Source organism: Centruroides sculpturatus, unplaced genomic scaffold (genome assembly GCF_000671375.1).
Source record: "Centruroides sculpturatus isolate CEXI.00-Female unplaced genomic scaffold, Cexi_2.0 scaffold1492, whole genome shotgun sequence".
In the NCBI taxonomy this organism is placed as follows: Eukaryota; Metazoa; Arthropoda; class Arachnida; order Scorpiones; family Buthidae; genus Centruroides; species Centruroides sculpturatus.
The window spans coordinates 22,346-94,434 of record NW_019385934.1 but is presented as its reverse complement, the minus strand read 5'-3'; the positions used below and the strand labels follow the sequence as shown (position 1 = coordinate 94,434).

The 72,089-nt window shown below is 29.0% G+C and overlaps 2 protein-coding genes and 1 pseudogene across 2 annotated transcripts; 2 read left to right on the top strand and 1 right to left on the bottom strand.

Annotated features, from left to right (window-relative positions):
* The first annotated feature begins 956 nt into the window (after nucleotides 1–956).
* LOC111612664 lies at nucleotides 957–1,752 on the top strand (annotated as a pseudogene).
* Nucleotides 1,753–13,019: 11,267 nt separating this feature from the next.
* On the top strand, nucleotides 13,020–18,849 carry LOC111612662 (epididymal secretory protein E1-like). Its single transcript, XM_023353901.1, has 4 exons — nucleotides 13,020–13,159; nucleotides 13,241–13,339; nucleotides 18,419–18,594; nucleotides 18,665–18,849. Exons 1-4 carry the CDS (start codon nucleotides 13,087–13,089, stop codon nucleotides 18,755–18,757), a joined length of 441 nt encoding a protein of 146 aa, XP_023209669.1. The 5' UTR covers nucleotides 13,020–13,086; the 3' UTR covers nucleotides 18,758–18,849.
* A 226-nt stretch (nucleotides 18,850–19,075) lies between these two features.
* On the bottom strand, nucleotides 19,076–66,990 carry LOC111612661 (nicastrin-like). Its single transcript, XM_023353900.1, has 15 exons — nucleotides 66,895–66,990; nucleotides 60,508–60,609; nucleotides 51,438–51,561; nucleotides 47,725–47,846; nucleotides 46,516–46,664; nucleotides 43,781–43,925; nucleotides 40,616–40,716; nucleotides 40,099–40,260; nucleotides 39,820–40,023; nucleotides 34,935–35,113; nucleotides 32,173–32,335; nucleotides 30,579–30,666; nucleotides 29,189–29,340; nucleotides 25,741–25,843; nucleotides 19,076–20,067 (listed from the first exon to the last, which is right to left on the bottom strand). The coding sequence occupies exons 1-15, from the start codon at nucleotides 66,950–66,952 to the stop codon at nucleotides 19,862–19,864; spliced, it is 2,058 nt and encodes a 685-aa protein (XP_023209668.1). The 5' UTR covers nucleotides 66,953–66,990; the 3' UTR covers nucleotides 19,076–19,861.
* Nucleotides 66,991–72,089: the final 5,099 nt, after the last annotated feature.

Below are 72,089 nucleotides of genomic sequence, written 5' to 3'. Positions count from 1 at the left end.
TTTAACTAGTTAAAACGCATCCTAACTAAAAACTGGTTTGACTGCAACGCATAGAGTGATTCGGGGTAAGATGGTAAGCGNAACTAGACAAAACGGGTTTTAACAAAGACATTCAGTATAAACTAGTTTCAACTAGACAAAACGGGTTTTAACAAACACATTCAGTATAAACTAGTTTCAACTAGACAAAACAGGTTTTAACAAAGACATTCAGTATAAACTAGTTTCAACTAGTTAAAACGCGTTCTAACTAAAACGGGTTTTGACTGTAACATATACATAATAGCCGGTAAAAGAAAACGGGACTATTTTTGCACGAAACAAACAATAAAAATCAAACGAAAATAATTTGATTTTGATACCATGAAAATTGTAACCTATTCATGAGGCTACTGCACCTACTATTGAATTTAAATTTAGTATAGTGAAATCTAGTTATCTCGAGTCGGTCGGGGAAAAAATTCGAACATCGAATTAAAAAGTTTGGAGTTACGAAGATTCGGCTAAAAATCAAGATTTTATGCATCGGTTTATCGGTGACCCATAATAAACTATCTATGCGATATTTCCATTTATTACGTAGAATCATTGTGTGAATATAAACCACGCGGTGTTGACCAGAAACAGTATAATAATACAGATGATACCACTCCTGTAGAGAGGTTTCAATTCGACATCACGAGTGATGTCATGAGCATGCTCAATTGTCTTGCACCATCTTTGTGGTTTGTTTACGTTTTATTTGTGTTTACGCACGCTTTAGCTGGAGCTCTTGTGTTGTTTATGTTGTAATAAAAAGAAAAAAATATGACAAGGCTCTCTCTGTCGCGTAGCAGCAGAGTTAATGTTTTTTTTTTTTTTTTTATAATGAAAACAAATCGCATGCAAGTCAGCCATGTCGTTTTCTCGTGAAGTCCACGTGTAAAGTTATTTATTTTAATAAAAAATAAAAGGTTATGGGCCCAGTCCACATCCAGTCTACGTCCAGTCCACGTGAAAATAAGAAAAGTACAGTCTTGAATGAAAGAGACCGTTGTGGTGCGCCTCTGAAGTTATACTTGGTTGAATACGTGCGAACGAGAACGAATAGAAGGAAAATGGCTGTCAGCACGGATTACAAGGTAAATGTAGATAAGCTCGAAGGGCCTGAAGACTGGGCAAAATGGAAATGGCACGTTTCTATGGTGTTGCATTCATACGGATTAGAAGAGATTATTAACGGAAAACGTGTACGTGTTGAGTTACCAACAGAGCCGACGAAAAGGCAAAATACGCTGAGTGGCAAAAAAGACGACGCGAGAGCGGCAAGTTTAATAGCAAGTACTCTAAAGTAAACCAGTTGCTGAACTCGTGTTGACGTACAACAATGCGAAATAAATTTGGGATAAATTACGTGCGCGATTTGAGCGCAGCAGTACGCAACGTTTGAACATGTTAATTGAAGTCTTCTTTCGGGTTAAACGGGATGAGAAGGAGGACATTAGCACATGTGTTGCCAAATTGCAAAAGTTATTTGTAAATTTAAACGACGAATTAACGAAACACGAAGAAAATACTTTGTCTGAAAGAATATTAAACGGCCGAATTTTATCTACATTGGGAAAAGACTATGATAATTTCAAAGACCTTTGGGACACGATTCTTTCAAAAAATCAAAGTTTGAATTTACTCATTGAAACACTGTTCGCGATTGAACTGCGTGATCAAGGCACATCCGAAACAAAATGCGTTTGTTGCTTCTGGCGAGTATAAAAAGAAGCAGAATTCTGGAAAAACAAAAATGTCAGTGGAACGGGCAAAACAAAAATTTCCATGTAACAAGTGCAAACAATTGGGTCATTGGGCAGCAGATTGTCCGCAGAAAAAGACAGGTGTCGGGACTAATAAGCAACGAAGTGGCAATATCGTATTCATTTCACATGTCATGGGCGTATCGATTGGAAACAACATTGATGCAAATAAATGGTATTGTGATAGTGGCGCAACCAAGCATATTACCCCAAACAAACAATACTTCGTCTCATATACAGAATTTGTTGTTCCTGAAGTAATCTCACTTGGAAAGCAAAATGTGAGTATGTATACGCATGGCCAAGGAACAATAATAAGGATTCAAGTTCTACAAAACAATATCTGGTATATTGCTGAAATGAAAAATGTCTTGTATGTCCATGATGCAAGTGTCCACTTGTTTTCCGTCAGAGCAGCAGCATCGAACGGCTACAGGATATTAATCGATGACAGAAGTGTTAAAATTCGAGACAAAATCGGTGAGAACATTGTCATGACTGGTTACATGAAAAATGGTCTGTACATGCTCGATATACGCGTTTTAAAACCACATAAAAACATTCAGGTGAATTTTGGTGACAGCGTCTGATACTACAAGTGTACTATGAAAGGTTTGGTCATCAAAATAAACGGCATATAAAGGATGTTTTGAAGCAAATGAACATCAACGTGGAAGGTTGCAAAGAAGAATTCTGTGATGGATGTGCTTTGGAAAAATGCATAGACTACCATTTAAGCAAAGAATGAATCGTCCAACAGTTACTAGCGAATTGACCTATGCAGATGTGAATGGACTAATGTCCACCGAATCTTTAGGAGGAGCACGTTACTACGTATGTTTCAAGAATGACTTCAGCAAGTTTCGACGAATTTTCTTTTTGAAACAGAAAAGCGAAGTATGTGATGTGCTTGAGCAATTTTTAAATGAAGCTAGAACAAATGGACATATTGTCAAACAATTAGATGTGATGGAGGTACGGAGTTTGTCAACAGAAGAGTTGCTGAATTGCTCGCAAACAGAGGGATAGAACAATGGATTCCTCCATCTTATACACTTGAGCAAAATGGTGCAGCTGAACGCGAAAATCGTACCATTGTGGAAACAGCACGTTTTATGTTGAATCCAAGCAAATTACCGAAAGGATTGTGGGCAGAAGCATGCAACACTGCCGTATATCTTTTGAATCGTACTGGAAAATCTTCAGTTCAGAACAAAGCTCCTTATGAATTATGATATTGTAGACCAGTAGGAAGACTTGATCATCTGAGAATCTTCCGCACTGGATGCTACGTACATGTAAACAAGAATTTTCGATCGAAGTTTGACAATAAAGCTATTTTCGCACAGTTGGTTGGATATGTTAACGATAAGGATGGATTTCGAGTCTGGATTCCTTCTCAAAGGAAAGTGATTATGAGTCACGATGTGAAATTCAAACCAGAAGTCGTCTGCAATCAGCACAGTGATACTGTGGAACTTGACTTCCTTTGAGAGCAACAGCTGACATCGGATCTGAGGCGAAAGAACCTGAGGAGGTCGGATGCCGAAACGGAGAAAATCAAATCAAAACTGAAGAATTTGTCACGGCATCTTCTTCTGAAGGAAGAAAAAATCAGAGTGAATGTGATAAAGAGAAGAATCAATGGAACTTTTATCAAAGCAAAATAATGAAATTTCTGACAAAGAAAACTGGAGAAGCAAGAGACAGCGAGGTAAACCATCCTGGAAGGAAAGCAATGAATTTTTAATGATGGCAGGAGTTGTTGCTGGGGAATACAAAGACCCAAACTCATTTTCTGAAGTATTGCAATCGAACGAGAGAGAGAGCTATGGATGCATGCCATCCATGAAGAAATGAAATCTTTAAAACAAAACGATACATGGAGGTTAGTCGAACGTCCGAAGGATGCACAAGTTGTGAAAAATCGTTGGGTTCTGCGGAAGAAAACTAAAAGTGATAGAAGCACTCGCTTCAAAGCTCGGTTGGTTGCAAAAGGTTATGTTCAAAAACCAGGAATTGACTAAGAGGAAACAGTTCTGTCGCACGTTATGACACCATTCTGACCTTGTTAGCGATAGCAGCTGCAAAGAATGTGCAATTGAAACAGTTTGACGTAAAGACGGCTTTCCTCAATGGCATACTTGAAGAGAAAGTGTATTTGGAACAACCAGAGGGTTCCGATGATGGTACCGGTCGAGTATGTCTCCTGAAAAAAAGTCTGTGTGGGCTGAAGCAGGCACCACGTTGCTGGAATAAACGATTCATCGGATTTATGAAGAAAGCAAGCTTTCAAAACAGTACTGCAGATCCTTGTCTTTTTTATCGAAACCAAAATAAAAGGAAACTCTATATCGCACTTTATGTAGATGATGGTCTTATTGTCGGCAGTGACAAGAAAGAGATCACTGATTTTTTGAGAGCTCTAGAACAAGAATTTAATATGACGACCGAGTCTCTTGACAATTTTCTTGGGATGAAAATAAAACAATATGAAGATGGATCAATTACAGTTAGTCAAGAAAATTACACAAAAAGAATATTAGAAAGATTCCAAATGGCTGAATCAAATGCAATCTCAACCCCTGTCGGCTGTGAAGAAAGTGATCTAGACGAGACAGTGTCATCTGATATACACTATCGCGAGGCAGTGGGCTGTCTCATGTATCTTGCAACTGCGTCTCGTCCAGATATCGCCTTTGCAGTGAATAAAGCTGCTTGAGCTACAGAGAAACCAACTATTCAAAATTGGGATCAGGTAAAGCGTATATTTCGGTACTTGAAAGGTACTATGAACTGGGGCATCATTTATAATAAAGAAGAACTACTAGAAAGTCTACAGTGATTCAGATTTTGCTGGTGACAAGAAGACAAGATGTTCAACAACTGGAATTATCGCGAAATTCTCGGACGGAGCTATATCATGGACTAGCCAATTACAAAAAGTAGTGGCAACTTCCACAACTGAAGCAGAGATTATCTCAGCAAGTGAAGGAGCAAAAGAATTAATTTGGCTACAACGTTTATTGTCTGAATTGATTGAAATACCAGAGCAGCCTCCAATGCTATATATTGACAACGCAAGTGGCTTAAAGCTAGCAAAGAATCCGGAATTTCATCAACGGTCCAAACATATCGAGGTTCGACACTTTTATGTACTGTAAGTGAAAGATTTTTAAATGGTGAACTCAAATTGGAGCACATTGACGGAAACAACCAATTAGCCGATCTGTTGACGAAGCCGCTTGAACGTGTCCGATTTGATTTGCTAAGAGAAAAGATTGGTTTACGAAGATTGTAATCATGTAATCATTAAGCAAGTATTATTTTTTCTTTTGGAGGAAGTGTTGTAATAAAAGAAAAAATATGACAAGGCTCCCTCTGTCGCGTAGCAACAGAGTTAATGTTTTTTTTTTTTTATAATGAAAAACAAGCCGCGTGCAAGTCAGCCATGTCGTTTTCTCGTGAAATCCACGTGTAAAATTATTTATTTCAATAAAAAGTAATAGTTTATTTGTCGTGAATATCATCATGGCGAATTGTTGTGTAATTGGGTGTAATACTAGTTCACTCAAGAACAAATAAATATCATTTTTTAAAATTCCCGGCATTATTTGTCATAAAGGACCCCAAACTGAGGAGCTTTCACGGTGAAGGAAATCTGCATGGTTCTTGAGAATTAACCGGAAAAATTTCAATACGGATAAAGTGAATGTTAATAATACACGAATCTGTCAGAAGCATTTCATTTCAGGTAAGCAATAAATCAGATTGCTAATTATCAATAATTGATTAGATAAACTTTTGCATGAAGTGTATACAAGACGGTTGCACAAATCCTTTTGTTAATACCAACAAAATAAAGTTAAATGATTTTTAACAATCGCAGATTTTAGTTTGAATAGATAATGATTATGTTCTAACTTCACCTTTCAATTTGTTTTCTTAGTGTCTGCTTGTAATAAATATACAGTAGAGTTAAAATTAAATTGTTAAGCAAAGATAATCGCTTAGCAGATGATGAATTAGAAATGCATTTTGAACCAATTGCCCTTCCAGTCTAATTTATATGAATAAAAGTTTGCGTATTTTTAAAGATATAAACCAATAATTTCCATTGATCACTTACAAATAGCTAAGTTAACTTACTATTATACTAAATAGCTTACTTTCTTTAAGAGGCTACTTTTTACAATGATTTTTTACATTAGTAACAAATAATAATCATTACATAATAACCTTCAAGTTGTTCCTAACAGTCTGTTCTTTATTGTTTTTATATAACACATCTCTTATATAACACATATATTTATTGTTTCTGTATAACATATCATAACGATAATTTAGTTTTAATATTAATAATTTTATATATATTGATAACAATAATTTAATATTAAAATTGTCATGATAATATACTATTGAAAAAGTTTTTTACTCCTTCCTCATTGTATGATGAGTCAAGGCCGCTTGATTGCTTTGCTAGCAAAGCTATCAAGCGGCCTTAAATGAGCCATCATCTGGCTGGATGCCAACATTATACATGAGATATGAGAGTAGCCACAACCCAACTGCATATCAGGAGCATTATGAAAGAGCACGTAATCAAGAAAAATTCAGCCACTTGTAAGATAGTTATGGGCCTCTAAAGATATGTGGCCAAGCAAAAGACCGAAGGGGCACGAGGATCGCTTGGCCCACCAGTGGCCAAGCGGTCTTCGTACCCTGAACACTGGGAGTTCGGTCGAGGGTTCGCGCCTCGCTCGGAGGGGCTGGCCACGTGGAGTTTTCCGGGTTTTTTTCATATCTGTAACGCTTAAATAGGGGCCAGTTTCCCTTAAAAAGACCTCCCAGAAGGCATCTCCCCTAGGCAGATCGCCCAAGTGTTGCGTTGCCATAATTTAACAAACAAACGTGCAAGCTAAGCAAGTGGAAACTAGACCATAAACATGGCAAAGGGGCAGGGTAAACATGCATTTTACCACGTGACATGACATGCGACTTTGAAACCTGTACTGTTTAACTCGAAAACTTGTCAGGAATGTGGTCGTATTTCAGACGTTCGCCACCAGGTGCCGTCTTATCGGGAAGTCCATTTTGTGTCGTTGTTTACCATTTACTATCGCCTCATTCAACAGTGTTTTTAAAAAATTCTTACAAAATCATGTCTTTTAAAAGAAACAAAAAATAGTAAATGTATTTAAGGCACCAAAAAATTTAGAATTGTTTAAAACACGAAAACGAGCAATACCATACGCAGATCGAGAACTGACTGAACGCTACGATATTTGTAAAAAGCATTTTGCTCCGCATCAGATAATTCGTTCGAGGAGAGTATATGAAGATGGAGAGGAAATCATCAACGTTCCTTATAAAACTCCTTTACACACTAAGATTGCTGCGTTTTTTCTACAACAGTGTATAAAAATTATAACAATATATATATATATATCAAAATAATACAGAAACAATAATCCTATACGTAATATATTTCTATAATTCGATTAAAATGATGTTGAATTGTTCTAACCGGTTCATCTCTTTGTTTATTGTTAATAACACTCATTTTGTCGATAATGGGAAATTTTTTCAGAGTTTTTAACAATTCTGTAAATTTCTTACTTAATTTCTCGTAAATATGATTGATTATCCATTCTGCCTCTTCATTTCGTTTTTCATCTTCCCACGCTTTATTTTTCATTAATTCCTTCAGTAAATAAACACAGTGTATTTTATTTCCTTCGTTCAAAAGCTTTGTCCGTTTCCAAAGAAAATGGCTGATTATGGAATCCAGAAATTCGGGTAAGGATTCCAACGGAATCCAATGAGTCGCTTTGGGATAGAAATATGCCCATTTTCTATAAAAATCATTCAAATCCACGTCAGATCACTTCTTTTGGATGCTTCATATCTTCGTAATAGTCCAATATGACGTCCAACAAACATGCTTATCAGAAATATATTACATATTAGGATGTAACTTCATATATATATAATAGCCAAAATATATATTTCACAATACCGTATGGAAAATTATTAAAATGTATATCACATTCTGGAGGACTCGGAGTAAGGTTTTCCAAAATATCAGTCCAACTAGAAGCAAACAAGTAAAAGTTATTGAAAATTGCCGAAAGAATATGATGAAACGAGTTCATTTATAAACATAAATGAAAAGAACGCTACTATCCAGATGATATTTATGCTTAATTAATAAATAACGCATAGCCGTTGATATTGCTGTCAGTACACGATACATTCTATCGCTGTTTTTTGCGTGCTCCGGCATCATCACAAAGTACGCAATATGAAAGACTGATAGTTTAGTGAATTTAGAAAAATCCATATATCCAAATCCTTGTCTAATGATGAGACTTGCGTAAGACAGAGAAAGTAGGAAAACATCCACGCAATTCATAATACTGGATAAATATTCGGATCTAAAAGTTGTTACCTGTGCTATGGCTTTTATAGTGTAAATAATAATAATAATAATAATAATAATAATAAATATATATATATATTCAAAAGTTTGATAGATTTCTGATCATGAATCTGATTGATTATAAAAACGCATACTACATACCCAGAATTAAAATCTGATTCCAAATCAATCATCAATTTAGTTTCCACCTGTATTTTTTCATTGTGTTAAAACTGTCAATGACGATTCCGACAAGTAAATTGATGGTGAATAGAGATCCAAATATAATAAATACTGTATAAAGAAAAATCTGTATCTGGAAATATTCGATTCGATATGTGGCTGTTTATAAATTACGTTCGAGTCTATGCCAGATTCAACGATTTCCTTCCATTTGCTTCATCTATCCAGTCGTTGTTTCAACGTTAATTTATTTTACTTTATTTACGATACTGTGGCCATTAGCCTTTTTCATGTGTTCAAAACCAAATACAGTGAGGTCTACTAATGTGATGAGAGATAGAGAATAAAATCTCTATTCAAATTATATGTGAAAAATCGCAAATATATGAATCAGAGACGAGCTACATCGTTGATGGCAATAAAAAATTCCTTTATCGCCCATTAATTCAGGATATATTAACAATAGAAATAAGAAAAAAAAATTATGACAAATGATTAAATTCACAATATTACAAACTGTACGCAATATAATTGTAAATAAAAAAATATATGAAGTGTGTCAAGGTTAATTTTACATTAAACACATGTTTACACTTGGACCAGCAAATTTTTCTAAAACGTTAAACTGTTTACATTTGATGATTTAATAAATTAAAATATTAATTTTCACTATAACTTATTGTTCAGAGCTATTATTTATTTATTAAGAAAAACAAAGTATTAAAGGGTATATTTTTGAAATTTATAGCGAAAAATTCGTCTGAAATTCATAAATTTTGACTAATTAGAAAATTCTCTTATCCTTATTCTTCTGTCAATTATTAATAAAGATGCAAAATTTGATAAGAAAGAATATTTTATTTTTTAACACAGAACTTAATTTACTTCTGAAGTAAAAAGTGGAACACTGTCCTCTTATCCACTATTTACAAACTAGATATTGGATGTCAAGGTTCCTCGAGCTGCAGAAACGATAAAGAATCTGACTTTATGGTATAATCTGGTTCTGATCTACCAATACTTGGCGACGTACTAAGTAGGTCAACAGGTGAAATTTTTATAGATGATGCCACTTTTTCGTAAATTGGCTATTTCACTATAAATATTCTAAATTATATACACAAATAAAACATTTTTTCCGACATATCTTGTACGCAATTTAGTCGAAGTGTAAGATCAGAATGCACAAGAAGATGATAAATAAAGATAATTGCCACTACATTTTTTTCTTTTCTCACTTACTATGACGAAGAAACTAGTTTAGATAAGAGATCATTTAGAAGGCTAACGAAACAATACAGAATTAACTTCACATAATAAATATTTGAAAGGCTTGAACTATTTAATTAGATCATCCAAATTGATAACGTTAGACTCAATGCCATTTCTCTAATCATTAGATTAATAATAAAAAAATAGAGGAAAAGAACACCGTATAGAGGTATGACGTTTAATTCAAGTACAGTTAGAAAGGTTGAATTAACTATAAATTATGAAAGTATTAATTACAGTTTATGAAGCTAAATTTATTTTAATTGCAATACCAGAAAACTCTTCATAAAATTTTACAGTAATTTTAATCACAATTTATCAATTCGAAGAATATTGCGTAATATTTAGAAACCAGATTCTGTGGGGTTGTTTTTTTAATCAATTAATAATAATTTAATCAATATAAAGGAATGAGTTCATTCGAGGAATCATAAAAACTTATTTAACATTCACTTTATTCAAATACGATTAAAATAAAATTAATACAAAACGAGTGAAATCTTTATTTTCACTCGTTTATATCATTATAAAGAAGTTAATAAATTAGATTATCATATTTATGTATGGTAATTTGTTCTAATAGATGACCTTAGAGATTATTACGAGTTACATAAAATACGTCATTACGTTTAATTACACGTCACGTATTTGTATGTGTAAGCTGTCAAATTTTCGAAATTATTATTACTTTAGATATATAATATTAATGTAATATAATATTATATATCTAAAGTAATAATATTACTTTATTAGTATTATTAGTATTAATACTAGTATTAATATAATAATAATAATAATATAATATTAATAATGTGATTTTTCAAAAACAGAATTGCCTTCAAGTGTTTTCTTAGAAAACAACCAAACACATGTCCTTCAATATTGGTTAACAAAACAAAAATATATGCATTACAATTAGTTACTTGAAGCATTGTATAAGAAAATATTATTGAATTACGAAGAATTAAACAGTAAAAATAAAATATATTACTATATTTTTTTTCTTTTTTTAGTAGAAATTAATAATTTCTGATTTAAATTACAAGAAATTTAATCAGAGGTTTTGATTTATTTAGTAGTGTTTTGAAGAAAATGCTTTAGGTTATGTACAGATAATTCAAATTTCAACCATTGTTTTCGTTAAAATTGGCAGCTTAAAATTATCTCTACAGAAGAATGATGAAATAAAAGGAAGTAAAGTATTCGCTATTCAATATATGTGTATAATTTATTACAGAAAGCTTCTCAAATCTCTTCGTAATTAAATTGAAACTTACACACAGTGCCGTAACTAGCCATTCCTGTGCCATGTGCAGGAATTTGCATTTAGGCCCCTTAATTAATTAGGTTTTGGAAAGTAATAAAACAAATACATGCATTTTGAGCCCCACTTCCATGTGGGCCCTGTGCAGGTGCACCTGTTGCACCTGCCAAGTTACGGCACTGCTTACACAGTTTAAGATTCTTATCTAACTTTGTTTAACTTTATGTCTTTTGTACTACAGGAAAATTTATTATTGAAAAGAATATAAATTATTTCAATATTTTTATTTGAATTATCGTAAAAATGCATGAACACTTGCTATGCTGAATATTGAAAAATGAAAAAAGTAGGGGGTCTAACATCTAAACCTTTACTGTGTAGGTTTATATATTAAGAGTGGATGTTAATCCAGTCTAAGTATATAAACCTACTAATGTGGGTGTTTATATTTCGCTCATAACCTATGAATTAAGGCGTAATATAATTATAATAAGAGGGAAAATGTAAACGAAGAAAACAGGAATAAATTAAAATATCCTTGACTCACTTAAGAGAATTTTTACGACATAAAATTAATGTAATACTTAAAATTTAGTTTAGAAATATTACTCAACTACGATTTATACACGTGGCTGATTTTCGTATATAAGCCCTATATATATTTTATTTAGTTACGTAATTTATGATTAAAGCTAATTTGCTTATTAAAAAATAAGAGGAAAGACCTTGAATATTCGTTATTATTTCGTGGAACGAATATCTCAAAATTGTATATGTGATTAGAATTGAAATGTTATAAGGAAAACTATCTTAAAAATTCCATGATTAATGTATTTTGTAATATGGTTTTCCTTATAATCGTATCCAATATCCCAATAAACATAAAATATATGAAAAAATATAGGCTATAACAAAAAACAACACTGATGGATTATTTTATAACTGGTTGCCATTAAGTACTGTTGAAGGTACTATTAGAAAGGTTACATTTAGATTACCTTTCTAATAGTATGTCTTATATATAGTATATCGTTATTTTTTGTGTTTGAATTTCTTTTATTATCAACTGATATTTTCCATTGTATGTTATTGTTTACAACATTTCCCAGAAAAGATTTTAGTTTTAAAGGTCGCCAATTAATTCCGCCTTTCTCCACAAGAATGAAGTTTTGAGAAATGGCATAACGAGTATTTTGAATGAAACAATCGATAATTTACTTTATATCTGTTTTGTAAAAGTCGAAAATTTATTTTAATAAACAAGTTTGTGACTTACTTTAAAAACAAATACATTAATAAATATATAAATAATTAAATCGGTAATTTTATACACTGTCGAGTATAAATTTTGCAAATCCGTTTGTGTAGAATATATTGATTCCATATAAGCAGGGCCTGCTCAGATATCGGTTTTTAGAGCCTCGGAGGGGCCCCGCATTTTAAAATTTCTAAGGAAATTTGATAGTTTGTAAATTTATATTTAATTAATAAAATTGTATGATTTTTCGGTTAAAAAAAATTTTTTTGCAAATATTTTTGGGCCTCTCTAGTAACTTTTTCCTGCACCCCGCAAAACCTCTAGCTGGCCCATGTTACATTATATATAATGTTGACTCTATACTGATGTTAGTAATTTTAAAAAATCAAAAATTTAATACAAAAACATTTAAATTATTTGAATAAATTCATTCGCAAAATACAGTACAATTTTATTTCGAATCCTTCGCATTGACGTAAACTCATCAAGCGAATCAGAGAAGGTCTTAGTGTATCGTGGAGGTTAGTTCCAGAACATAAATTATATAAAAGCTTCATAGACCTTATTATATGATTACTATAATTAGCGAAAGCGAACGTACGAGTCGAATCTGGACGCTTTTCAATGGAATCGGAGAGTAAGAATGAGAATTGAAGAGGAACGAACGACCTTTAACCTGTAGAGTCGTAATATGTTGTAGTTCTATATGCTTTCCCGAGCACGAGATGATAAATGTGAGAATGATAACCAGAATGAGCAAGGTGATCGGCTATTGGTTACACGTAAAACTACTTTTTCTGTAAGGTGACTAATTCGAGAGTAGAAACTCGCGACCGGAATATATAAAAAGCCGGGAATGTATGTGTAGTAAAACAAAGTAATAGAAGACAGATTCGAAATGTTGTTAGCTTTATGGCTCTTGTGGTGCGTTGGATACGTTTCGTGTAAAACTATCAAATTTGATTCTTGCGGTAGGTATTTCTATATCTGTCTCGAAGGCCTTTTTTTTGGGCATCATTTTGAAAATTAAACGTATTGCTGTTAACCAACAGGAGGCAACGTTACCGCAGTCAGGGTAACTCCTTGTGAAGAAGAACCTTGCAAAGCAATCAAAGGAAAATCTATCCACATAGAAGCAGATTTTATATCAAGTAAGTAATTTTATATTATCGGTAGAACTTTTTTTTATAAGTAGAGATCTGGTCTGATTACAAATGTAATTAAGAATACAGTAGTCCGTCGTTATATCGCGCTTGTCTGGAGAAGAAAAGAAAAAAAAAAAAGCGCGATATAACTGAGTGCTAAAAATTTTGGGTTTATACACGTTATGGAATCTGTATCTTCTATTATTTCATCAACAAGTGTTTCTGATATAAAATAAGCTTAGTTTATAGCTTAAAAACTTAAAAGACTTTAGAACAAACTCAATAAATCAAACATCTCGTTTTTAGTTATTCAATTAAAATAGGCTTATATGAGAAAGAAATTCCCATAATTACATACAATAATTGGTCTATTATTCAATATTCTGCGTCGGTTTGAAGTGAATAAGTTGAGAGAGAAGTTCTATTATAAAATTTAATCTAAGTCAATATCGTTTCGCTCGACTGGAACATCCTTGTTCCGGATATTTAAAGAGTAAAATAAAATAAAAATAAGAATGAAAATTAGTTAGAAAACATTGTAGAAATAACTGCTTTCCGATGTATGGAGCATAAAATTTTAAAGTCATTGTGAATTTTTAAAATTATTCAAAGAAATTTTGTTTAAAACTAATTAAATTACAGTAGAGCGTCGATTATCCGAAAGTCAATCATCCGAAAGAATTCGTCGGCAAATTTAAATTTTCGCCAGTGCTGTGGCGCTGCAATCTTTGGCTATGTCTTGGGCTACTCAAATATTTTACGTTTTTGATACTAAATTAACTTCTGAAGTATAATTTTTTATTGTTTTTATATTTTTCAATATATTTATTTTGTTTGTACAAAATAAAAAAATAATTTTTAACAATATAATAGTCTTCGTTAGGCTTAACATGGACGAAAATTCAACGCGAAGCGACACGCAACGAAGAAAAATGTCAAGATGGGATAAATTAATATATTTTTTCGTACGTAATCGGTTATCCGAAACACAGATCTTTCGAACAACCCGTCCCCAATTGATTAGGATAATCGACGCTCTACTGTAATTTCATTTCGGTCCAGCAAATTGCTGCATTCTAAGATTTGCCATTCCTTAATTAAATTATTTCAATTAATCAATCTTTATTATTTGATATAACGGGTGTTTTAATTAAATTTAATGCATTTGATAGAGAAAATCGCTGAATATTAATAAAACTTTTTATATTTAAATTTATTTTATAAAATACAATATAAAATGACCAAAGAGAAATGGAATTACGGCAACGCGATAAGTGGGCGATCTGCCGAGGGGGAAGACTATCATTGGGAAACTAGCTCCTACTTAGGTGTTACTAACGTGAATAAAACCTGGAAAACTCCACGTGACCAGCCCGTTGGCAAAGCACAAACCAGTGTTAAGTGGTTTTATCCACTCGGCCTTGCTAAACAGGTTCTCTTAATTAATTAATGCCTTAATGAGGATATAATCAGCCTTAATGGAATCGATGATATATATAAACTATACGATAAGGATCGGTAATTTGGCGATAATGTTTTCATAAAGAATCATCATATATAACGAGTTAGATTTGTACTACAGGTAGCGGGAAAACTATTTAAAATTTTTGGCCGTTAATGCGGTATGAGCATATCGTTAAGATGATGGCGATAGTATCATTGCTGCTAATTCTATAGCTTCTGGCCTTTTTTTTTTTTTTACTGATTTTTGCCTTGATGAGTTTCTGAGACCATAGGTCTTCAAATGAATTTTCCCTGTTATCATGCTGTGAAATACGAAAGACGCTGATTATGTTCCCATGGAATCATGAGTAGTGTGTTATAGTTCCTTTGTATGTATGTAATAACACCAGATTATCAAAACAAGCATGTTATGTATCACCACAAACGAAGACTTATTCATGTGTGACACAAATACGAGTACAAGCAAGAGATCTGATAACAGCTAGCCAAATATGCAAAAAAAAAAAATATATATATATATATATATAAATGTAAATGTTTTTATAGAAAACTAGTAAGTTATTTCAAATATCACTACATTGCTAAATCATAGCTACAATATCGCTACCTGTCATCAAATTACCAGATTCTGACTAATAAATTATTTGTGGTTTATAGTATTTATACCATATATGTGTTACATCAAAAAAATAATGTGTTATGCTACGCCAAACATAAAGCCTTTCAATAGATAATATCACTTTTCATTCATGTTAGGCATAATTCAGCATTTCAGTCAAGACCAAAATATATCACCATATTGCCAAATCTTACCCTACTTCACACAAACGCTTACATGTCTTCAGCGTATACATTTTTTCCAAATGTAATTTTTGTAATAAATATAAGAATAAAAATAAATCAGCTTATTTTAGCAATGGCCTTATTTTAACTCTCTCCGTCCTGTGGGCATTAAGAGGACCTCTGTTTAGCAAAACTGATCAGTATCCGAGTGGATAAAACCACTGAACACTGGTTTGTGCTTTGCCAACGGGCTGGTCACGTGAAGTTTTTCGGGTTTTATTCACGTTAGTAACACTTAAGTAGGAGCTAGTTTTCCAATGATAGTCTTTCCCCTCAGCGGCCGGATGGCCGAGCGGTCAAGGTGGCAGCCTACCGCTCTGGGGGACCCGGGTTCGAATCAGAACGGGTCGAAAAATCCCCAGGAATTTTTCGGGGATGGTCCGCTCGGATATGTCGGGCCCCGTCTCTCACCACCCAGCGGCCCCATTGTAGGCCTGGCGGAACCCATAATGCGCCTGCAAAAAGAGGCCCTCTTAGTGCCCATAAGGCGGAGAGAGTTAAAAATAAAAAAGTCTTCCCCTTGGCAGTTCACCCACTTATCGCGTTGCCGTAATTCCATTTTTGCAAGCCCATTATGGATTCGGCCGGATGAGGGACTTTACCCGACATATCCGGACGAATCACCCACGAAAAATCTGGATGTTTCGACCTCGGGTTCCCCGAAGCGGTAGGCTGCCTGCCACCTTAACCGTTCGGCTGTCTAACAATAGTCTTATCTTTACTTTCCATCTTTAAACAGTATATCCTGTATTTCCTTAAAAGATTATAATTAATCATTATTTTTTCGAAAAACTTCAAATTCACCAAAAGAGCAGAAGCATTCTTCGGAATATTCACGGAAAAAATAGTTTTTATAATCAACACTAAAGAGAAAATGCGTAGTGCTGAATACAATACAATTTAAGTGTTCCCGAGTTATCTCGGGCAAGTTACATAGCGTTACATAAAATGCGATCCTTAAGGCCATTTTTGAAATTTTTGGAATGTTTTTTGTCTCCAAATTTTTTCAAAACGTTTTTCCCGAGCGAAAAAATTTTATCGCGATTTTAATTTACCTTTAATGACGCACGCTTAATTGCTTTTTAATAGTTTTTTAATGGGAGTTTGATATCAAATTTCATTCATCGTTCTAAAGTTGTAGTGCACGGATTTTTCTTCGGTAAAGTTATTTAAAGCTAGTTTCTGATGTCAAAAACGACCTCCGATAGTTTTTATAATTTTTTTAATGGCCAGCTAGTATTCATCCTACTATAAACCCATCGCCTCCCGAGAATGCCCCGGGAAATCCAACTCCAGCTGTGTTCAAGGTCATTCAGCTGTGTAAACAATGACTCATCAGCGTCAGATTTCACAGAAAGGCGAGACAAAAGAAAATAAAATTTGAAGCTTTTTCTTCAAAATTAACCATCATCAATCTTCGGTAAATACTCGATGACGATTATCTCATTCTAACTGCTATTAGCGAAATTTTTTAAATGTTAACTTCATTTTGAAACCTGTTAATTTCGATAACACTATCCGTGATTACAATAAATGGAGTTAACTTTAACTACTCGTTTCTATTCTGATAGGCTAAATACAACTTATAGACAGATCGAATTCAAAAATTTAAATTTTTTGTTCTTTAAAAGTATTTATGAGTTTCGTGTCAAATTCCTTTTACTTAAAAAATGTAGTAAATTTAGTAAAAAGTTTCTTTCCAGTGACATTTATTCACACGATGTAATTTTATGACCAACAATCACGTATGTTTTGTAAAAATTTCATGTTATTTGCCAAATATCGCGCACTTACCTTACTCCTTACATCGAACTACCCGATACTAAAACACCATTTCTTCACATCAAGGCCATTTTAAGTTGTTTTGACGCCTCAGGTCAAATTTCTGTAGAGAATTATACATGCAAACAACAAAAAATACTCTATTAGTAATGAGCAAGTTATTGTGACATCGTCACAATGCCAGGCTACAATTTTTAATTTATTTAATCTAAAATATATGCTCTTCATCTCAAATTAGTTGTATCTTGTCCTTGTACGAGGGCGGGTTTTCTCAACCTCCGATGGTGCGTAAAACAAAGACAAGTGTAAACAACAAAATGAATTTATTACCAAAAGTTAGTTACAAACATGGTTACTTTTCGACATAATCACCCTGAAGATTGAGGCATTTGCCATATCTGTGGACGAGTTTTGCAATCCCCTCTTCATAGAATGTTTAGGTGGAAAGAGATGAGTCTTCACACATTAAAGTTGTGAAGACTTCCACTCAGCTTGGAACTTTTTAAACACCTAGCGTATAGACCCGAGCGACTTCCACCTTTTTCTTGAACTGAAAACGTGGCTATGAGGGCAGAGGTTCGAGACTAATTACGATCTTCAAAACAACATTCTATGAAGAGGAGATTGCAAAGCTCGTATACAGATACAGCAAATGTCTCAATCTTCACGGTGATTATATCGAAAAGTAACCATGTTTGTACCTAACTTTTGGTAATAAATTCATTGTTGTTGTTTATACTTGTCTGTTTTATGGACCATCGGAGGTTGAAGAAAAAAACCGCCTACGTACAGTACATCATACTTTCCTGATAACGACAGTGATGCCGATCATCTATATAACTCCGTTCTGGGAAATTTTTCGAATCGAAATCACGCGACTTCCGGCATGAACCGGAAGTTCGTATATAGTTAATGATAGAATACCAACCAAAAAAAAAATTCATAATTTACACGATTTACCAAACTTGCATTATATATTGGGTTATATTTTTTCAGAACAAAACTCAGACTGGCTGCAATTATGGGTTGGTGCCGAATTATCAGGTATAAGTCTTCCTTTGCCTGGTTTGAATCGGGATGCCTGTAAAGGCAGGAACATCACGTGCCCTGTATCTGAAGGTGACAAACAAACGTTTGTATTCGATCTTGATATACTCCCGTTTTTTCCATCTGTGAGTATACTATTCTTAAATTCGATTGTTAGATTATTATATATATAATTATATAATTACATTTTTTCAGCTAAAAACGATGACAGTTTTCGAAATTACGGGCGAAGGAGATAAATTACTTTGCTTCAAGGCTCCAGTGCAAATAGTTAAAAGCCAGAAATGAAATTCTACGATCGTCTCGATAGATATTAATTTTTTATTGTGACCCACTTGTTATGATTTTATGTAATACAACTTATACAAAAATCGATAAAAATCTTCTTTACAATTTACCCATTGTTTTTACTGATTCACGTAAAATCTCAAAAGCCTCCTCTGGACTACACACTTAAACTTACTTCAGAAAAAAGGAAGATTTTATTTTTATTCAATTCGAAAAGAAGACAAATGACTCGTTTCTCCCAAGAGAAACTAAGCATAAAATTTCACTAAGCAGAAAATTTCAAAATTTATTAATAATTATAAATTGGAAAATTATTCCTTACTATTATTTTTTTTTATTTTAAAAGGTGCATTCCATATATTTAAAAGAATATTACAAGTTATCGCGCCTTAACAGTTTTTTTACGGCATTCCAATATTATCTAATTCGATTTTATGATGCGTGATAAGAAATTTTTATACACATTCGGGTCGAAGACCCACTCCGATTTAATTTCCGGAAATGAATTAATAAATAACTGTTATTAATATATACATATATTTCGTGCCATTCTAGACTCGACGATCAAGTTGCTGATCGAGGGTTTAGTTTTATCTGCTTTTTAAATTTTTTTTTTTTACTTACATTCTTCTCTCACATTTCGGAATACCGACGAACGTATCGATATTTCGAGATGTAGAATATTCAAATCCGTAATTAGGCTTTTTTTTGTGACTAGACGTGGCTGAGAAATCCCTACGTATATAATGTCAAATTTTGGACAATTAGACATCTGTACACGTTCTTATAATGTCTACCACAAATCACAAAGCTTCGACCGATCCAGGCAACAGAAGTTCGAGATATTCGCTGGTCCTATCGTAAACTGACTGAATTTTAACGTGGCTATAAACCGTTTAAGATGGAATAGTTTTTAAATGATAACTACTGAAAGAGAGCCCTTCTTAGAAATTTTAACGTTAAAAAGTTGTAGTATAAAATGCTTGAAAACGTAGAATTAAGTTGTTCGACAGAACGAAACGGTTATAGACTGACGGGTATAGGTGTTACGGAGGTGTTTCTGTGGCCTAGATCAGACAAAGCGATATGATTTGTGGCGTATTCCTAGCAGCTGACTAAATTTCGTGCCCCGAATAGAATGGAAGCCCTCTTGTTGGCGAAGTAGACTATAATGAAGGAGAGGACAGAAATAATGCATCCAGCTACTAAAGTTGCTGCTTCTTTTGCACGACTGGGCTGTAAAAATATCAAGACAGATGCCTCTTCCCATACGCTTTCGGTCCAAGTAGAATATTCTTTCGAATTCCAATCTGAAAGAATTGAAATTAAAAAATTATTAATATTCGAATGGACAGTTAAATATAGTCTATTCTCATTCTGTTCAATTTTTCTGGAAACTAGAAATAAATGCATACTTTGCTAATTAATTCTAAAAGAAAGAAAATCAGTTAATGTAATTGAATCAGTTAAGAAAGAAAATCAGTTAATGTTTTCATTGATGAAATAAAATATGTTTACCTCATAATTATACAAACACATTTCTTGAGATTATAAAGTGGTAATTAAAAATTATTCAATCACCCAATCATTTTACATATGTGAGCTATTACATATTGCTACAGACTATAAAATAAAACACTAATAGATACAGCACTTAATAACAAAGAAAAATTTTATAGTCCAGTTATATGATATGAACAAATGTTTGTTGATAAATAAGAAACACTCAAAATAATTTATAAAACTTATTTTCATATATCTGATTAAGTTTAGTTGAAGTAGAGTTTGTCATTGAATGCCTTGTTTATTGTAAATGTTACCAGTTTATACACAAATTTCTTTCCTCAAACAGATTGTAAAAACAGATTGTATTTATAAAGATTGTAAAAAAAAATTTTTTTCATTTATTTTTTGAAAGAATAAACTATTATTTGCAGTATTAAATACATTTAAAGAATCATAAAACAATGTAAAAAACATGTTTCTTTAATGACCTGATCTGAGTGTTATTTCATTGTTTACTCAGATCAGACTTTTCTTTGTAGACACCTGGCATAGCAAAGTTTTTGCTGATCCAGTGGTTACACTTCTATTAGAACTGCCTTAGTAATATTTACATGTTCATAAAAAAACAAACATTTGCATTAGTTTTAAATAATGAATGGGTGAAATCTGATACTGAATCATTCTGATTATATTATAAATTGCTATTTTCTTTATTAACAAGTATAAATTCAAATTAACAAAGTATAAATACTCTTGTAACATATTTAAAATTATATATAAAACACAAACACGATATAATTTATTGAAGCGGATATATGCAGATACTTTTCAGTATTTCTAAACATTTAATTCTTTGATAGAAGAACAATATTTGTATTCCACCACTGACAGTTTTCTCTTCCTCTAAAACCCTTTCTAAAAGTTCAAATTCCTTAAAATAAAACTAAATAAGTTTATCTAACATTTTCTTATGTACTGTACTATATTATTGTTTTTATAAATTTAATCTTCCGACATCATAGATATTGTATGATTTTTTAAAATTATCATTAAAATATTAAAAACACAGTGTAAGAAGCAAAACAAATGGAAAGTAGAATATATCAATTTGAGTTTATCAAATTTCTTAATTTTTATACATTATTTTGTTAAATCTATAAAAATGTTATAGTATATATAATATATTGCTAGTTTTCTGTTAACTATAAAAAGAAAATAATCAAATCAGACATGGAATTATGCTTTTTATAGCTATTGGAGGCATCAAAAATTCATGTCAGTATTTTGAAAAATGTTTAATCTAATAATGAAAATTTATGTAATATTTCTAAAACTAATCAAGTACAACAAACTTGTAAATCAGAAAGTTATCATCAACAATTAAAAAGAATGCAATGATTACAATACAACTTCATTCTTCTCGGTTAGGATATTTAAGATATTTTCACAGATGTATTTACATGATTTAACAATTTCATATAAATATTAAAATAACTATGAACCATCAGGAAATTCTATTTATAGATTATAGTAAAACAGAAAGTTTTTACAGTAGAAAAATCATTTTGTTATTGTGACATTGTCACTATGTCAGCTAGCAATTTTTAACCATATTTTAATTTTTTAAAAATCATATGATTTCCACTGCTGAGTGAAAATTTGTATATAGTTAATCATGGATTCCAACTCCTAAGTTTTCTATATCTGGTCTCAATTATCATCTATCTAACTCTGTTTTCAAGATTAAGGAAGGACAGATAGACAATACTGGGAATCTAAAGGTTTGCAATTTAAAAACTGCAACCCAATAAATGCTATAAAATCTTACCATTTCACTAATTTAAATTGAATTATTATTAATTATTTTATTTTATCAATATGATACTTATCCATGGAAAAAAGTTTAGCAATTTATTTAAGTTTAGAAATAATTACATAAAAAAATTATTGATTTTGAAATAAAATGACTGTGCTGCTTATAAATATATATATATAACACTTTCCTCTTTAATTTGGGGAAAATAATCATTTGTTTATATCTTCAAAATTTATAGATAATAATAGATTAAATCATTTCTATTTCTGTAAATAAGCTAAAAAAAAAAATAATAAAATAATATATATATTTCAAGTGTCAACAAATTATGTGAATGTAAAAGAAACTAATTTGATAATGAAACAGATTTATTTAAATGCATTTACTGAATGTAGAAATAATGATAAGATATAATGAAACCAAAATTACAAACATCTATAAAGAGAAATATAATCCAAGAATAAAATAAGAAAAGAATAGAAAAAATGATGGATATAAGATATATGTAAAATAATAGGAGGATATTAATAAATACCAATTAAAATAACAATGCAAATTAATGAGCTGAAAAATAATTACAAAAGAATCTATTCTACTCTTTGCACAATAGTGAAGAAAAGCTGATTAATTAAACTGAATGACATTGAAAATAAAATTATAAATAACTCATAAAAGAATGAAGAAAATAATGACTAACAACAGAGTAACATTTCATATAAATTTTTTTTGATGAGAACTCAAGTGCTAAGATGAAATGAAGCAGCTTTAAAATTTGAAATTTAAATATTTCTTCAATTAATAATAATCAACCAAGTATAATAATATATAGAACTGTAATATCAGAAAGTACAAAATAAAGCATGAAAATGATTCATAAAAAATTTTAAGTTCTGGGACATTCTTTCTAGAACAAAAATCTGTTGTAAGTCCAATGGAAAAAAAGAAAAATACATTTTAATTCATTATAATATTTAAAGATAAAAATTCTCAAAAATAAATATCAATAAGTTATGAATTACAAAAAAGTTAAAATTTTATTTTAAAACTACAAAAAGTTATTGATGAAAATCATAATTTTATTTCAAATATATTTCAATATAAACAAATAGCATGAAATAAAATGCAAAACATTTTTAAGCTGGAAAAATTAACATTAAAGTTATTCAAAACATTGAAAATTGAAATTGAACATTAAAGTTATTCAAAAATTATTGAAAAATATATTATTTTAACTGAAATTTATACAGTAGAGCATTGATTATCTGAAACAATTTGGGACTGAGATTGTTCGGATAACTGATCATTTACAAAAAAATATATTAAACACAAAACTGTACTGTACATATTTTGTATCACACATCTTACAAATACAGTCGACCTCCCTATAACACAGTAGATACGTTCCTGTTTTTATGAATCCAGCTTCTAGGAATCCAGCCAATCACAACCTGGCACGACTACAGCTGTTTGAAAGGTTTCTTCCATAAAATTAATCGATTCTAGACTAATTCGACTCAACATTTCCAAAATACGTATAATTTTTTTGGGAATAATCCATATAAACTATGCTATAAACAAAAAATTGTAGGATTACTTACCGAGTGTGCACTATTCGACTATGCCGTTGCTTAATTAAAATTAATTAAGCTTGTTTTTGTCGTGGAGATTGTCATCAAATGGCGCTCGCGTGCTTCCTGATAAATGATTTTTTTTTGCGAAAAATTCGCTGAACTTTAGAGACATCATTAATATAAATATAATTTTAATGGCAGTTAAATAATAAATGATTTTTGGTAGGTCCACTGCTCATTTAAACTCAACGGTTTGTGCAATCCTGTCGCGACACGAGTCAGTGATGACGTTTCACCGAATTATAGGAGTTTTTTTAGCATGTTTGTATGAATACTGTCGCAATTTTTCCGCCGTGATATAGGAATCCAAACTATAGGAACCCATGTTATAGGGGGGTCGACTGTACATACCTTACATAAAGTAGTACCTGTACAGTACATTAAAGTAGGCCTACAGTTTAGGTTGGCAGGGAAGGGGATAGTGCTGCAGCTCCACAGAACTAGCAGAAATTTGAATTTGCCAACTGAAACGCTTTCAGTTAACCGATGTTTTGGTCGATCGGTATTTAGATAATCAATGCTCTATTGTACTTGTATGATTTTAATTTTAAAATGATTTCCCTACTTATAAAGACAATATTATTAGCATAATAAAACTATATATGAAAATATAGAGTAAAAATACTCTTGTAACATATTTAAAATTATATATAAAACACAAACACGATATAATTTATTGAAGCGGATATATGCAGATACTTTTCAGTATTTCTAAACATTTAATTCTTTGATAGAAGAACAATATTTGTATTCCACCACTGACAGTTTTCTCTTCCTCTAAAACCCTTTCTAAAAGTTCAAATTCCTTAAAATAAAACTAAATAAGTTTATCTAACATTTTCTTATGTACTGTACTATATTATTGTTTTTATAAATTTAATCTTCCGACATCATAGATATTGTATGATTTTTTAAAATTATCATTAAAATATTAAAAACACAGTGTAAGAAGCAAAACAAATGGAAAGTAGAATATATCAATTTGAGTTTATCAAATTTCTTAATTTTTATACATTATTTTGTTAAATCTATAAAAATGTTATAGTATATATAATATATTGCTAGTTTTCTGTTAACTATAAAAAGAAAATAATCAAATCAGACATGGAATTATGCTTTTTATAGCTATTGGAGGCATCAAAAATTCATGTCAGTATTTTGAAAAATGTTTAATCTAATAATGAAAATTTATGTAATATTTCTAAAACTAATCAAGTACAACAAACTTGTAAATCAGAAAGTTANATTTTTCCTACACTTAAATGATGTAAAAATAAATAAATAAATATATATCTATAAAAATGGTATTATTAACGACATTATTAGATATAAAAATAAACTATATATAAATTTAGTTTAACATTATTTTTCTTCTAAAAGAATAAAAGATCTTAAAACATTATCAAATTCAACATCCAGAAGAAATGTCATCAATTACTTGATAGATATTATTTATTATTATTAAAAAAAATTATCTGCTTATTTAAATTTAGTAGTAAAAACTATAAAATTTTGTAAATTTTATTCTAATCACTAAGTAAACTCATTAAAAAAAACTAACTGTACACAATAAAAGTTCAGTTAAATCTTTTATAAAGAGTAATATTAATTAATTAATATATTTGTCTTTTTTTGTAACTATCTCACAAGTAAAATATCAAGATTAAAAATAATTTTTTATGATAACAACAATAGAGTCATGCTTGTCATTTATCTAACAACTTTCAAGAAAATTTTTGAATTGAAATAACATGACATCAGAAGTTCATATATAGTTAATCAGGACCTCTTGCACCTAAGCTTTCCATATCTGGTCTTGACTTTCATCTATCTAACTCCATTTTAGAAATTAATAAAGGACAGACAGATGACAGTGGGAATTTATAAATCTACAAGTTATCAAGTTATCAAAAATAAGTTTTTTTCAAATTGCAGCCCACTTATTTATATATACATTATAAAATTTTTTGTACTTGAAATATTTTATTTTAAAATAGATTTAAGAAATTGTGAATATAACATAATTATACCTTTTAACACAAAAGCAGGTGATAATGCTTGAGTCTGAAAGACAGTAGATCTTACACACACCCCAGTTAAATTAGGACCAGCCATCCATCTGTAATCATATTCCTACAAAATCAAAAATCTAATAAGATAAAACATTAAAAACAGTAATTAATGATGATATGTAATTTTAATAAACTTTAATAGAAACTTTGTTAAAAATAAATTATTTCTTTTGTTTCAAATTAAAATGGCTGATAGTTCAGGAAATACTTGTTAATTCAAACCCAGATAGTTCAAAATCCTGTTAGTTCATAACTGTACTATTTGTCCTGGCTAGGGATATATAGATTTAAGGAATTTGGTTAGTTCAATATATGGCTACTTTGAAATTTAAAGTGAAAATTTTGTCCAGACTACAATATGAGTATGTTAACTCATTCAATTAGATCAAAGTGCCTGCATAAGAGAAAAATAGACCAACAACAACTCTAATCTTGTCAATATGGCTTTGCTTTTACAATAACACATTTTCAAGTATTACCTTATCTGTGGACTACTGTTTTGTCTCTTATCTCATAAAATAGGGCTGGCTTTCAAGATTGCATGATTTGTCTACAAGTTGCAGATTGAAATATTTGTAGGGCTTTAGACTACTAGATTTGGGCAACTTACAACTTTTTAAGCCACTTTAAAAGTAATTTGAGCTATATTTCAAGAAATTCTGCTTTACTTTTTATAAAACCTATTTGGCAATCTGTGAGGTTCTCACCGGTTACATGCTGTTTACTTACAGTTTATTTATTTTATTATTATTTATTATTAATTAATGAAAATAGTGTCCTGTATAATTAGCCATATTCTGTTTGCTTAATAAATTACATGGCATTTTTTATACTGTATAGAAATACATAAATCTCAAATAATTTGAAGTTGTGATTATTTTGTCCCTTGAATTTTGAATTAACAAGGATTTCCTGTATTTTATACATTAAAAATACTTGGACAGTACTTGCACAAGCATGGAACCAGCTCTACTGAAGCAAATCAAATGAAACTAAGTACACATGTAATGCAGATCATGGGAAAGAGATTTATGGGAAAAAATAGTTGAAATTTTCATCAAGAGAAAATGTGACACTGAAAAGATGACAATTATAAGACAAGTGGACAAAATTTTATTATAAGAATAAAATTACATTTTACATATTTACAGTATGTGCTCAAAATAGGATCCTCCTCTGTTGACCAAATGTAGCAATTGTAAAACCATGTAACATTTCAGAAGGAATCTGGGAGACATGTTACACTATACTAGCCTTCAGTTCTGACAGAGTGAAAATGCCCATGATAAACATGATCTTACAAATGTGAGGTTACTGAATTGGGGATACACAAATGTCTGGATTTATCAGATGTGGTGTGAATGGAAGCAAGGCAGACACCTGCAGTTACAAATAAACCTGTTTATTAATTCTAAGTCTTACATCTAATGGAGACACTTGTTGACTATTGGTGCGGTGCTGTTGGAGAGTTGATAGACCCAGGGTGGTTGGTCTAAATATTTCATGGAGTTGACTATCAAGAAGTCTGGTGACAGAAGTGATAAAAAAAAAAAAAAAAAAAAAAAAAACAGTCTGATGCAGAATAGTGAAGATAGGGATAAAAGTCCATATGTGTAGAACACTGAAGGCAAGTCAAAGGTGATGTGACCAAGAGAACAATCAGTGGAAGTGTTAATTAATAATAATAAATTAAAAAATAAAAATAAAATAAAACTTAATAATAAATAACAATAAAATAAATAAACTGTAAGTTATGGCCCACACAGCGAGACAGAGAAAAGTCTGTCTTTAACTTCGAGATCAGGGTTTTTAAAGAATTCTCCCCCAATCTCTCGCTTTCTGATTGGTCAGTTTCTCCAGGTAGATAACAGACCATTTCGGGACACAAAGGGTCAAATTCAACACTGCGTTTTTGTTTGATAAAATAAGTTAATCAAACTTTGAAACTCCTACTCACATTTACTTATTGTTTACGACCAAATTCTTGTAAGTCTGAAACATAATCTCTGCACTAGATCACTTTTTTAAAGTTTGTTTTTTTTTTGTTCTCTCAACTAAAATTTTTAATTCTTTCCCATTTTTTATTTATGTTTTTATTTCAGTTTTTATGAGCGCTACAATCAAAGATCAATCCCCTGATTTGGCACTTTTATTAAATTTTTAATATGTGAGCTCAAGAATTCCTCAGGCCTCACACAAATAACCCTACAGCCAGAAACATTTTTGATTAAACAGCACCACATTATCCCCTGGTGGTAAAAATTTCTACTAATTCCCCATAAATCTCTTTTCCATGATCTGCATTGCATGTTTACAAGTTTCATTCAATTTTGTTCAATAGAGCTGGCTCCAGGCATGTCTGAGTATCATCAGTTTAATTCTAACTGTCCTGTAAATGGATGAAACTAAATCATCTTCACATTTCCAACATGTCCAATCACCAGAACAGCCTTTGTTTACTGATACAACCTTTTATTGAAGGCTATGCCTCTGTAAAAATATGTAAAATAAATTAAAACATTGTCTGGCAATCTGGTGTAGTCTAAAATAAAAAGTTGTCTCTGTAAAGGAAGATTATTTATCCCTGGTGATTGGACATAATGGAAGTGTAAAAACAATTTAGTTTCTTCATATATTTTTGTAATGTATTTCTTTTGTTTTTATAATTAATCTCACTGTAATGCTACTGCTGTACTTTTTTACTCATTAATAAGAAAAAGAAAAATAGAATAAATCTATTTTCAGTAAAATTTCTAAATCTCAAATTTGAAGGAATCAAAAAATGACCAGTTTGAATTGTAGAGATTGTATTTGAAGGTATACGAAAAACTTGCATTTTTATTACAAAGCAATAAATAAGGGATATAATTCTGTGATATATTTAAGTCCACGATATTTATATGATTCATTATTAAAACAATATATTACGCTATAATAATGATTCAAATAAATATATTGAATTTAGGTTTACCACAAACTTCTCTCTCTATGCTACACTGAACTTATTCAGAAATCAAATTTCGCACAATACATTAAACCATATTTTTATATTTCTACTAGATTTGATGGATTTTCACTAAATTGGCGACTTGCACATGATTAAAGAGTGCATTGCCTGGTAAAATGACTTTAATATAGCTGGATAAGCAAGCAATGACACAATCTGTTTCATTTGAAATGCACTACATCATTCATAGCTGCTTATTGAGTGGTATTAAAACCACTTTACCAGATAATGTGCCAAAAACATTCACAGAATTTAACAGATTTGTTAGCATTTGCTAAGTTCAACTAGTTTGATTTAAGGATTTTGAGATACAAGAAATTTTGTTTGACTTCAGTACATATTTTTTATAAACAAATATATGCTAATTGATAGATGATAAAATTTCAACATTTTTTTTACCTCATTGCTTTTATCATTTTTGCAAATTTCTTGACTTGCATTTTCCATAATTGCACCAGTAAGATAAGAAAATAAATATTTTGTAAATATCATGGCTGGGCTTTGTTGTACAGAAGGACCAACTCCAACATACAAAGTATATGGCTCTTCTCCTTAAATTACAAAATAATATAAACAAATAAAAAATAGAAAAAATAGATATAGATAATAAATTATTACATAAATTATAATAATATAAAATATTACTTTTTAACTACTTTAAATTTAACAGTCTTTTAAAGTCTTATTTTTATAAGTTTTAATAAAATATTCCAGAATCAAATTCTGTATCTATTTTTATGTGTATAAATTTTTACAAATCAATTTCTAAATTCTTAGTTTTCTAAATCAATTTCTCTTCTCATTTTAATTACCAAGTTATTGATATTTTGCAATAATTAAGAGATGCATTTTGTAAAATATCACTATTTGATTATGTAATTATATATGACAGTGGGTATTCTGTGTTTTGTGGAATAATAGGCTTTAACAAGCAGCTTTCAAGAGTTTGGCTAGATAGATATAGTATTTACTCAAATATAAGATGCAGGTTAATTTTTACATTTCATCCATAATTTTTTTTTTTTTTTTTGATAAAATAGGGACAACTCAAGACAAATTTACATCAACAAAACTGATTCTGTTGACATAAATTTGTTCACTATAAATTGCAAGTAAGATTTATATATCACCATATTTTGTGCTATTTAAGTCAGAAACCCTTTTACTTTCTAGGACTCTTCTGAATCAACACCAAATTTGATGCTCACATCTTTCTACGTGCAGTCATCTTCAATGGTGTTTGCATCTGAAATGCAAAATTTCCAGAAAAGTGCAAAACAACATTTTTCTTAGATTTTCTTCAAAGTATCAACAATGTTACCATAACTGATAAGATTGACTGTTTAACTTCTAAATATTTACTATTATGAATATTGATTTAACAAAACCATTAAAATAATGTAAAAAAGTCGATTTTGAGTTGAGCCTTGACCAGAAAAATTTGCCCAAATAACAGTTGTTGAACAATTGAATAGTTTGTAAAATTCAGTGACAGAGAAGTAAGATACTTGGTACTAAAGGCTGCTAATTAATATGTATTGCATTGAATCTAAATTCAAGTATGATGAATCTGTAGATTTGAAGACCACTGATGGATAATAAATTCAAAAAGGAATGTGCTATGGAATAGTACTATTTATAACTAGTAATGATTCCTATTTAATTTTTTACAAAATGCCAATGATGGAAAACCATTTCTGCTTCTTTTCAAAAATTATTTTATGATATAAACAAACAAATTTTTAAAAACAAAAAAGGTGTTCATATAATAAATATTTAAAAAACATACTTAATTTCCCTTTCTTATCAGGATCATTTATTTCTTGAAATAGCTTACAAGATGCATTTACCATGTAACATTCTAATAATTCAGAAACCTGTAAACAAACATTAAAATTTTACAATTTATATTTTTAATTAAAAACAAAATTAATTATTCTAAAAACATATTATGAAATGATAAAATTGAAACTTTGAAAATTATACATAAATAAGTCTATAGATACATATTTTTGAATGGTTTTGTTTACTGTAACAACTAAAATGGATTAATTCCATTCTGTCTTCAGCATTAAAATAGGACAAAGAAAGATGAAGAAGCCCTGTGTTTACTTTTGTTAACTTCTTGTGAAATTGTTAAAATTTTCTAATAAATTTTAAATGTTATCATCATCCTGGCTATTTACTAGTTTTATTAATGTTAAAAGAAGTTTAAAAAGAATGCATTAATGCTATAAAATATAATACTCAAAATTCTGCTGCTGCAAAATATTGTAACTAAGAAAGATGTGAAATAGATAAACATAAAATTTGGAGGAGGGAAAAAATTATTATGAACATATAGAAACATTGAAGGTTAAAAAAAAATAAAATTAATGACAATATTAGTTAAAGACCAATGATGTCTGGTATGAATATATTAATATAAATAGATAACATGATATGAATACATAAATTTAATTGCCATGTATAATAATGTTTATCACACTAAAAAAAGTTGTGCTATTAGTAAATTGTTTATTCCACAGAGAGTTTAATGTGAATATTGCTCCATTGACCTTACACTATAATACCAATGTGGTTTGACATTGTGTAAATTTATGTAGTAGAATATGTTTATGGCTGAACTGACCATAGAAAAGATGGAATTAAATACATGTAAGTTTATAAGAAAAGCATCAATTTATACAGTTGTGATGTCTTCATTACTTAAAAATTTTTGTAATTTTATTATTTTTATTAACTCAAACTGAAGAGTGACTCCCTTCAAATTTCTTTTTCTTCCCTTCACTGAAATGGTTATCACCTAAAGTGTTAAAGAGTGCATCAAATATAAAAAACAAAATTCCATTAAAAATAAATTTTATCACAGACACCTATCTTCAGCTGATTATTTTGTTATTACAGCAATGTTTAAAAGGTAGTTTTGCATTTACAATATATAGTATATAGTAATGTGCTATATGCACACAGTACAGTATTTCACTTTTATACCATATTTGCAGCACACATGACCATTTAAAAAAGAAAGTATTACATCACCAAATCATAAGATAATCGCTGATAAAGGAAAGAGGTGATCTTTACAAACAAATAAAATTGCATTGTTATAAGGGCTAAAACATCTGTTCATTAGAAAACTGATTGTATTGGAGGGGTCATCTTTGGAACTTTCACATTATTTAAATTTATAATTTAAAATTGTTAAATCATTGTGTACAGATTTATTTTTAATTAAACAAAAATTATTTACAAAATGATTTTTACTATTTTCTTAATTTAATCTTAATGTCTGTTATTTGAAATTTTGTGTAAATAAAATTATGAATATGGAATTAAATATTGGAGAATTTAAAAACAATGAAGTATTTAAAATAATATACCAATGAAACATCAATGACATCTTCAGTGTATTCCTTTTTTGACAGCATTTTATATAATGTCTTAGATAAAACTGCAGCTACACTAGCTAACTGAGTAGCTAGTTTTTCTTTGTCACTTGTAATTCCTAAAGTTTCAGCATTGTCATATAAACTGTTGTAATACCTAAAAAAGAATATTTATTAAATATTAAAAATACAAATATGGCATTATTTTAAATATTATTACAATATTAAAATAAAATGTGACATTTTATTTTTATACTGTAATATTTAAAATTTATTACATTAATATTCATAATTACTATTTCTACAATACAAGTAAAGAATTGTAGAAATAGTAATTATGAATATTAATGTACTCTTTCTACAGCAATATAACAAACAATATAGATTTATTTATTTATTTTATTTACAAAAAACTAATGCTTTAATGAACAAGAAATTGAAATACATAAGCTGTTTTTTTTTAACCTCCAATGGTCCATAAAACAAAGACAAGTGTAAATAACAAAATGAATTTATTACCAAAAGTTAGGTACAAACATGATTACTTTTCAACATAATCACTGTGCAGATTGAGGCATTCATCATATCTGTGGATGAGCTTTTCCATCCCCTTGTCATAAGAATGTTGCCACCAATGACTTGATATGTGCCCTAACATTGTTTTGAAGATCATCATTAATCTCGAATCTCTGCCCTCCTAACCACTTTTTCTGTTCAGGAAAGAGGTGGAAGTTGCTTGGCACTTCCACCTTAAATCAGGGCTATATGCTGGGTGTTTAAAGGTGGTGAAGACTTCCACTTCTTTCCTGAACAGAAAAAGTGGCTAAGAGGGCAGAGGTTCAAGACTAATGACGATCTTCAAAACAATGTTGTTAAGGCCATCTCAATTCACTGGCGGCAACATTCTATGACAAGGGGATGGAAAAGCTCGTCCACAGATATGACAAATTCCTCAATCTTCATGGTGATTATGTCAAAAAGGTAACCATATTTGTACCTAACTTTTTGTAATAATTCATTTTGTTATTTACACTTGTCTTTGTTTTATAGACTATGGAGCTTGAAAAAAAAAACAGCTGTTATATATAAACAAATTTATTTAGAAACATCATTTATCACAGCATAATTTTAAATCAGACAATAAATTTTAGGTAAATATATTTACCATAATTTTATTTATTTATTAAATTATTTATTTTTATAACATAAAACATTTATATTCAACTATACCTTCAATTTTTTAAATCTCTCAATAGCAAATTTAATACACTGAATTTTTAAAACTTTATTATTTTTTTTCTTTCCTATTATTTAACAAGCATTATTTTATAAAACATATTACTTTTCTTTACATTTTATATTTATTAAATATAATAATTTAAAAAAATGTAAATCATGTGTCAATATAATTAATAACTATTAAAATCAAAAAGCAATGTATATAACTTTAAGATGACAAACAATTTATTAGTTGCTTTACTATATAATTCAAATAATAAGTCAAATAAATCATTGCATAAAAAAATTATAGAAATAAAAATAATTTATTTTAATTCATTTTCTAATGTTTTAAGAGTGATTTAATCTTTTCATATTCTAATAATAGAATTGGAATCATCCTTAATTAAATTAAATTCATGAAAGTTATTTGGAAAGATATTTTTTGTACTTTCTTCAATTGCTTTAAAGAAAATATTATAAATAAATTTTAAATTTGACATTAATTTTATATAATTATATTAGTTATATGATGTTCAAATCAGAGTGAATCTTTTTCATAATTGTTTTCAGTAGTTGATTAAATTAAACGTAAAATTAAACATGTAACAATATGAATGTAATAATAATATGTTGAATACTTATAGCTTTTCAGAAATAAATTTAATAATAATAAATGAAATAAACAGTTACTAAAGATAGTGCTTTCTAGGGAACCTCAAACTTTTTGATAAATTATCAAGTAACTATAGTTTTCTTATGCACATTGAAGAAATAGAAATTCTCAAACTGAAAATTATGAAATAAAAAAAACACAACACTATAAAAAGTCATCTTTCAAAAAAATAAATAAAACTTTGTTGTTATATTTAAAAAGTAATAGAATTATTTATTTTTGTAGTTACATTCTTGATATACAATTAAAAAACTATTACTTTAAACAGTTTGTATATAGCAGGGATGGCCTACACATAGACCATGGTCGACTGCAAAGTTTTTGAAGGTAGCCCACGAAGCTAAAGTTGAACAATTTGCTTTCACTTAAATTAATGTTTAAAAATCTTAATTCGACAATTTATTCTTACAATAATAGACTGTCTGTTCAGCGTACCCATACTGTTTGTAATTATCCCGATGAACAACGCATGCGCATATAAAAATCCTAAAGTTGTTTGCCCATATTCATAGTCACCCGCAGACTATATTTTACCAAAAAAGTAGCCCCTAAGGGATAAAAGTTTGGCCACACCTGGTATATAGCATCAATATGAATTTATTCATATTTTAAAAAAACAGAAACAAAATAATGTACAGGGTTCCTACTCAAATTTTTGTTTTGAATTCCCTGACTTTCCCTGATTTTCCCTGACTTTCCAGGTGCGTAGGAACCCTGAATGTATTACCTTAATAAGTTTCTATTAAAAAATATATTGATAATTTCAAAACTATCAAAATTGAAATGAAATTTGACAAATAAATAATGCCTTCTATTATATATTTTCATGTGTTTAAATTAATTTTTCTATAAATATACTCACTTATTAATAAATTCCTCAGAATGATCAGAAATCAAAATGCCTGCAATTTCTTTATCATGTTTAAGAAAACTCTGCATAGAAGCAGGAGGAACTGGATTATCTTTTCTGGCTTCTTCCATAGTTAAATCCTTATGTATTAATTTTGCTTGATTTTTCAATTCTTTAATTAAATCATTCACCTGTTAAATATTATTATAAAAACTAAAATAATCTTTTAACAAAATATAGTATATAATAAAAATTTAATATATTTGTATTATTAAATTTGATACAATTATTAAGAAAATAGTCTAAATTTTACTTTTTATCTTTTCAATAACAAGAACCAGTTAAGACTTATTCTAACAGCTAATATTTTAAGAACTATTAAAACACTTATAATCATTTTAATTTTATAAATAGAACTAGAGTTTTAAAATATGTATAAATTTTATTCATTATACATGTCATTCAAAACTAAATACATATTCTGTATATCAAATAATTATCATTGATAATCAGAAAGCCAACATTACAAATTGACAAAATTATTCTTAAAAAATAAAATTTTTCTTAATTTTCAATTAAATTATTAATTCTGCAATGTTATATGTATTAGTTGAAAGAAATAATGTAGATTATATCATTTATTTCTTATAATATATCTTAATAAACTATTTGAAATACATAGTTTATTAAGATATATTAATTATTGGTGGGAGAGCCCAGTAATTTACTGATGCATAGGGCAATGCAGGTTGGAGCACAATCTCCTGGTAGGGACACTCATGCCAGTAAGGTCTACGGGGAGAAATGAAGCTAAGAGTGACCACACCCACATTCTGTGAAGATATTTATCATGGTAGTAACCAGATCTAAGTATAATACCAGCTCGGACGTCACCTGGGTTAACAAGGTCCACGTTTGTGGGTTAGGCAGAGGCTCACGTTCAAAAAATATGCCACAGTCTCCCCTTGGTTACAGGTGGCAAAAGCAGCGCCGACCCAAGCATGTCTACTGCAATGTCCTCAACAGATGTGAAGAATCAACCTAGCTTTGGTGTTTCTGTGGCAATGCATTCACAGACCACAAAGGCTGGAAACCACGCCAATGGATGAAATGAACAATAGAAATGAACAAGTTTATCATCCATACTTACTACATCATCACAAAACTCTAAACAAACATGACAGCATACAGACAACAACTACACCATAGATTCACACAACAATATCCTCAATCTCAGTGTCACTGAACAAAGGGTTGTCAATCAAAAAAGAACAATTATAATTTCTGGTACAAAAAATTTACATCACTGCACCAGGAACTAGCTAAACATCTGACAAACATCATCATCAATCCACAAGACATGCCAAAATTTCTTACTCAGGGCATCACCTACATGAAACCTAAATATAACAAAACCACAGACCCCACACAATACAGACCAATTACATGTCTTCCAACACTCTACAAATTATTGACATCCTATATCACAAACAAAATATACAAACATGTTGAAGAACACGACATTCTTACAGAACAACAAAAAGGTTGCTGTAGAAATCACAGGGGATGCAAAGAACAGTTATTCATAGATTCAGTCATTTTACGGCAAGCATACAAACAACACAGAAACATACACATGGCATATATAGACTACAGAAAAGCATTCGACAGTGTTCCACACAGTTGGCTGCTACATATTCTACACATGTACAAAATACATCCATCACTCATTGCATTCTTCGAAAACACTATGCAGCACTGGAGAACAACACTACATCTCAGGGTTAGTAACACTTCCATACAAACAAACGAAATATTCATTAGGCGAGGAATTTTTCAAGGAGATTCCTTGAGTCCTCTCTGGTTCTGCCTAGCCCTGAATCCATTATCCAACATGTTAAACAACACGCAATACGGCTACAATATCAGACACGAAAAAACAACACAGTTTACACTCTCACATCTCATGTACATGGACGACATAAAACTTTATGCATCCACACAAAAACAACTTCATCAACTCCTACAAATCACACATTCATACACTAAGGACATACAAATGGAGTTTGGCCTAGACAAATGCAAAAAACTTCACATAGAAAAAGGAATCCTGAAGAAAGAAGATTTTGCACTTGGAAATGGAGACGTTATTGAATCCATGGAAGAGGGCGAGTTCTACAAGTACTTAGGATTCCAACAGGCCAAACTAACAGAACATACACAAATAAAGCAACGATTAATTAAAGAATACCAAAGTAGGTTAAACGCTATACTTAGAACACAGTTAAATGCAAAACACACAGTTAAAGCAATAAACACATATGTCATCCCAGTACTCACATACTCTTTTGGAGTTATACATTGGACTCACACAGATCTCGAGCAACTCCAAAGGAAAACAAGAACAACACTTACTAAGCATAAACAACATCATCCTAAATCCGCCACAGAAAGATTAACCCTTCCACGTAAAGAAGGCGGACGTGGCCTGATTGACATAGTTAACCTTCACTACAAACAAATACAGTCACTGCGAGAGTTTTTCTACAAGAAACAAGAAACATCACAGTTACATAAAGCAGTAACTCTAGCAGACTCAAATAACACACCATTAAACTTACACTCACATCATACAGACATGACACAACACATAAAAAGCATAGACACCATCAAGCAATCGTGGGCTCGAAAGGCACTCCATGGCAGGCATCCTTATGACCTGGCCCAGGATTTTGTTGACAAAACTGCGTCAAACAGCTGGTTAGATCGGGGATGCCTCTTTGGGGAGACGGAAGGATTCATGATTGCCATACAGGATCAGGTCATAAATACTAAAAACTACAGAAAACACATACTCAAAGATACAACACTCACAAATGACACATGCAGAAAATGTCACATCATGCCAGAAACTATACAACACATCACTTCTGGTTGCAAGCTCTTGGCACAGACAGATTACTTACATAGACACAATCAAGTAGCAAATATAATACACCAAGAGCTTGCAAAGAAACACAAATTGGCAGACATCCACGAACCATACTACAAGTATATTCCACAGACAGTATTGGAAAACAACACGCACAAAATGTACTACGACAGAGCCATAATCACAGATAAAACAATTTACCACAACAGACCAGACATCACACTCATTGACAAACACAATAAAATCACATACATTATAGACATAGCCATTCCAAACACTCACAATGTACAAAACACATGCACTGAAAAAATTAGCAAGTACACAGAACTCGCCCAGGAAATAAGGCATCTGTGGAGGATGGATAGGGTGCTTATTGTACCTGTTGTTCTCTCCTGTACAGGTGTGATACCACACACACTACACAAAAGCCTGGGAACATTAGAATTGAGTAGAAATACATACATCACACTACAGAAGGCCACTATATTGAATACATGCCACATTGTTAGGAAATTCCTGAATACAGACACACACACTGACACTTATTTAACTTTAGTTTTGTTTTGGTTGCTATGCCTTGACTCTGGTCCGGCATAGTACACAGCCACCGGTGTGAACCGAGTATAACTCACAAAACCCAACATAATAATAATATAGAAGAGTGTTGATTATCTGAATCTATTAGAGACTGGGGTTGTTCAGATAACTGATTATGTATGAAAAAATACATTATTAATATGGTATATTAGTATATTCCAATAATAGTATATTAATATATCCCATGTTTAAATTTTTCTCCATTGCATGTCACTTCGCATTGGATTTTTGTCAATGTTAAGTCTAATAAAAATTTTTATAATAATAATTGTGGCTATTGTGTTGTTAAAAAACAAAATAAATATATTGAAAAATATAAAAACAAAAAAATTATACTTTAGAAGTTAATCTAGTATCAAAAACATTTGATTCAGTATGACACAGTCCAACTGGAATGCTTTCGGTTAACTGATGTTTCAGTTGATCAACATTAGGATAATCAACGCTCATACTGTAATAATATGGTAATGTTGGTAAATGGTAAAATAATAATAATTATTATTATTTACATACACATAATCAATTAGCAAATATAATACACCAAGAGCTTGCAAAGAAACACAAACTGGTAGACATTCATGAACCATACTACAAATACATTCCACAGACAGTATTGGAAAACAACACACACAAAATGTACTATGACAGAGCCATAATCACAGATAAAACAATTTACCACAACAGACCAGACATCACACTCATTGACAAACACAATAAAATCACATACATTATAGACATAGCCATTCCAAACACTCACAATGTACAAAAAACATGCACTGAAAAAATTAGCAAGTACACAGAACTCGCCCAGGAAATAAGGCATCTGTGGAGGATGGAAAGGGTGCTTATTGTACCTGTCGTTCTCTCCTGTACAGGTGTGATACCACACACACTACACAAAAGCCTGGGAGCATCACAATTGAATAGAAATACATACATCACACTACAGAAGGCCACTATATTGAATACATGCCATATTGTTAGGAAATTCCTGAATACAGACACTGACACACTTATTTAATTTTTGTTTTTGGTTGCTATGCCTTGACTGTGGTCCGGCATAGTACACAGCTACCGGTATCAACTAAGTATAATCCACTAAATACTGTATAATAATAATAATAAATTACTTATCTCATTACAATTAAACACAATGAATCAAGAAAGAAATCATAATGACTTTCCGTTATTGAAATATTAAAATTATTACATCAGAAAACAGTAACATTTAAATCATAATGACTTTGAGTTATTATGATTTAAATGTTACTGTTTTCTGATGTAATAATTTTAATATTTCAATTCAATAAAATAACATTAAAAATAATTTTAATTCAAAGTTTATGATAATGATATAATCATTCTTACTGTTGAATTGACTTCTTCAGATTTCCCAGTTGAAATTGGATCAGTATGCAACCAAACTTCACTTGAAGAAGATAACTGACTGATTTCTATGAAATGTGAAATGTGCTCCAGAGAAAATGAAATTTGATTTTTACTTTTTGGTGGAAAATCTCCTTTTTGCATATCATAAACCATTCTACTTGATCCAATATAATCAAATGCTTCCTAGAAAAGAGTAATAAGCATTCAAATTGTTCCTTGTGTTTATCCAATTAAAATATATTATCTATTTTATCTTACCCCATTAAATATTGTAAATAAAATATTTTTATCAAGATTCTCTGATTTCAGATATTCTTTTAATTTTGTTAGTGTGTGAGCAATTGAAATAAGTGTAACTAAGCCAGTTACTGCTGTATGTCCGCCTGGTGCCAAATTGTCAAACAGAGAAAAAGCATCTAACTAAAAATAAAAATTCCACAAATAAACAAATTATAAAATAGGAATATTTTATAGAGACTATTTTAATTATCATCATCATAGATTTATCTATAAAAATGTACATTATATAATTATATAAATTTAATAAATATTAATAATCAATAAGGAATTTCTAAAAAACTAGTAATAATAACCATTAATTTTTATTCATAATTTTATATTCTAAAATATTTTTGCAAAGTTTTATACTTCAGTTCTATAATATTTAAATAAAAGTTGATTTTCATTATTATTTTGTTTAAAAAAATACAAAAAAAATCAATAAATCTGAAATTTCATTATTAATTTAAATTTTGATTTAAAAATTTTTACTTACTCTTGCTCCAACTATAATAAGTGAACGATTAGTAATATTTGATGATTCAGGAAAAAGCATAGTATGAATATTGTAACTTCCCAATGGATCACATAATTTTGCTATAATAGAGATGCATAAAATTAATGCACTAAATTTTATTAAGTCAAATGAGACATTTTCAATAAAAATTAAATATAAAATAATAGTTGTTTAAGCAACAGACCAGTGATTTATAGTCAATAACAATTTATTAAAGGACTATTTGTCCCATCCATTATGACTAATCAATCAATATTTGAAAACAGTTTAAAAAAATGAGAAGAGGAGACTAAATTTATATATCATCATTAATTATGAGTGTTATATATTCAATATAACATTTTAATAAAAAATGTAAAACAATCAAATCTGACTATTAACAGTTCAGTTTATCATCATCGTCAAATTTTATAACACTAAGTTATTATAGTATTTGTAGAGATTACATTCTAATTAATTTAGATTTTTAAGTAAATGATATTTTACAAAAAATTAATAATAATCTTACATTCAAACAACATTGAAAGCAGATTAATATGATTTTGGATATAATATATAATAATGAATTTGAATATAATAGAAATTACTTTATCTTTTCAACTGTTTTAAATTAAAAATTGTAGACCTATAAATTCCCACTATTGTCCGTCTATCTGTCCTTCCTTAATCTTGAGAACAGTGTTAGATGAATGAAAGTTGACACCAGATATGGAAAGCTTAGGGATAGGAGGCCCTGATAACTATATATGAACTTTCAGTCTAGACCAGAAGTCATGTGAACTCAATTCCAAAAAATTTCCCCTGAATGGAGTTCCATAGATGATTGGCATAACACAGTTGTTATCAGGAAAAGTATGATGTATAGAGACAAGCCATTACTAATTTGAGATGGAGAACATATATTTTAAATTGAATAAGTTAAGAATATGATTAAAAGTTGAAGCCTGGCATTGTGACAATGTCACAATAAATAATTACTTGATAATTATTGAAATAAAATTTCATAAATTTTTACAGAACAATGAATTACCAAAAATTTATCTATGCTAATATTAAATCTAATGAGCAAAGTATGATATTACAATTGATGCAATAAAATTTTTCAATTTATTGATTTATTTTTCTTTCTCTTATTTAAATATTCCATATCTCTGGAAAACATAAATCAAAATTCTACAAATCACTGATTTATACAGGTTGGTCAGAATCATTTGCACAATAAACCAACTGTATGATTGTCCAAAAGAAAGATGTTCTTGAACAGTCACAGTTGCCAGATACCAAGTGAATTTTAAATTTGTTTAAACCAGTTTAAATTTTTAAAGCTTGATTTAATAGAATAAAACCATAATAATTTAAGTTTTATAGTTATTATTATTTTGTATTAAATGATATTTTGTTCCTATATATCCTCAGAATCTACAATATCGAAACAAATTTCCACTTAATTACATATGCAATATATTAAAAGAAAATAACACAAATTAAAGAATCTGAAGACAACAGAATCCAAAATAATAAACTGCTTATTTTATACTCCAAAGTGATCAAAAATAGATTCAATAAACAGAATAATATCAGGCAAAATTGATCGATGAAATATCCAATGGTTTTCTCAATCAGTTATTAATAAAAATTATATTGAAGATGAATAAGACCGAGAAAAATTAATTTTAATAGAGTTTTCACATTTCTATATATAATTTTAGAAAACTTAATCACTAGGCCTATTCAAGATCCATGGTCTTTATTCAAGTTGAAATGTCAAGCAATAATATGGAGTAATTAAAATTAGTGAAGAATCAATGCAGCTTGAAACCCTAAAGGAAAGTTGTTTGTATCAAGAAAAATTTAATTATAACTAAAGAAATTTAATATTTTCAAATTTATTTTATATCTTATGTACAATTAATATTTTTAAATTTTAATTTAATTAATTTATATCAGGGGTCGCCAAAGTGGTCGATATGGACCCCCAGGGTTCGATGCGGCTAAGGGATCACAACCTTTTTTTTTTTGTTTTTTGTTTTTTTTTTCTTCTTAGACAGAGACCACAGCGTTTTTTTTTTCGCTCATACATATACACATGTAATAAAACTTTACGGTGGAGGTCGATGTGAGGCTTTGGAAAGTGATTGGGGGTCGATGGTTAAAAAAGTTTGGCGACCCCTGATTTATATAATACATAGCATAATAAACTTAATATTTTAACAAAAATTAAGAATAAATCTCTCTTATTATATAAATCTGTAGATTTATATAAATATAAATTTTTAAACTAGATATTTAATTAAAACATAATCATTATAAATTTACTCAGTTTTTAATAAATATTCTAATACTTGTATATACTGTATTATGTAGACAATAAAAAATAGATAAAATAATAGAACTTAATTCCTCTTTTAAATATAATAGGTTCCTGTAATATACACATTAAACATATACATACCAAAAAATTTTTAATAAAAATTAAAAAATTTTCAGTATGTATGCATATTCCTTTTATAATAAAAAATTAACAATAATATGCCTATAAAAACAAATTTATAGTCCCTTATTTAATTGAATGACACATTTAACATATTAAAGAACATACAAGTCTGTATATTTTTTAACAGATTAAAAGCTCCATAATACTGTTAAATATTCTTTGTATTAAAAACCATTTTTTTTAATTATATGAAAATGTTAATTTGTTTTCTGCTATTTATAACTTAAGCAGAAAACAAATTACATTTTCAGAAACCAAGAAACAGTTACTTATTGAACACAGATAAGACCGAGAAAAATTAATTTTTAAAATATATTGAAGTTACTAGAAATTTATTTTCATTATTCATTCTCTTACATTATAAAGCTTCCTCCATAACTGATTTAAATTTATATTTAAATGAAATAGAGAAAAAAATATTGCAAACGAAAATACAATACTGATGTCTATTATTTCATGATCACAATATTTCTTAAACATTATTCTACAAATATATATATTAATAATCTGAAAATTTAAACTAAAAAATTTATAATTTTATCATAAGAAGCAATTTTATTTATTAAATAATGCAAAAATTTCACTTTATGCTTTAAAATTATTTTAATTTTTAATTTAATAAAAAAATTATAAAATAGTTAAGAATTTACCTGGATTAAGATTAGTAATTATACTACTACGTCTCATACAAGTTGGTGTATCCTTAGCAGCAAGCATTACAGATTTCAATTGAGCTGAACATAATGGCCATGTGCGTACAACACCGTTTTTAGCTTTGTTGAAATTATTAAAGCACTAATTAAAAATAAGTAAAAATTTTCAAGTGAGAACAGTAAATTAATAATGATAAATACTCAAATAACGTGCGAAACAAAGTTTAGAATTTGAATACATATTATTCAAAAATAATTAGGGAATATTTCAATGTTTAATAGTATAATGTAGTTGATCATTTTGTTTAATGTAAAACATAGTCAGACAAGCTTTTTCTCATATTATAAATAATTAAAAATATTATAGCCCACAAAGATTACAATCAATAACTAAATATGAACAGTCCAGTATGGACTATGCTATTTGATTTTTGCACATCTTGATATACAAGGTAGAGTCAAAAATAAACTGAATTTTTAACAGTACAAATATTTATAAATGACCTCTTCAAAATAAGCTTCTCCTGCAGTTATGCATTCCTGTTAGAATCCATATAGCTTGTTATAGCTTTTATTGTGATGTCTTTAAAGACAGTACAGAAAAAAGGCTTTCATCACTGCAGCTTTCACATTCTGCTTCCACTGGTTTCCTAGTTAGTTTAATGAATACACAACCAAAAAGAACATAGCAATGCTTCAAGCTTTTCATTCTTTGATCTTGTCCCTGAAACACTTATTTATTTTTAAAGATGAAAGTGAAGTTGAAGAGTTGCAGGTTTCAATCAGCAGCAGAGATTGAAACTGCAATAACGCAAGGCCAAAAAGATTGCTTTGACAAATGGAATGGACACACAAGAAGATTGTAGCTATAGTAGCTTATTTTAAAAGTAGTTTGGTATAAAAGTTTCTATGTTATGTAATAAAACCTGTGTGAAAAGTTTTATTTATTTTTGACTAATACATTTATGTCATGCTGACTGACTTAAATGCAGCTAAATGACTATTATCAAAGATCCATTGATACTGTATTATCCTTTATCAATGTACTATATAATTATGCACATAATCTGTAGCAGAGTTTATCTCACAGAAAATTGCTAGAATGTAAATAAAATATTTGCATGCCCATCCCAAAGTATAGCATGCATCTAAACAAAGCACTTGTTGAAATCATGACTCTGATATGCAGATTAGAAAGTATCATTTCAAACATTAAAATATTGTTTTTCTACTTTACTTCACTGTGCATGTAATTATAAAATAAACAAAAATGAAAAATAATACTTTTGGTAATCTCCTATATTTTATGTATGAAAGGTACAAATGCCTATCAAACAACAAAAATTTTTATTATATTGCTTCATTTTGTTTTATTTATCAATCAATAATATTAAATTTCAATTATTTTAATATTTAATACCTTCATTTAATACTACATTTTAATCTAAATTAACCACATTAAAAAAATATATATACAGTAGAGCGTCATTTATTGGAATCAATTGGGGACTGGGGTTGTTTGGATAACTTATTTTTCGGATAACCGATTATATACAAAAAAAATACATTATTAATATCCCATGTAATTATTATATTAGTATATCCCAATAATAGTATATTAATATATCCCACATTAAAATTTTTCTCTGTTGCGTGTTGCTCGCATTGAATTTTCATCAATGTTAAGCCTAACAAAAATTTTTATAATAATAATCATGGCTATTGTATTGTTAAAAATTATTTCTTTACTTTGTACAAACAAAATAAATATATTGAAAAATATAAAAACAAAAAAAAAATTATACTTTAGAAGTTAATCTAGTATCAAAAACGTTCGATTTAGCATGACACAGTCCGACTGGAATGCTTTTGGTTAACTGACATTTCAGTTGATCAACTTTCGGATAAATGATGCTGTACTGTATATTTTAAAAATTTACCTGTTATTTAGCCATTAATTCTATTGTAATAATTAAGATTTGTTTCAATTTCACAGATATATGTATTGCATATACATATTTTGTATATTCAAACTCTATTTAAATTTAATTGAATATATCATTAAAAAAATTAACTTAATGTTTCTAGTGTAATATTAAGAAAAAAATAAAATTTTTGTTGCAAAATGTTCTTATGTTAAAAAGTGTAATATTCCAATTAAGATAAATATAATATACAATCAAATCTTATTTTGAACATCTGAAAAACTCTGCAATTTTCCAGTATTTGGCAGTATTATGTATTCTTTGATAACATCATATTTTCTCTTTCCTTTCTTTTCCATTTATTTAACCAACTTTTTACCTACAGAAAATTTGTATACATTTCATCTTAGATATTATAAAAATAACTATTTAGAATCAAATTTCACTAAAATTGTGAAATAAGTGACAATTTTGCCTACAACTAAAGAGTTTACAAAACATATGTATTTCATGAAATTCCCAAATATACTCATTCTGTAAATCAATTGACTTCTTTTTATTTTCTTTCTACAAATTTCATTTTCAAAATGTGAGCTGTACCAGCTTTGAATTATCCAAATTTATAGTAAAAACAATTTGAATCATATTTTTTAATACTAATTTAAGTTTGAGTTTTATGATGAATAACAACAGATTCATTTTAGCCACTAAATCAACTTAAGGAAGTTCAAATTAATGATATTTGACTGTATACATCTTTAAATAATTTTAACCAAAAATTTATTACATATTGAAAAAGTTTCTTACATCATTTTTAATTTTACTTATGCTATTATTCTTAGTTATGAGAAATATTGGTATATTCCAATCTTTATACATAATATCCTGTACTGGATTAGGTAGATTCCATGTTACTTTCTTACATCCAGCATAACTTGGATCATCATAATATAATCCTAATATATAAATAAATAAAAATACATGTTTTTAAAATGTATTAAATAAAATAAAATAATCAAATTGTAAAAGAGAATTTCAATATATTATTAGCTATAATGAAATTTTTAAAGAATTTATTTCAATGTGTTTAAGTACTCACAAGTTTTGCATAACATTCATTTAAAATTTATAAAATACAGGAAAAGAATTGAAAACAAATTAAAATAAAGAGTACGAGTATAAATAATGAAAAGCTGAATGCAAATTGTAAGTAATCAAAATAATACAACTGAGAACTATATTTGACTCAAAATAATTTATAATTCAATTCATCACACATTTACTTCATTTTTCCTATTATTTATTGCTATTAGATATTTTAAATAAATTACTGTTTAAAGCAAAAATATTAAATTTTAATTAAACTGTTAAACTAATTGAATTTTCTATTGTGTGTATGATTTTTGTAGACTAAAATAAAACACAAAATATTACATCATTTTAAACTACAGTATTTTATATAAAAAATTTTGAATAATACAAAAAAGAACTTGGCAAATGACTGAATAGATCAAAACACATAATATTTGATCACATACTCCAGGAATACTTTTTCAGTCATAATTACAAATTAGTAATATATAAATAAATGAACGAAAAAACTTAAAAATAATGATATAACTCTGATGCTGTTTAAAAGATGTACTACTATAAGTATTAATAAATAAATTCAAATCTTAAATAAAATTTAATCAATTCCAGAAAAACTAGTACTGTACAAAAACACAATATTAAATAAGTTTCAAATTGAATAAAATAATATAAATTTAATCTTGACTAAACATGCAAATTTTCATTGTTTTACAAGATAAATGATATAATTTTCCATATAGAAAAAATCTGTTCTAATTAATAAAAAACCAAACTTTAATATTTAATTAAAAAAAATAACCAACCATAAATAATTATGTGAAAAATTTAGTCACACTAGTTAATCAAATTATTTAGAACTGTAATTAGATAAATATCTATATACTTAAAAAGTATATAGATATTTTGAAAGAAACTATATTTTACCAAAATATTCATTTGGGCAAGAACGATCAGTTGAAAATTCAGAAGGTATTTCTTCATCTTCTGGTTTTAATATCATTACTCCTGAGACTCTCTTTGATGATTGAAAATTAGTCATATTAGCCCTAAAAATAAGAGAAATATTCTGTAATAAATTGCTTTAATATTGATATAAAATTGAAAGCTTAATATTCTATAATCTATTAAAAATTTCTAAAATTCTTTGAATGTAAAATTTCAAAGAATTCAGTCTGCATTCTGATAAAAAGTAATTTTTTAAAAAGTTAAGAGAAATATAATAATAGTAGCATAAATTTAAAAAACAGTATACAGGTTCCCTACTATCCGAAAATTTCCGTAAAACCTTTTGTAAGCTGAAATAGAATAAAGAGAAGAAGCAATTATTGTTAATTTATATGTGAAAAATTTTTGAATGTTCCCACACTCAAAACTAACTAAATCATACCAAATAGCACATTAGTAAAAGCAAGAGTAATATGATAAGTATACAGCCTATATAAAATAAAAACATAAGTACAGTGTAGTTAACAAAACTAAATCAGAACAGAAGTACTCTCTCCAGGCAGTCACCTTATAAAACTGCCCTATTTCAAAACTGATCAAACCACCCATGGCTACTTTTAAATTCCACTTTCATACCATTCATTCTTTCTGTTTCAGCTTATTGAAAAGAGCAGCTGATTTCCTCTTAAGTAAAGATAACAGAACACTACCTTTGTACACCCATCAACCTGCTAAAGCAATAGGCTTTCCATTTTTTCACTTTGTTTTTGCTAACAGATGCATAAAATAAATCAACATAAAAAAGCATTGATGTTCACAGACACAATTCAAAGCTTGGAGACTCTTCTTACTGTTTGTACATTCCAAGTAGCAATCTCTCTAAAATGGCTTACTACAAAACACAAGCTAAATACTGTTTTCGTTTTTTATCTTTTTTTCATAAAAATGGAATCCTCTTCAAATTTCTGTCATTGAAAATAGAAATTAATATAGGAAATTTCATAAAAGCAAAGTAACATTAAGCAAACTTTCATAAAGCAATGCATACTAGAGATGGGACAATTAATCAGAATCAGAACTGGGAATCAGAAAAACCAAACATTTTCCGGATATCGGAATCAGAATTAAGCAAATCTCATCACTATTTCTAATTCTTAAAAATAATTCTTCCACATTTTATAAGAAAATTGATTATTTGTTTCAGTTGAAGATTAAAAATGTTTAGAATTACGATAGTGACAATTAAATATTTTAGTTTATTGGAAATTTCATGTTGATGAAGCAGAGAGTAAGAGATGTCCCATATACGAGATAATGTCTGTCATAACGAACTATTCTTTTATGTAGTTGGAGCAATGAGATATTGCACTCTGTCGGTACGTACAGTCCCCATTTTATGGGAGATCAGATAACATTAGAGTTGCCAGAGTTGTCATTCAGCCAGATTAGTCAGCTTGGCTGTGAATTTCAAATCAAGGCTGGTGGTCAACAAAAATATTTAAGTGTCAGTAAAACAGTTTAAAATATAAAGAAAATTATATCTTAATAGAAAAATACAGTAGAACCTCAATTATCCGGACTAATTGGGGATGAAGGTAGTCCGGATAAGGAAAAATCCGGATAATCGAAACAAATACTTTAATTTGTCTTTTAATGATAATACAACACGTTTTCTTTTCGATGACATATCGGTAATATTAAAAGTAAATACTGTATTTAAATCGTAATCAAATTTTCAAGAAACAAACATGCGTATTGAATTTGGACTACTACTGACCAATGCTAACAGACTACCTATTGTTTAAAAGGCCCTCTGGTGGTGCAAGAAGACGGATTTTATAAAATAAAAAGCAGTTGAAACTACATTTTTATGAATAAAAATTTGACAAACTATTTATCGTTTTATGACGAGTAAAATTTTTTCGTCACGTTCATGGCTCTTAAGTAATGCATAAACCTTCAAGGCGCGAGGCCCTTCGGACAGCGAGGCATAGGCGGTGGCCCATGTCGTCCATGCCTTACGCCGCCCTTGGTCATAGAAATGATGTAATTTGAATATAAATTATTTATAAATACATATGTCAAGTTACATTTTTATTACTACGTAAAATATATTTAAGAGTTTACGACCACTGTGCTGGGTGAGACGTTGTTGAAACAAAAAAAGTTATGCATTCCATCACATACATAAACACTGTCATAATTCACCAAGTGCAAATCAGCAAATTTTGTAAAATTTTTGTTATTTTGAACAATCCGGATAATCGAAAATCCGGATAATGGAGGCTCTACTGTATTATATAAAATTATTTTTTATATTTAGTATGTTTACTTATAATGATAAAACACGAATTTAAATACTTTTTCAGCAACACTTTAATTTACTTAAACATTTTTTACCCATTTTCATGTCTGCTTCATATGTTAGGTGTAACAAGAAGATTCAAACTATTTAAGACACAATTTTTGTATTTGATTGCCTTTGTTCTCATTGTAATTGTTATGAGACTAGATCTGTGTGGTGTAATCTTGCTCCTGGAAAAATTGCAATTTTTCTGTGAAATCTTTACTGATCCCATTAATATTGGTACCATTGGATTTGTCTTGGCGGGTAGAGTTGAATGACATGACATGTGCTGGAGTGGACCAAATGTTTAAAAAGTAAGGTCAATTTTAAAAAATTGGTATTCTTATAGCATTGACTGCTTGTGCCTTTAACTGTTATAATGGCCATTAAGCTTATAGCGATCATTTATAATGGTTAAAACTGTTTCTATAGTTAGATTATTTGTGACTTTAATTGTGAATTACATGTTGTGGACCTTCAGACAACAGGATTATCTAATAGGAATTGTGTTTGTCAAGTTAAAGAACAGAATACTGGACAATATTGAGGTCAGTGACTACTATTTCCTTCTTAAATTCCCTTCCCAAGGCAACTGCCCATCTGACAATAGCTGCACAAACAAGTACAACTTTACAGTAAAACTGATCCTCATACCATTCTTGAAGAACTTAAACAATACTTGGCTGACAATGAAAAAGCCAAACTCAGTATGAAGTGACACAGAGACTATATTGTAGGCTGTGTATAAAGAGTAATCAACATCTTCATTAATCATCCTATAGAGAAGAGTATACAATTAATTTCTACAAAATTACATAAGCTATTAGATAATGAATCTTCCAAAAATCTAATTGATACACATAAGCATATAAATGAAGAAATTTTGGGTTTCTTTCAAAAGATTGATACTAGATTTCCCAGTCATTTTCTATTCTTAAGCTTGATGTTTATAAATTAATTAATTTACAGTGTTCTTAATGTAAATCATTAATTTTTCTAAACTAAAATAAACTTTAGAAAGTATTAAAAAAAATCAGAATCTGGAGAAATTTTGGTATCGTCCCATCACTAGTGGATACCCATACAGTACAGTACATATCTACATGCTGTAGGGAACTTTGCAAAATAATGTTGAAATTTATTGATAAATACACATTTGAAGCTTTAATAAATATAAATTTTATTAATTAAAACAAAAATTCTTATCATAACTTCAAATATTTATTTACCAATAAATTTCAATGCTGTTGGTAAATAAAGATTTGAAGTTATGATAAATATTTTTGTTTTAAGTTATTTTTATTTAATATTAGTATAAATTTAATTTTTAAAATTATATCCTTACATATTGAAAAAAGGCATAGAAAGAACTGCTACATATGGAGGATATGGTCCTGTTTTGGTAATCCATTCTACATCCTCAATTTCTTCAACCAAATGTACAACTCCTACATTTCCACTTCTTCCAGCTATAATAATAATAAATCCATTTTCAATCTGTATATATATCATTTTAATAAAGTTTAAAAGTGAATGATAATAAGGTGACTGTCCCAAAGATTGACAGTAATCTAACATCTGAAACTTTAGATTCCAATTTATCATAGTAAGATAACACATAGTTAAATTGAAATTTCTGAACATTAGGCTTCCATGTTACATAGGAACATTCTACCTAAATACATGTACAAGAAGGATGATACAATAATAGTCTACAGTTTAAGTAAAACACAAGTTTTACTTAAACTGTAGTTTTACTTTACTTAACTGTAGCAATTATAGTCAGTTTAAGTAAAACTCATGTTTTACTTAAACTGACTATAATTGCTAAGTAAAACTCATGTTTTACTTAAACTGACTATAATTGCTAACCAAAATAGTAAGCATATACATTTATTTATTCATGTTTAAATTGACACTTTTATATGAAATTTCAAGTTGTTACTGATAGATATTGTTTGAAATGATTCACATGAAATCACAAAAGCATTACTTCCTTAAAATAGAAATAATAAAGCCTAACATTATGGGTATCAGGAGTTGGAATGCATATTTTCTATATTTTATCTAAACCTGATATATTGTGACAACAATGTGCAAAAATATTTTTAGTTCCATTTTTTACTTATATTATTTCAAAAACACAATTCTTAAATTCTTACTAAAATCTAGTTATAAGTGAAAAGCTTATATCAAATATTGACAGAATGTATACCAGTGGTACTCAAACTATGGTCCATGGACCAGCACTGGCCAGTGAAAGGTTTATTATTGGGCTCTAACAAGATTTCATTCAAATTTTATAATTTATATATACATATAAAGAAATAAGCATCAAAAAATGTCATATATAGCTAATCAGAGTCAGAGTTTTATCTATGATATGTGATGTATATTCTGTCAATCATACAAGTCTAATACAGCACTCCAGCAAACTAGAAGTGCCCACCACTTGTCTCATGCTTCAAAGATTTATCAATGATTTCAAGTACTTACAGCACATTTTGAGTTAAAAGTTTACCATAATATGTATATACATAGACTGTTTTTTTTTCAACCTCCAATGGTCCATAAAACAAAGACAAGTGTAAATAACAAAATGAATTTATTACCAAAAGTTAGGTACAAACATGGTTAATTTTTGAAGTAATCACTGTGAAGATTGAAGCATTTGTCATATCTGCGGACAAGCTTTGCTATACCCTCTTCATAGAATGTTGCCATCAGTGACTTGAAATGGGCCTTAACATTGTTTTGAAGATCATCATTAGTCTTGAATCTCTGCCCTCCTAGCCACATTTGCAGTTCAGGAAAGAGGTGGACGTCTTCACACCTTTAATGTGTGAAGACTTCAACCTAGCTTGGAACTTTTTAAACACCCAGCATATAACCCCTATTTAGCACAGAGTGATTTCCACCTTTTTCCTGAACTGAAAACGTGGCTAAGAGGGCAGAGAATCAAAACTAATGCCAATCTTCAAAACAACATTAAGGCACATTACAATCACTGGCAGCAACATTCTATGAAAAGGGGATTGCAAAACTTGTCCACAGACATGACAAATTCCTCAATCTTCATGGTGATTATATCGAAAAGTACATGTTTGTACCTAACTTTTGGTAAAAAATTCATTTTGTTATTTACACTTGTCTTTATTTTATGGACCATTGTAGGTTGAATAAAAACTGCCCTTGTATTTTGATAATAGTTTTATATTTATTAAATACTTTCTTAATTACTTTTGTGTTTATAGTCGTTTGAGATGAAGATAATTATTGTTACAATGATAATAATGGCAGAGCATCCAGTTTCATTACAGTGCAGTTCTATTTTATCTTCTAAAATTTACTTTTTAAATTTTTTAACAGTTTTTTAATTTTTATATTCTATAATTTCTTTCCTAAAATCCATCTCTGGCATAGCCAATCAACATGATTAATTTTAAGTTATTTTTTGTTTTTTTTAAACATAGATGTGTCCATAAATTACACAATGCAAATATGAATGAGTATGCAGATAACTGCTCTTTGGTGTTGTCATTTTTGGGTCCCTGTGTAAGAAATTTTGACCAGATGTATGTTCTTTATACTGCATGTTGGATGTCAATTATGCTTATTTCAACACAAGGCATAATTGGAGTCTCATGCATGTTTTCTTCTTCCTCTTTGATCCAGCTTGCTTCATCTTTGCAACTGAATTGGACCAAAGAGCAACCAATAGTCTGAGTTGTTTTTCTGTTGGTCTGCCACTGTGCTGTGATTGTGTGATGGGTTTGATATGTAGATATCTATAACAAAGTGCCTTATTGTTTGTGAATAATTTATTTTGTTGTTTTCATAATGTATAGCTTTGTATCATTTCAGACTTTACAACTTGGCTGCTAGTTTTTATTTGAGAGTGTCACTGTATTCCTGTATGTGTACTCAGTGGCGGCCCTAGCCAGGTTTTCAGGTGGTGCGAGATCTCATTGTGGCACCTCTTGTAGAGACTAAACTGATAATGTACATTTTTCACATTATTAATAACTAAGACCTCCGTAAGAGTAGTATAGTAATACTATTAATAATACTATGGATGAGAAACTATAACAACAGTAAATGGAGAGTTAACTTGACCCTTCTTAATTCAGACGTATCGCAAGCTGTTGATGTTTCCCCCTTCTGTCGATGGAATCTCTTCATTTTAGATTATAGAGATATAGCACACATTTCAGGATCATGTTTTATATTCTCAAAACCCTGCTCACTCTTGTGTAAAATCTATAGCATAGTACTAGTATGGATGAGGAACAATAACAGTGGGGAAAAAAAATAATATTTCTTTCACAAGTCAATATTCATAATAATATTTATTTAAACTGCTATGACACAGACAACGCTCACATCACGCAAAGACAAATTTACATTGTAAATTAATTTAAAATTGAAACAAATTAAGAAAGAAAATAAAATAAAAAGCCTACATTGCCACCTTCCTCGCTTTTGCGCTTGCAAATGTTGTTATTAATTCAGAATAATTTAATTCCTAGGCAATAGTATTTTTGATAGATAAAATTGCTAGATATGACAGTCTATCCCGACACATGGTTGAATGTAAATAAGTTTTAATTTACTGAGAATTCATTCTCCTTTAGCGACAGTTACAGGTATGGTCAGCAAAATTCGAAGTGCTCTCCACACATTCAGGAATATATCCTACCAATCATTTTGTTAAATAAGTTGAAGAACTTTTATTTGTTCTGATGATTCAAGCTCTTTCAACAATGGATTCAGGTGTAAAAGTTCCTCAACCAATTCGCAACCAGATATGTTACATTTTTCTCCATCGGTTAAACTTATTTCTAAATTTGCACAGGCTTTTTCCAGTTTTGACTTTTCATGAGTTGTTTCGATTTTGTATAAAAAGGACGATGTATCATTAAATTTGGATAGTTGTGTAAATCGAGTGACCAATGCATTCTCAATTGTATCGATCATAGAGTAAAAGATGTTTATTTTAAACAATTCTTCAGGATCTGTTGGTGTCTCATCTATGGCCTCGTATTTAAATAATCTTTTCTTTCTTCGGGATCGGACTGACTTAAAAATAAGATTGATAATTCGTTTTGGAACTCAAAAGCGCATTTATCGTTAATACAAATCAGTCAGCATTCGATCTTCATTCGTTTTGATAAAGGTCATTAAAGATGACCGAAAACGTTTTTGAAATTGTTAATAAATTTGGCTGCAGTTTATAAGGTATTTGAGTAGTATATCCTTGTTGACTCTTTTATAGCTTTTTGCTGGGAAAATCAGTCACGTGGTCAGTTGTTATAGGAGATAAAGGTTATAGGTGTTCCCAGGACCCAAAACAAATGACAAAATTTGGATGCTAATTATAAACTTTTGTGCAAGTCAAGCTGCAGGCTGTGTGGGAACAATAGAATGTTGACAGTTATGAAAGGAGGGTTTCAAATGTTCCCAGCTAGATCAGTTTTTTTTTCAATCCATTATATAACAAAAGTAGAAATACTTAAATTTTTAGAATAATAAAATTCCAGATCTCACAGTATTATTTGGAAACTTATGAAGTTGTTGAAATTGAGTCTTCATATGCATCTTGGCATCAGTCTCTTGCTCATCTATCTTGCATGTTATATGTTGTTGTACTGCAATACTGTGCACATCATGAGTAGCAATAGTAACTGTGTGTTGTTTATTTTTTATTCCATCCAGCAAATTTGTCAGCTTTGGTAACATTACAGGACAGTTCGTATGCAACACAGCTTAGCATAGATAGAGAGTCTCATCTCATCTGTGAGATGAGACTCTCGTCTTTATTCTCTTTCTTTCAATCTGTCACACCACATTCTCACCATCAGTCTTTTACCAAATTTGCTTTTTAAACTTGTCTTCCATTCAGTCCAATTGTTAAGCTGGTAACCAATTGCTTTATGCCAGTATTTTGCTCCTCTTAGTTTGCTGTAGCTAGTGGAAGAACTTGGGTCTCAGCTAGTCTCTGTTGATTTTGAGTCAATTCAATATAATTCAACCATTCATCAACATTCTCCGTAGTAGTACCACTAAATTCAGGAAGAGAACTCGTCAAATCAGGTAGTTTGGACTTCAATAACTGTCTCTTTTGAGTTTTGCACTGCCTGTTGCTGGTTATCTATTAATAATATTACTTTTTCCATTAGCATTTGCATCATACTGATAGGACTTAGATTTACATCTTGATGTTTGGAAGGAGATTCATTCATGACTTGTTCCTTTTTTTCCTGGCTAGTTTCATTAAATCTTTTGCAATCATTTGTCGATATATCGTCAAGTAGTTTATTACTGAAACAAATCACTTGATGATTTATTGTCAACCTGAGAATTTACGATTCTTATAAAACATTCCATTCATAGATGGCATTACACTACTACAGGTTATTCTGTACACTTGTTTCACATATTTAATACCAAATGACATTTTATTTTTATTTTATTTTAAGTATTTATAATTTTTTTGAAGCAAGAAATTTCTTTGTGTAAAAAAACTGTTTGAGTTTGTTTTAATCAAAATGTACAGAACAAAATGGCCATTTGTGCAGGGTTACTGAAGGAAATGAAATATATAATCAAAAAATTTTATCTATGATCNCACATATTTAATACCAAATGACATTTTATTTTTATTTTATTTTAAGTATTTATAATTTTTTTGAAGCAAGAAATTTCTTTGTGTAAAAAAACTGTTTGAGTTTGCTTTAATCAAAATGTACAGAACAAAATGGCTACTGGTGCAGGGTTACTCACAGAAATGAACTATATAATCGAAAAATTTTATCTATGATTGAGTTGTATAAATTATAAAAATATTCAAACTGTCATTTTCAACATATTTTTTTGGAAGAAATTTTTTATGCTAGCGAAAAGAAACTTTACTACAGTAAACAACAAAAAGTAACGTATATACGTGAATTTTTTCATATGTACATGATAATTGCTGGATTTTTCACAAATTTTTTAAATAATAAAAGTGAAATGACCTTGAGCGACTAAAATTGGCAGTGAGTGTTTTGGAACAGTACAGTGAAAGCCTAATGAGTTTAAAAGGGTAAACTCTTTAGTTTTTCTAGTATCAGTGCCAAATCTTTAAGCTATTGCTTCCTAGAGTTAGCTCTTAAGCTTTACTATAACTTTGTTTTGGTTACAATCAAAATTTTACACTTTTAACTTCAATCTTAAACTTCAAGACTTCCTACCTTCGTCCGCGCGCCTTACTCATTTGGCTCATTTCTTGTAGACGTGGTTTGTAGCGGGACATCAGCTAATCTTGTCGACTGCACCAATTATGTACGACTTGTACTTATGGAGTGTACTACTGTTTTGAATAAGGTAAAGACAATGGTAAAAAACTATTGAACAAAATTAATTATAACAATTAATTACAACAATTAGACAACCATCTTTCTTCTTCATCTCAAAAACAACTAGTGCGCTCTTTTTTTTTCTCTTGCCCTTGGCGGGATTTTCTCTTAAAAAAACTTCCTACAGTTGGTATGTGTTGTCCATTGTATGTAAGGCAGTGTATGTGTTTGTGATGCAGTAGCCATACTTGGGCCTGTACTGCATTTGCTACTGATGGCCAAGAGAGACTGTGGCAAACTTTTGAAACATAAGCCTCTGCTTAACTCATGAACATGGATCTTGTTAACCAGGCAATGTCTGAGCCAGTATCATGCTATGAATGTGGAACTACCATTTTTGTTTTCTCCACAGAAGTGGGTGTGCCTGTATACTAAAGTAAAGTGTTTATAAATCAGCTGCCCCTAACATGATGATCAGATGCTGTTTAGAAACTGCCCACTCTAGACCAGATACTGCTTGTGAATCACTCTTTGCTTCATTTCTCACCATTGACCTTCCTGGCAAGAGTGGTCCTGCTGGAAGCTTATGTTCCCACCTGCATCAATCTATGGTTCATTGTAATTACTGAGCGTTCTTACCTCAATAAGCGACTAGTGAGAGAGATATTCATATTATTGATAAATGCAGCTATCATGTTTTACTTAAGGACAATAAGTTTATCAGATTATCAAAACACCCCTTATGTTGCCAAAATAATTTATTGAAAACTACAATATATAGGCCGAAAATGTTAGTTTCAATAAATTATTTCGGCAACATAAGGTGTGTTTCGATAATCTGATAATTATTTGCTGAGTACGTTCTGTTAAATGACAATAAGATTATTTTTCATTAGAGCATAAATAACCAGAAGCCACCATCCACATTCACCATCACATGACACAATGTTTATTTTTAGTCATATATAGGTCCCACACTTTATAGAAAGTTAACAATTAGTTTATTTGATAGAAAAAAGTTAATTATTTTATTTAAATTCTAATTCTGGAGAGTTTATAAAAATACTGTATCAAAACCCTATTTGAGTTAAACAGTTTATGAAATTTGAGTTAACCAGTTTGATTTAACATGTAAATCCCTATGCTAGACAATCAGGTAAAGAAATGACTGAGTAAATGTAACCAAATTATCCCAGTTTGAGTTAATCAGGTTCTACTGTAGTAACAAATCCATAGCTAAATAATTTAATCATTGAGCTTAACATTTTTCAGAAATTCAATTCAACCATATTCTCACAATACTAATATTTATTAGGCTTGTCTTTCTTTTAAACACAAATCAGGATTATAACTTCAATAAAATTTATTGGTGATTATGTAATATTTTCAGCACACATTACGAAGTTTACCTATATTGTATGTCATTCATTTCAGTTAATATTAATATTCACAATAGTAACTGAATCAAATGTGAAGCCAATTCACATTGATCACATTCTTATAAAATGTGTTAACTAATGATTAGTTACATTTTTATCAAGATGAAAACTTTGATGTTAAATTTAATATTAACAATGTTGTTCTTAATTTGTAAAAAAAGCAATTATATTAAAGAAAAATAAGCAATGATTACTTCAGTCAACAACAAAACCATCTCTTTGTGAATTCTACATATGTTATATGTTCTATTATTTTTCACATATATATAAGAATATACAATGTGTTTGAATATTTAAAATAATCTTACTATTTTACATCACAATATATTACAAGAAAAACAAATGTACAATGGGGTTTTTCCATTGTTTTTAAACGTTTATTTCAATATGTAACATTTATAAATCCTTGGTCATAAAGGATCAATTTATGTTCAAAGAAAAAATTCTTTATCCTGTTGTTATGAGAAGATTACAATTATGATTAAGAGAATCTATAAGAAGGTTCTATCAATGCTGTTAAGGAGATTGACCCAATAATTAGACTTATTGAATAGTACATTGCTTTCAAATGGTTTCATTCTGTCATCACAATAGATTTTGTTGACACCATTAAGTTCTATAACTTCTAAAACAAATTCATTGTCATTATCTGTTTCTGCAGCTTGATATCTAACTATATCAATAAAATCATTCCATCAAAGTACTTTTCATAAATATCAAAATGAACACAACACTAATAAAAATAATTTTCTGAATTAAAAATCATTTCTCTTAAGCAAAAGAATATATAAAAGTAATATATTATGTAATCTATATATTACCATTACTCTACAACATATGATCTAAAAGTTAAACAGTTAAAAATGTTAAAAAATATATAATCTATTATAAATCTCTCAAGGAATGATCTATTAGGGGTTCCCAAACTATGACCCATATTGCTTCTAGACAATTAAAAAAAATCATGATTTAAAAAATATTTTATTTGCATTAAATGATTTGAACTGAAGCCAGGAAGAATATAACAACAGGACCATACTTACTTAAGACAGAGGTCTCATTTTCTCAGAAAATCCCAAAACTTGGATGGGAGGTACAGGTAAAAAAAACTTATTATAAATAAAGTTTTCTTATCTGTACTTCCAAAATAAATGATACTTGTAATTATTTTGTGTGTTCAATATATTTTCTTAATTTTTAATAAAGATTTTTATGATTATTATTTTTATAAATGATTAACAGCAGTGGGCTAGAGTGATTTAATATATATATTAAATCACTCAAGCCCACTGCTGTTGTCAGAATTAGTAATGTGGTCTTCCCCTAGAAAAGTTTTGGTACTCCTGATCTATACAAAGTATAGATCTATACAAATATACATCTTATACAAAGTTAACATTCTGAAAGGTAAACTGAAAGAGCAAATGAGTACAATAACACAAAAATAATCATTAAATATTTGTAAATGTTTTGAAAGATTACAATGCTAAAGAAAAAAAGTCAGTTATAATATTTAATACATTTTATTAAATTATTATTTTCTTCTTAATATTAAAATTCATCTTAATATAAGATTAAAAATATCCTTAATGTAAAAATTGTAAAATTTCATTTATTTACAAATTAAAGGTCAACTCACATGAGCATCCTATTTGATGAGTAGCATTTAATCTACGAAAACAAAAATGATTAGCTTGAATAGTTTCGTAAATCTTTCGGCTTGTTCTATCAGCTGATAAAACTGAATGGGAGAAAAAAAAATGTACATCAAAAAATATTCTAAATAAATATTTTGATAAAGTACTTACAAAATTTTTAAAGTATTTCAATAGAAAAAGCAAATACAGTGAAATATCAAAAATCCAGACTAATTTAGGCCAAATCCCATCTGGATTTTCAAATAAATATATGTAAATTAGCATTTTAAGTACTGTAAACTACAAAATCACTGAAATTCAAGTTTAGGTGTTCTAAGTTCAAGCAATATTTCATAAGGAATATAGGAATACTTACAAAGATTCAAAACAATTTATAGAATTACTATATTAAACAAAAAATACACTAATCATAATTTCAAAATAAAAAAAAAAAAATTACAAAGTCTGAAGACAGTTAGAATATCAACAACGAAAGATAAAGAATATAGGCCAAGAGAACATCAACAATGAAGTTATCATTGAAAATGCTAATATTCATTTTTTAAGAGCTGAATCTGGATTTTAGATGTTTCACTGTAATAAAATTTAACACTATATCCTATAGAAAAAAATTCAAAATTTGAAATAATTAAAAATACTTATTTCATTCATTTACGATAAAATGATAATTCCAAAATAAAAATATTTCTTGAGAGATTGCTATATTTATGGTAGAATCTTCAATTTCAGAATATCTAGCAATTTATTTCATTAATTTATATTTAGACAATGGAGAATATCAATGATATTTTTTGTTGAATGTTTAATAAACTTAATATTTTTCCTATGCTTAACAATGTATACTAAATTTTTATTTTTTCAATTACATTATATAAATATGTACAGTACAGGTACATTGTTCTCTCTCAACATAAAATTAGAGATATTCTGCATTTGAGCAAACATTTATTTTTTTTTAGAAAAATTAAACACAAATAAAATGTCAGAAAAGCTAAAATAACTATTTAATATTAATTGAGAGATAAACAGTCAAATCTTCAAAGCAAAAAATGATAGTATTAGGTTAGTTTTATTTTATTTAGGAATTAACTTTTATTTACTTCTATATATAAAAATCCATATTACTTATTATGACATGCTGACATAAGACATAGCTTCATATATAATTAATTGGGGCTGGATGCTCCAATTAACTATATATGAAGCTGTAAGCTTTCCATATCTGGTCTCAATTTTCAAGATTAACAAAGACAAGACAGACAACAGTGGAAATGCATAGTTCTGCAATTTGAAAATTGCAGCCCAAGAAAGGTGAATTAAAACAAGATATATTTTATACCTCAAATAACTAATCATTTTAAACAGTTAAATACACTGTATTTAAAATAACAGTTATCTCATGTTTCAAATACAAAATTAGACAAAAATTTCCCTTGAATTTTGAATAGTGCTTTGGAATTCAAACTATGCATGCAGTGAAAAAATCTGCTCAAAGTATAAATGTAATCTTTTATGTGTCCAAGTCATCTCTTGTTCTTGTTTTATGCCTTTATGTTTTTAGTGCTTTTTTCACTTTATTTTTGGTGTGTTTGATTATATATGTTACTGCTAAAGTTCGAAACTCGTTAATCTGCAGATTACCTAGCTAATCTGCAGATTAACTAGTGTGATCCGTTAAAGTTGTGAAAATTGTTTCATTTCTCAAATTACCTAGATAATGTGCAGAGTATCTAGGTAATCCGCACATTACCTACTAGGCACTCGGTAAAGTGAAAATAAGATCTTTGCCACAAATAAATGTACCACAAATAGGTGTGCTTGTCGCAGAAACCAATTGCTATGAAATTTAAAGTGTCACCAATCTTTAGACTGCACAAATGGATAATGTTACCTATGGTGGGTAAAATGGCAGCTCGTCTCTGATTCCAGCAAAGAGAAGAAAGGAAACAGTGGGGACGCACGTTCAAACCTAACCTAACCTATTCTAATAATTTGGTTGGTAATAATTATGGTAATTTATTAAAATAGGTTAGGTTAGGACAGAACGTGCGTCCCCACTGTTTCCTTTCTTCTGTTTGCTGGAATCAGAGACGAGCCGCCATTTTACTCACCATAGGTAACATTAACTGCACAATTATATCATGCGATCACCAGAAAAAGTATGATAACTTTATTATTTTTCGTCTCCGGTCCAAAAGTAGGGTATCGTTGAAGTCGTCTCGGTCCCCTCAGTTCAGATAGATACTCAAAGTCCCGAAATTCCATAGGTGGTTATCTATATAATAATTTCCCTAATTGTATTAATATTTTAAATCGTTTGATTTTTTGTATGTTTTTTAATTGGTTGATGATTGATTCTATCAACTAATTTGTCGATTGTTTGATTGTATTAACTTGATTCTTTAGATATCGAAAATTAAATAAAGAACATTATGTTAATTTAAGCGTACAGAAACGTTGCTGTTGTTTCAGCAAAGATCTTATTTTCACTTTACCGAGTGCCTAGTAGGTAATTTGCAGATTACCTAGATAATCTGCACATTACCTAGGTAATTTGAGAAATAGAACAATTTTAGCAACTTTAACGGATCACGCTAGTTAATCTGCAGATTAGCTAGGTAATCTGCAGATTAACAAGTTTCCGAGCTTTAGCGGTAACATATATACTGTATTGTGTGTTATTTGTCAATTTTTAACAATTTTTTCCTGGAACCTCTTTATATCCTTTAGTTTAAAATTTCCCAAATGGAAATTTTTAAACCACATTTGACATTCAAAGTTTATAAGTATCTTTCCCTTATACATTACAAAATTTTTTACTATTTGTATGGTGTTATATCCATTATGAAACTCAAAGCATAATATGCCTAACATATTTTTTATCTGAAGACATTACAACTTGATATTATTCAAACAAAATGTGAAATAGAAAATTTAAAGCAAGCTTCTAAACAAAGAATAAAATCTCACACTTCTTTATGTTAAATTTCACAACTGCTTTGATTATATCATACATCTATGTTAAGATGCCAAAGTCCACAGTGTACAATCAATAAATGCAATTTTAATTTTATTATACAGTATTTACATATTTTATTTATGGTTTTTGTGTTTTAATTCATTATTTTGGAATTTAATTGATTTTAACCTTATATTATGTGAATTTGCTGTTTTAAGTTCATCGAAGTAGGTATTGTTTGGGGTCTGGGAATGAATTAATTCACTTTCCATTATTTCTTATGGAAAAAAATTGATTTGGACTTCAAACACCCTCCTGGAATGAATTAAGTTCAAAATAGAAGATACCACTGTAAATGCATTATGAACAATGTTATTCATGTTTTACTTATTTTAAAAGTTTGATAGCAATTTAAGTAAAGAAAATATTAACAAATCATTATCAACTTAAAATCTAGTAGAAATGCCATGTAGAAATATTGTGCTTATTTATGAATTTTGAGTATTTTCATTTATAAAATTAAGCTGTTTTTAGATGATAAATTTTTCTAAAAATTCTCTTACAAACATCAAGTATATTATAATATTTTTGGAGTTTAAAAATAAGACAAACAATCAATTTATAATAAAGTTAAAAAACATAATTTTTTTCATTTTTTAAATTTAAACTTAGAAAACAAGTTTACTTTATATCAAAATTTTCCATTGATAATATCAAAATTTAGGATTAATTCACAAGATTTTCCTATTGAATAAATTATACTTGCTAAATGAACTTAAATCTTGGTGACATCAAAATTAATGATGTTATTGAGCATTGCAAATCCATTTGGCCAAAATTTCATTTATGGTGTCCAAGCTATTGCACCTTGGTGATCTTCCAAAGCTTTACAACAGAAACATTAATGTAAATGCTTTATACAATTTTACTTAAATAAATTTATTTTGTTTAATTAACAGCATTCTTTTGTTGGAACAACAAAAGAATGCTGTTAGGGAAAAAAGATTTATGTCAATTTTGTGAAGCTTTTTCATATCCACTTCAACATTTATTTAATTGAGTTAAGTTTGTGGATGTATGAGGTAAATTTAAAATTTCTAATGTAAATACTGATTATTGTAATGGCTGTAACTTCATCTGTGCTTATTTTTTTTGGAGAAATTTACTTTCCTCCTGTTACATATGACAAGAGGGAAAGTATACAGTCAAATGATCCTTTCCAAGATTTTTACATTTTTTGATTCAGGGCACCTTTAAATGTCAAGAAATTCAAAAGAATGTAAGGGTTTTTCTGTATGTATGAATGTATGTGTACGTGTGTGTATGTATATCGTGTGTATGTGTTTGGGGGCATGATTTTGTTTACCCACTTTAATGCTTAGTAACTCTTATGCCTTTTGTTGAAAATTTCTGAAATTTTGCAGGAATGTTTGTGTATTAGGGAAGTGATGCTATTAAATTTTGGTGGTTAAAGAGCAAGGAGGCAAGGAAATAGAAGGGGAGGCCATGTCATATCTTGAATGGGAACTTAAAATGAAGATTTTACTCATTATTAGCATTTAGAGTTTTTTTTATAAAACTCATCTCTGCTTTCAAAATTAAACTTTTTGCCATCTTATAATAATTAATAGTAATTTATTTTAAAAAACTTTACATTATAACAGATGGTGCCACAAACAATTTTAAAATTTTTGCTGAAAAAATTATACAAACATGTTTCTGATTTTTCAATTAATTAATACTTTGTTTAAACATTATAACGTGCTAACCAAGTTTTTATTAAATGCATTTTCCTTATAGATTTATAGATTTTTTTATACAGAAAGTATAAACAATATATTATTGAACATTATTAGTTGTGATTTGAGATAAAATACAGAGAATTAAATATGCATAAGTATGCATATTTGAAAAACCAACACAAAACTTTAGTAGATTGTACTCCCTCACTTGTCATTCAACTTACTCTTCCTCTGTCATCAGCTTAATAATGAACTCCATAACAGAAAATTCAATAACAATGATACATCATTTCCAAAATAAAACAACAGTTGCAGAAAGCTAACAAAGTTATTATAGACAGTGTGTTGTTATACATTTTCATTAAAATAAAAGAGATGAAGAAAACTAAAATTAGTATCTAATTCCTATGCCTTTATGTCATTATTTATACAGTTTGTTATATAAATGTCTGCTAGGACAGATCTTATGAATAGGACTTATTGTACTGATGTTCGATTTCTGCAATTGAGGAAAACTTATTCAAAGAAAATAAACCATCTTTATTGTTCATCTGGTATTTCACCTGTACATACTTTATTTGTGTTTATATTAAGAGTACCCGACAATAATATATAGATTTTAGCATGACTTAAAATTTCACTTTTGTTAATTATTTCAATATGTAAATAAATACACAGAAGAATGGTATTATGATAGGAAATCTTCTGTGTATTTATTTACATATCAAAGTAATTAACAAAAGTGAAATTTTAAGTCATGCTAAAATCTATATATTATTGTCGGGTACTCTTAATATATTGTATTGTTGTAAAATTTTTATAAATTTTGTTTTTAGCATTGTGTTTTTGTAAACCTGCTGAAAAGGGACCCGAAGGTCCAAAACACAAAGTGTGTACAGGCGAAATACCAGGTGAACAATAAAGATGGTTTGTTTTCTCTGAATAAGTTTTTCTCAGTTGCAGAAACCAAACACCAGTACAATAAGTCCTATTAATATGATCTGTCCTAGTAGACATTTATATAACAAACTGTAAATTTAGTATCCTTTAGTAAACTTCAAATTTCATTTTTATGTAATCAAAAAGATATTTTGGATGAAATTTGTGTACAGGGGAAGAAACATTGCAATACTTTACATACCTATGTAATGATAATGTGGACATTTTTACTAACAAGTGAAATATTTAAGAAAAATGAAACATTCATTATAATTAGACTCAAATTTAAAAATTTTTGTAATCAATTATTATTACAATGATAAAAAATAGATATAAGAACAAAGAATTAACTTGAAATTATGAAAGATTGTCAAATAAGAAGTTATTGGATATATTTGATGTTTGAATTGATAAATATTGAAGAAATGTTTGTTTGACAGACCAGATGTTTTAAACATAAGGTAAATTATAATTCATATTTGAGGATAAAGCAAACTTTGTATTGCATGTTTTCGCGGGATTTTTATAATAGTGTTTGCAGTGTATCAATAAATGTCTGTATATTAAACCAACACCTCTAATAGACAAACTTCCTCGATGATAACCATAGGAATTAATTTTATCCATTAATATCCGAATTAATAGAAAAATATTAGAATTTTATTCGCTTTTGAGTATATATACGTGATTACCACAGTTCAAAATATATTTAAATCTTTATTTCTTACCAGAAAACCGAAGAAAAAAATTGACAATTCCAAACAATAATACACTAACAGCCACCATTTTGAAAACACCAACACGCCCTCTGTCGAGAAAAGATTGCAATTCTAAAAAAATATATTTAAACCAACATAGAAAATGGACGATTTTCTAAGTTGAAGTGACGTTTAGGGATTTAGTTTCCTTAACAACGATTACGTAAAAATCCCTACAACGAATAAGGGATTTAATTTGATCGATGCCTTATTTATTGATCCAAAAAAATCTTACTCATATTTAAATATTAAGCACACACTCAACTTTTTTTAAAAGTCATTTGCAATGGTAACGAATGAGGAGGAAGCTGAGTTAGGAGGTGATTCTCCTTAGATGTTACCATGGAAACCCAATTCCTGATCCTTCTCAGTTAATGTAGACCACAGAATATTAAACTAGGAACCACACACAACCTCCTCGACACTCTTTAGTATCAATTAAATGAGCAGTTACATCTATTAGTATGGTCTGGAATTTCATTGATCCGTGTCAACTGAGTTTAACGCAGTAACGTAACCGTTACTGCGTTACTCTGTAACGTTATTTTCGTGGTTTTAAAACTATGACCCTCACTACAATCGATATTGTAAAATATTCCTCCATTTCCGGCCGAAGTAATTAAATTAATCCTACTTGATGGATGGAATAATTCCTTTCTATCAAGTTGGGATTAGTTCCTAACTGGTATGCTAATTATTAATGTGTTTTATCATTTCTTTTCATAATTTGTGACTTAACGACGGTTAATTATGCGTCATTAGTAGTATTAATTTATAGATTTTATTTATATTTCTCATTTAAACGCATTTATTTGCTTTAGTTTACAGTATGGCATATCAATCGGTAGGTCGCGAGATACCAGNCTTTTTAAGCCACTAAACACATTTCTAACTTGGAATTTTAAGCAATAAATTAAACTAAAATCTCGTTTCATCGTAATAATAGCATAATTTACATTCAAACAAATTATGGATAATGATTTTCCACTAGCAATTTATTAAAAAACAGGGGAAAAAACACTGAAACGTGACACATAGCTAAGTAAAAAAAATATTAAAAAAAATGGCGTTAAACCGCAGAAATATTTCCTCCCGCAATATAAAAATAGGCTAACTAAACACTTGAACACTTGATTCATTAATTTTTTTCTTACACATTAGCGCCTTAAGATGTTTATATTCAGGGTGTGTTATTCTCTAAATGAGGTTAAATAGGATAAATAAGGTTAATATCGTTCACGAAAGAAATCCCTCTACCATATTTAATTTGCATAAACTGTTGCAATTACAAAACTGTGAAGCAAAATGCAACAATCTAAACTAATCATTTGGAAATTTAATTGAAATTAACTGTAAAAACTTACATTTTTTTTATTAACAAAAGAAAAAAAATGTAGCTTATAAGCTTTTGTAAATTTAAAAAAATTAATTTAAAAAATTAAATAATCGTGTATAAATGTTAAACTTTACGGTTGAGATATATGTTGAAAAATATTGAATAATTCAATTTTGGTTTTATTTAGATTAGCTTATTTATTTATTTTTTCCCTATATTTTACTCTGTAGTTTTTTTTTCTATTTGATATATAGAATATAGAGTCATTTTATTTCTAAATTTATATAATTTTCTCTAGAATTCTGAATTTACACACAGGATCAAAGAGAAGAGGTGTGAGCACAAAGGGCAACCTTTATGTTAAAAGTATGATATAAAATAAAGTTTTTATTGCTAATTAGTAAAACATTTACTTTTATTTGTTATATTGATTATTTTATTTGTGTATTTTTATGACTTTCTGTGAAGGACGAGGCTCTTATTAATGGTCTAGATCTCATTTACTTCTCTCAATCACTATTTATACACATATATACACCTTTAATAGTTTAAAAATTAACAGTAATTCTAAGTAAATAGCAGTTTTAATAAGTTAAAAAAAATTTTTTATTAATTCTGCGTAAAATAGTAAATTTATCATTATTTTTTTTTATAACATAAATAAAATTTCATTAATATTTTTGTATATTTTATTTAGAGACATCGAAATGCATTCAGACGATAAATTAAAACGGGGAAAATTCTACAACAGGAAAAGCAATAAATCTCTGGTAGTCCTTGAAGTGGAATGAGTCATCTCTATAAACACAAGGTTTTTTTTTTGTAGGACAAAAGGTGTTATTCTCTGTCACTTCACTTCTCTTTGAATAGAACTGATAGTGCGTGGCTTGTTGACAGAAAAAGCAATTTTTGAAGACGAAAATTAAAGGAAAATTTACTCTATTATACAATATTAGTAAAAAATTTAATTTTAAAATAAAAAATGATAAATGAAATTAATTTGTATTATATTTAGTAATAGAAAATGTTATTAGGAAAAGTAGTCCAACACGAAATACTCTTTCCTACTCTTTCTTATAAGATTACTTACTTTTCCTGAATAGTAGGCCTATAGGCCTTATAAAATTATAAATTTGAAAGTTTAATTTTATTAAATAAGTCAAATTAATTACTTATTTTTCTTTATTTATTCAAGTGGTCTTTCTACATTAAAAATTATTAATCTTACGTAACTAATATATTAAAATTATCTTCAGATCATCTATACTTATATTAAAAAAGAAACTTATAAAAATTATTATTATTTTTAAAATAAAAATGTTCAACAATCATCTATCACGAATTTCTGAAAACTGGATTTTTCTTTTGTAAACATTTTTAAAAATTCGTATTATTATTTGAATTTGAAATGTTTCCTTAATTTATTTTATGATTTATTATAATTTTATTGTTATTATCAGTAATCTGAATTTTGATCAATTTATCTTTTCAAAGANACAGTGTACAATCAATAAATGCAATTTTAATTTTATTATACAGTATATCAGGTTAAAAATATGAAGGCAAACAATGATAGATATATGCACGTGTGTTGAGTAATATATTATCATTCTAGTTTATTTATGCAATAGGGCGGATTTAAAATATTATTCATTATTGTACTCTACACGTAATACGCGTATCATGCTAATATTTAAATTAATCAGCACATACACTACATAAAATTAATTTCGAAGATAACCTTCTCAACGAGTCTCTTTCTTCATTCACGAAGATGTAAAGATGGTCCATGTTACAGGTGGAAGAAAGGTCATTCTGTCAAGATGAAACTAATTATTATCTTTTGTAAAATTTAAATTTTAAAATGTATAAAATATTTATGAAGTGGCAACATCATAAATATTACAGATAATTAATGAATTGTTTTTTTTTTTATTCGTAATTTTCCTTTAGAGAACTTTGAAAATGACGCTTCCTTTAATTCAATATCTTTTGTGTCTAGAAACAAATTTCTTTTTTACTTTTTTTTAGTATGTAGAGATGAATATTGAAAACTAATTAGCTCAAAGACAATTGGCTGTATGCAGTTTATGTTTGTTTACTTCAATTTTTCTTAGTAAATATGAAGTAATTTCACAGTTCAACTCGTTCAATTCGCTATAAAGGTCGACGATTCGTGATTGATTCAGTAATTAACTCTTTTAAATTAACATCTGTAATGGAAAGATAAAATAAACATTACAATTATTGTAAGCCTTTTGAAAAAAAATATGGAAGTGATTTTATAATAAGAAATGTACCTTCGACTTCTCCCCGGATTTTCTTGCTATAGGAAGTAGTTAATGAAAGATTTAATTAATACCTCTGTTATTAAAATTAGTTTTCACATGGCTCTTGTTATGCCATAGGCTATCTGCCTATAGTTCTATTGTTATCATTTGCATTGTTTACATCTAATTTCATAATAGACCCTCTTTAAATTGCAACAACGTTCTGAGTTGATAAAACAATTGATTTCCTGTATGTTAAACTTTAACCTTTCTCCCAAGAATGTAAACTAAAAATTAAAATATATATATAAAAGAAAAGTAAAAAGTAAGCTTAAATTTTCTATAAATTATTATTTACATAATTTTTGAGCTAAGCATCACTACAATAACGAGAGAGAATTTTTTAAACGCATATTCTTCTATTAAAAAAGAGTAATTAGGCCAATTGGCTAACTGATTTTTTTTGTAACGTAATTTTAAAAAATTATGCAACAAATCAGCTGAAAATTTAAATTATTAAAATTTAAATAAATTAATTAAAACAATAATTTTAATTTATTGTTAGTTACAAAATAACAAAAATCATTATAAAATGCTTTCTTGAATATGGAATCAACTTTTTAAGCCACTAAACACATTTCTAACTTGGAATTTTAAGCAATAAATTAAACTAAAATCTCGTTTCATCGTAATAATAGCATAATTTACATTCAAACAAATTATGGATAATGATTTTCCACTAGCAATTTATTAAAAAACAGGGGAAAAAACACTGAAACGTGACACATAGCTAAGTAAAAAAAATATTAAAAAAAAATGGCGTTAAACCGCAGAAATATTTCCTCCCGCAATATAAAAATAGGCTAACTAAACACTTGAACACTTGATTCATTAATTTTTTTCTTACACATTAGCGCCTTAAGATGTTTATATTCAGGGTGTGTTATTCTCTAAATGAGGTTAAATAGGATAAATAAGGTTAATATCGTTCACGAAAGAAATCCCTCTACCATATTTAATTTGCATAAACTGTTGCAATTACAAAACTGTGAAGCAAAATGCAACAATCTAAACTAATCATTTGGAAATTTAATTGAAATTAACTGTAAAAACTTACATTTTTTTTATTAACAAAAGAAAAAAAATGTAGCTTATAAGCTTTTGTAAATTTAAAAAAATTAATTTAAAAAATTAAATAATCGTGTATAAATGTTAAACTTTACGGTTGAGATATATTTAATATCGATAATATCTTTTATATTTATCTTAGCGATTAGTTCCGAGTTTAGCATTTCTAAAGCAAATTTACTTTTGCTTGACGGAACAAATTAAGTTATATAAATTAATAATATAAATTTCCATATGATAGAATAAGTAGGGCAGAAAATATTCTTTTATAACGATCATCCGTGACGAATATTTTCTCTTAGAACTAACGTTTTGCTGTAGTTTTCGATGAAGAAGTTAGAAAATCTTATTCGACTACCGCATTCACTCATGCAAATAGATATTCTTTATAAACGAGTAACAATAGATGCTTAAAAAACGAGTAATTAAAG

Coding starts and splice junctions, on each gene's coding strand:
- LOC111612662 (XM_023353901.1), top strand. CDS start 13,087: ATGTTGTTAGCTTTATGGCTCTTGTGGTGCGTTGGATACGTTTCGTGT. Junction 13,340..18,418: donor AGAAGCAGATTTTATATCAA/GTAAGTAATTTT, acceptor ATATTTTTTCAG/AACAAAACTCAGACTGGCTG. Junction 18,595..18,664: donor TACTCCCGTTTTTTCCATCT/GTGAGTATACTA, acceptor ACATTTTTTCAG/CTAAAAACGATGACAGTTTT.
- LOC111612661 (XM_023353900.1), bottom strand. CDS start 66,952: ATGGTGGCTGTTAGTGTATTATTGTTTGGAATTGTCAATTTTTTTCTT. Junction 51,562..60,507: donor TCATCAAATAGGATGCTCAT/GTGAGTTGACCT, acceptor TTATTATTATAG/CTGGAAGAAGTGGAAATGTA. Junction 40,024..40,098: donor TATTTACAATATTTAATGGG/GTAAGATAAAAT, acceptor ACTCTTTTCTAG/GAAGCATTTGATTATATTGG.